Source organism: Anopheles moucheti, chromosome 3 (assembly GCF_943734755.1).
Source record: "Anopheles moucheti chromosome 3, idAnoMoucSN_F20_07, whole genome shotgun sequence".
NCBI lineage: Eukaryota > Metazoa > Arthropoda > Insecta > Diptera > Culicidae > Anopheles > Anopheles moucheti.
In genome coordinates, this window is record NC_069141.1 from 52789360 (window position 1) to 52858565 (window position 69206).

The 69206-nt window shown below is 41.5% G+C and overlaps 11 protein-coding genes across 12 annotated transcripts; 2 read left to right on the forward strand and 9 right to left on the reverse strand.

Moving 5' to 3' along the window:
- Positions 1 to 748: 748 nt before the first annotated feature.
- Positions 749 to 49292, forward strand: LOC128301076 (EGFR adapter protein-like). The gene is made up of 4 exons (XM_053037391.1): positions 749 to 854; positions 47987 to 48353; positions 48437 to 49042; positions 49119 to 49292. The coding sequence occupies exons 2-4, from the start codon at positions 48051 to 48053 to the stop codon at positions 49290 to 49292; spliced, it is 1083 nt and encodes a 360-aa protein (XP_052893351.1). The 5' UTR covers positions 749 to 854; positions 47987 to 48050.
- On the reverse strand, positions 6314 to 7281 carry LOC128301078 (uncharacterized). The gene is made up of 2 exons (XM_053037394.1): positions 6916 to 7281; positions 6314 to 6835 (listed from the first exon to the last, which is right to left on the reverse strand). Exons 1-2 carry the CDS (start codon positions 7279 to 7281, stop codon positions 6314 to 6316), a joined length of 888 nt encoding a protein of 295 aa, XP_052893354.1.
- On the reverse strand, positions 15179 to 16745 carry LOC128302824 (uncharacterized). The gene is made up of 2 exons (XM_053039672.1): positions 16629 to 16745; positions 15179 to 16567 (listed from the first exon to the last, which is right to left on the reverse strand). Exons 1-2 carry the CDS (start codon positions 16743 to 16745, stop codon positions 15179 to 15181), a joined length of 1506 nt encoding a protein of 501 aa, XP_052895632.1.
- LOC128302825 (uncharacterized) lies at positions 18711 to 20277 on the reverse strand. The gene is made up of 2 exons (XM_053039673.1): positions 20161 to 20277; positions 18711 to 20099 (listed from the first exon to the last, which is right to left on the reverse strand). The coding sequence occupies exons 1-2, from the start codon at positions 20275 to 20277 to the stop codon at positions 18711 to 18713; spliced, it is 1506 nt and encodes a 501-aa protein (XP_052895633.1).
- Positions 21811 to 23379, reverse strand: LOC128302826 (uncharacterized). Its single transcript, XM_053039674.1, has 2 exons — positions 23263 to 23379; positions 21811 to 23199 (listed from the first exon to the last, which is right to left on the reverse strand). Exons 1-2 carry the CDS (start codon positions 23377 to 23379, stop codon positions 21811 to 21813), a joined length of 1506 nt encoding a protein of 501 aa, XP_052895634.1.
- LOC128302827 (uncharacterized) lies at positions 31831 to 33677 on the reverse strand. The gene is made up of 2 exons (XM_053039675.1): positions 33354 to 33677; positions 31831 to 33267 (listed from the first exon to the last, which is right to left on the reverse strand). Exons 1-2 carry the CDS (start codon positions 33675 to 33677, stop codon positions 31831 to 31833), a joined length of 1761 nt encoding a protein of 586 aa, XP_052895635.1.
- Positions 49293 to 49391: 99 nt separating the features above from the next.
- On the reverse strand, positions 49392 to 53684 carry LOC128301077 (terpene synthase). Of its 2 annotated transcripts, none has more exons than XM_053037393.1 (5): positions 53234 to 53684; positions 52981 to 53135; positions 52186 to 52658; positions 51919 to 52046; positions 49392 to 51807 (listed from the first exon to the last, which is right to left on the reverse strand). In XM_053037393.1, exons 1-5 carry the CDS (start codon positions 53312 to 53314, stop codon positions 51703 to 51705), a joined length of 942 nt encoding a protein of 313 aa, XP_052893353.1. In that variant the 5' UTR covers positions 53315 to 53684; the 3' UTR covers positions 49392 to 51702. The 2 variants fall into 2 exon arrangements, with proteins under 2 accessions (XP_052893353.1, XP_052893352.1); XM_053037392.1 differs by having other exon boundaries at positions 52186 to 52694.
- A 381-nt stretch (positions 53685 to 54065) lies between these two features.
- On the forward strand, positions 54066 to 54826 carry LOC128303657 (signal recognition particle 19 kDa protein). The gene is made up of 2 exons (XM_053040695.1): positions 54066 to 54475; positions 54532 to 54826. Exons 1-2 carry the CDS (start codon positions 54191 to 54193, stop codon positions 54748 to 54750), a joined length of 504 nt encoding a protein of 167 aa, XP_052896655.1. The 5' UTR covers positions 54066 to 54190; the 3' UTR covers positions 54751 to 54826.
- A 117-nt stretch (positions 54827 to 54943) lies between these two features.
- LOC128302828 (uncharacterized) lies at positions 54944 to 55472 on the reverse strand. Its single transcript, XM_053039676.1, has 3 exons — positions 55307 to 55472; positions 55058 to 55246; positions 54944 to 55002 (listed from the first exon to the last, which is right to left on the reverse strand). Exons 1-3 carry the CDS (start codon positions 55470 to 55472, stop codon positions 54944 to 54946), a joined length of 414 nt encoding a protein of 137 aa, XP_052895636.1.
- Positions 55473 to 56110: 638 nt separating this feature from the next.
- Positions 56111 to 56845, reverse strand: LOC128302830 (uncharacterized). Its single transcript, XM_053039677.1, has 3 exons — positions 56767 to 56845; positions 56534 to 56698; positions 56111 to 56466 (listed from the first exon to the last, which is right to left on the reverse strand). The coding sequence occupies exons 1-3, from the start codon at positions 56843 to 56845 to the stop codon at positions 56111 to 56113; spliced, it is 600 nt and encodes a 199-aa protein (XP_052895637.1).
- A 10826-nt stretch (positions 56846 to 67671) lies between these two features.
- On the reverse strand, positions 67672 to 68189 carry LOC128302831 (uncharacterized). Its single transcript, XM_053039678.1, has 2 exons — positions 67961 to 68189; positions 67672 to 67892 (listed from the first exon to the last, which is right to left on the reverse strand). Exons 1-2 carry the CDS (start codon positions 68187 to 68189, stop codon positions 67672 to 67674), a joined length of 450 nt encoding a protein of 149 aa, XP_052895638.1.
- Between the last annotated feature and the right edge of the window lie 1017 nt (positions 68190 to 69206).

The window sequence follows — 69206 nt, forward strand, 5'->3', positions numbered from 1 at the left end:
GTCCTGCGGTCCTGCTGTTAATTAGTGGGTTATGCTTATCTGTCTCATCAAGTTGGTCATTTATTACAATTTTTGGTTTATTGAAACATTTAAAATTTTTACCTACTGTTAATTAGGTATATGTAAAGCGCTCCGGAGAAAAGCTTGTAACAACATTTTTAAATTAAAATTATTATTTTCGTTTGTTTTCTTTGTCTTGAGAATTCCCCAATACCCTGCTTGACCATTTTCAGTAAAAGGCCTATCCCAGCTGTATCAACCTTTATTTTCATTTGCAACAATCAGTGTATCACGATGATAGACCCCTTTCATCTACTTAAAGAAACATTTCTTACAAGTTATGCGACTCCTTGCTGTTCCATAAACTTTGTTTGCATTCCTGCAAAGCAGCTTCATCCAGGATACACACAGACAATCCCAACGTACGGTCTATGCAACCTCACGTGTGCCATAGCAGTGCCATTGCATCACAACATTGGTGGTTAAGTTTCAGGGCATCCAATGTGTACATTCTCTTTTCATCGGAAAGCATATATGTTGCCATTTTTTTTTCTGTACAGAATCAAACACGAGCGAATTGTTCGACTGTTCGTCAGCTACATCGCCATCGTGCGGTACGGTTTTAATTACCTCCCGTTTATTTTTTTTTCGGATGTAGTTTGCATTTTGCTTTGCTGCTGCTGCTAACCAAGCGCGTTTTCCTTTCATCTTTTGCAGCGGAGTGAGCCGAGTTGTGCCGAGTGCTGTACCGGCTGTGTGCCTGCCTGCCTGCTGATCACTTCCAAGCGGAGCGCTGTAATACGACCCCGTCCGTATGCGGCCAAGCCAGAAAGTCAGCGTAATGTTGTGTTAAGGTATGGCATGTATTCAACATTTCTTTGTAGTTTGCTTAGGGAACGGTATTTCCCCATGGCTGCGGGGCGCAAAAGGATTGTTTATGATGGCAAACATATGCCTATCAGGAAAAGCGGGCACCACAACCGAAGAACACATTCTTCGAGAGGGTTCTGTTGTTCCTATTTGCTCTGTGGAATTGTTGTACGTTAAGCTTGAATAATTCACATTAATCAGCGTATTGAAGTTTGCGCATGGTTTTAAACGACAGTGCAAACAAAAGACGGTACACATTATTAAAATATAATTTTTCAAAAGTCAAGACCGAAGCAAGAGTAATGATTAAATGATTACCATTTCACGCCACACTGTAAAATAATGGGACAAATCAGCCATGGCAAAGATCTCTCCTGGAAGAAAAATGAGAATCTATTAAACGGGAATGAGTGAACATTTTTCACTGCAACACCCTCGTAAGCTTGGGCTGGAGCTAAACAAAAAACAATAAAAACAGTCCTTTGATTCCCCTGAAGCGCGATGGCTTCTGTAGTGGCCGAAAAATGGGCTCCAAGTTGCAATGCACGACAGGATGGATGAGGAGAAAAAAAACGAACAAAAGGATTGCACCCGAAAGAAAGAGGCTCGGTTCGGTTCTGGTGTGGTCCCCATAGTTAACCAAAAAAAAACTCCTGGTCCTGGAGAAAAACTTTCACATTGATCCCAACCCTAGAATCATAACGGGATCGCTGGAAAAGGACACAACGAAAGCCAACCGAAACCGACCATCATAATTATCGTTTCTGGTGCAGAAGGATAATACAGTTAACCCCCTCCCTCGAGACGGCAATGTGCGGCACATCGCTCACTTTGAACGTACGCTACGCATACTTTAATCGTGCGGAGAATGTGGAGAGAAACTTTCCATAGCTCTCGATCATGTGTTGCGGAACCCCGCGAGCAAAAGATGGAGGAAAAATGCCAAAGAACATTTTTGCCGAAAAAAGAAAAAAAAAACAAAACATGTGACGCCCGCTGAAGGGAGACGAGCGGATCCCGTTGGAAAATGACAAACCTCCGCGACGCGGAACGCTGCACGGTACAAATGTGGGACAGTGCGAAATTAATGTATGTACATAAATAATCCACCGAGGATAAACATGGCGGGGGGAGGGGGGGGGGAGGCTGGGTGTGCAAAATGCAACATAAAAACCAACACTGCAATCAGTTACAAAATGGGAGTGAAATCAGGATGAGCCCGAGCCGATGCGCACAGTTTGCGCGATCGCGCGTTTGTTGTCGTTTTTGCTTCGGAGTGCACACACGCTTTTGATCATGCTGCAGCATAATAAACAAAACCAATAAAAAGAAACAAACATCCCCCGAGAACACCGAAAGAAGAATGGAAATGGGAAGGTCTCTCGAGAGCATCAGCATTTGACATACATCGGTGGGGTGCCTGCACTGAGTTTGCCCGTGATCTTGCACCCTTGGTACCGTTAACGAAGAAACAAAACGGAAAACGTGGATATTAAAGGGGGAGAAAAAAATCAGACCCCCAAATGGAAGAAACATTATGAATGAAAGCGGTTCAGAACGGCGGTGGCACGATGGATGCACTCGCTGCATGCAGAAGAAGCGCCTGATTGTTTACGGTGGAAGCAGTCGAAAAGAGGGAAAAAATTAAAACCCTGCATGCCCTTACAAGAGCGTAACCACGAGAAAACGGTGCACAACACGAAACGAAAAAGAAAGCCCGAAACATCCCGAAAACATATGTTTTAATGTTTCCCACTAAAAGGATGAAATGTTACAACCCATCGCCACAGCGGAAAGTACGTGCGGTGGTTTTGCCATGCAGCGTGGCCAAAAGCGGCAGCAAAAAATGGGCCGCTTGCTAAGATTAATTTGAAACGCATGCGAAAGTGAGCAAAGCTTTGCGAGTTGCCCGGTTGCATCCGCATCAAGGGATGGGGGTTTTTGTGTGTTGTTTGGATTTTGGTGTTATTACGCTGGGGACGTCTTCCACGGTCAGCGTGCGTTCTCCTTTTTTGGAGGTGGAGGGGCGAGCAGCGAATCAGCAGCATAACGGATGCAGCAACATGTAATTTGTTTTCCACAACGCTTTATGGCCCAAAATCTCCTCGCTGCAAGGCGGGTGACAAGGAATGTTGCTAATGCTGTTGCCATTCTTCCTGCCATTTTCTTCCCCAGGTGTGGTATGAATGCACTTTTTTGTTTTAGTTTTCACCCGAGACCCGTGTGTCGGTAATGTTCTGTCACGGTGTGTAGCGTCATTTGGCGACGGTAAGTTTAGACAGGTACGCTGCATAAGGGTTTGAAGGGTTGGGGGTCTGCGTTCGGAGCATGTTTCACCAGTGGTTGTGGATGGTTCCTAGGAAAGTGGTGCTAATGAAAGCAAAGTAAGTCCTTTGCATTTCGGTGCGCTCTTTCATCATCGTCCTTCGTCCTTGCAGTTGGTAGCAGTTAGAAAAAAGTTTGCCAGATGAACCATTTACCTGGTAGAAGAAAGCATCGAGCCAAAACGAGTCACACAACTAGAAATGTGTTTAGAATTATTTTTCATATGGTGGTTAAAAGTGAAAATTTATACTATAAATTGTTTGTAGAAATAAATAAACAAGAAAACTAAACAAATGTATTCAAATTAAATTTCAAACATTAAATTAAATTAAATCATATATAAAGTTCACAAGTCCAACGTTTTTCTCCCTGAATTTTAAGCTTTTCTTGTTACACAGTTTTTATTTAACGAGTGTTCATCAAAAGCTGAATTAGTTTTCACTTTTTTTAGAATTACCAATTCTTGACCAAAACAAATCATTGGTTTTAGAGCTTAAAAATAACTCGTGACAAATTCTTCGAAGTTATAAGGCTAGTGCTTCGTATTGAACCGGTATGAACATTCTGAATTGATCGTAAGAACTGATAGTATAATGAAGCCTAGTATGGATTAAAAGGTAAAAGATGTAGAATTCACTAGTCCACATTCTTGACCTGCTTTTGACCAAAACAGCAATATTGTCAAAAAATATTCAAACACCATGGAAATTTTACAACTTGTATCTGGTCTCATAATCTGACCGATATTCCTTTAGAGAATACTTCAACCAAATAAGTTCGGTTCAATATCGTCAGATCAGAAAAGTATCCTATTATTTGAATTATTTTTGATGAACAGCAACGGGGTTCCTTTCTTTCCGTAATGTACTGCCAACTCTTGGTCAGCTTCAGATAGTTCTTTATCAACCCTAGAGACTTTTTTATAAACCTAAGATATTAAAATCATCTCTCAGCAATTCATAATTGTCAGAATTATCAGATTTTATGAAATGTTTGTTAATTAAGAAAACTTCAACAATTTTTTTAAATTTTGTTTCTTGTGAAATTAATTGAAATTTCAGTTTAACAAAAATGTAAATTAATTTCAAATTATTAATAGAAATTATGAAACCACCTTTATTTCATTCCAATGTATGATAAATACACCTTTTACCAGATTAATTATAGCTCCCTCCCAAGCAACTTATCATTCCTTCATAAAACAAACCATCGCGATTCATTGCCGCGCTAGGTTAAAGGGCTAAACGCATCAGTCACAAATGAGCATACCGAAAAACGCGCATAATATTGGCACATTAGGCATGCAAGAATAACCGTGCCAAAGAAAATGTGGCAATGATTTATGCCCCGTAAATGATTGTCCCGTTGGAAATTTTCATTTGGCCGGCTATCGAGGCTGTGTATTCTTTCCACCGTACGGGCCGGGTGGCACAACCGAATCGAGTTATGCCAGGATGCTTGCGGCTTGCGCATTGGCGAAAAAAAAAAGAAACGGTTCAGAAATGATGCACGATGCATCACCATCGGACCGGTACCGGACTCATATGAAGATGATTAATTCACCTCAAACGGCGCAATCCTTGATATGCATGTAATCGACGTGAGATTGCATATCGTACGGAGCAACAAAGAAAAAGGGAATGTCTTGCAATGCTATGCAAGTATTACAAATTAGCGGGTAAACTGTGCGAACATCCAAACAATGCAGGGGAAGGTTGAAAGGTGTAGAATATTAATGAATCTGGGCAATCGGGCAATGGTGCTATAGTGCTGGTTGCTTTCGACCTGCACGGGTGGCGGCGGGGGCATCGATTCGAAATGCAATTGACACGCATTAATTTCTGTAATGCTGATAGATTGCATCGCTTCACTGCATCGGGACGTTGTTATCGGTGGATGATTAATGGTAATTAGCATGCATCGGTGTGTATGTTCCGTTTTTATGTGTGATAATCCTGTTCGTTTTAGCGCGATGATAAGATGGAGAAAGGTTTAGTGGAAATCAATAATCATTATGCGCAGTATGCTGGTAATTAGAAAGTAAGGTACATTTTGAGAGGATTGTTAACACAAGGACCGTACGTTTTGGACAACTAATTACAGGACAATTTCGGAAACTAATTAACTTATCTAGTAATAGCATGTTATTAATGAAGCTTACTACCTTTCATCGAAGAATGTCAGAAGTAGTTGATTGAGTTACAGTCATATTTGCAAATAATATAATAATTTTCACAGAATTCACGAAAAATTGCAATTATTATTCTTTTTTCCCAATGAAACATCACAGGTAACAGATAAAAACAAGTGATTTTTAGCTTAATCTTCCAATAAATGTTGATTAAATTTTTGTGTAGTTGTAGATATCGAAAGATAAAGAGGAGATGTTTCACGAAATTGTACTTTTATCAGCCCATATGTAGCACGACAATACGATGGAAATACTTAATTATGAAATATTTAATAAACTAGCGGAAAAAATTGTGAACCAAACTTTACCCCCAACAAAATTAAGAGTTGTGACACAAAAGACAAGGCAGAAAGTGTATTTCATTAAGATATTTGTAAATGTAAAAGTAGTTTTAAATTATCAATTTGAATGCATAATAGATGAGAATTGCTCATAGATCAAAGATCAAAGATCAAAGACAGACCATTATAAAATCTGCAAATGATTACTACTTAAAGAAAATATCGATCAGAATTATGAAAAGTTTATTGATGGCCTGATTGATCTGCATTGCTTTTTATTGACTTATGATACAGAATATTAAACTATGAAGCACCGATCGTTGCTATTGTTTTCTCTTTGTATGTTTCTGTAAAAAAAACAATAGTAAAAAAAGAACTAAAATAGCTTATTTTTCATTTACTCAACAATTGCACATGTTTAACATTTACAGCACTTCACAATAAGCCCAACGTAGGCATGCGAGCATTACGCATTTGCCGTTCACCTTAACCATTAATTCATCCATTGTACATGTCTTTCAACCATATCTAACAATCCAGCATAGCGTAACAAATTTCCATAGGTACGTGTAACGCTCTCCGCCAACAAGCGGCGTCATCTTCTACCTCCTCAAACACCACGCAAGGCTGCCTGCGGAGGATTGCTTTACTCCGGCAGCCGCCGACAGTGACGAAACTGTTGCTCGCAAGCTTTACTCTGCCGCTGGAATTCCTCCTCCGAGGGTAAATTGGCATGAATGCCCTTCAGGATCTCCTCACCGTTAGGAGCGAATGCGGACTGTTTCGACTGTTCGTTGGAGGGTGGCTGCTGGCCATCGCTCCGCACCAGTATTTGGTCGCGAACGACATTTTGCATCTTCCAGATAAAGGGTTTCACCTTACACATCAGCAACCGGATGCAGTCCGTGTCCTCGGGGGCATAGCGGTCGAGCTGGTCCATTTCGCGATCCAAACGCTCGGCCAGATCGGTGTTCTGCACCTGATCCAGCAGCACACGGAAGCGTTTCGAGGGATTGCGCAGCAACCATTCCAGTGGGGTAGTGCCCGGTTTTGAACTCTCGTTCGCTTGGGACGGTTGTGCTTCACCCGTCAGTGGTGGATCCGTTGGGAAGGTGGCTGATGGCGCGTTGAGGGCGGGTGACCGAAAGGCACCCAAATTTGTCCCTATCTGTACAGGACCGGGGGGGAAAGTAAGAGTTAATATTACATGTTTTTTCCCTCTTGAGTTAGTTTGGTCGAGGTTCTTACAATGTGCGCCAGGAACACGATACCGTTGACGAGCATTGCGCCCAGCTGGCTACCATCCAGTCCTAGCAGTTTCATCATCACGGTCATCATGGACGGTGCCTGAGTGAGCAGCCCGTCCGCGACACCGACGTTCTCGGTGGCTTGGGCTGGCCGCTGCGGTTCCTGGGAGCCGCGACGTGTCGCAAACCCCTTCGCCACTAGGTCGGCCACATCGGCAATCGTGTTGATGCCGAACAACTTGCCGGTCGTTTTCAACCCCTGCTGGATGTCACCCATCAGGTCGGCTGCAATCCGATCGGGCATGTCCAGCATGAGCAGGAATCCGACCAAACTAGCCAACAATGTACCCCACGCTTGGTATCTCATTACGCCGCAGAAATGCACAGAAAAAAACACACTCACACACCGATTCGCCCACACGTTGCAACTTCACGAAAGGAAGTAGTGTAGTTCGGGTTTTGGATAACACTTTTTTGCCTTGGATTTTTGACAGAAGGAATCACACTCCCTTGGCCACAGGATTACCGGGCAGCACTGGTCGATGTCTCGTGCACAACTGAAACCGAACACTCGAGACGCATTCATCTTTCCCCCCCTCCGGTTTTCCAAGGCACCCGGTTGGGCTCCGTTTCGTAACGGAAGACACCGGAAAACTGTCATCATGATCGTGTTCTGCCGGTGCGCCATTGTGCTGAAGTTGTGCGTTCGTGCGGGTGCTCATTGTTACTCCGGGGCCGGGCGTACTGCTCGAGCATATCGGATGACGATGGTTTGTGGTGCGGTGACTTGCGGACACCTAACCACTCCAAGCTGTGGTGGGCACTCGGGCACTTGGGAAGGAGTGCTGGCGGAGGGCAACAGTTTAGTGCTGCTGGATGCGTTGCTTAGCCATGCAGGAAGTCGTACCCCGCCGGGGGAAGTCATGCAGCCCAAGAGAAGACAGTTGAGTGATTTTGAGGGCAACAGCACAATGTGGCCATCCCTTTGCACTGTTTTCCTAATACTGCCTAATCTTTGCTATTTTAATTTTCGCTAAAATGTTTAGAGCCTGCGTTAGTAACGATTAGGCTGTTCCTTTCATGCGTTGTTACACCGAGTATGGTCCGATGTTCCTAAATCGGGTGGGATTTCTTACGCATGACTTCATTTCTCTTGTGCCAAAAACAGCCAGCAATGCGCTCCTAATACAATCGCTAGATCAATCTTCTATTTGCTCTCCATCATTAACGCTCACTGAGCTTAACTAATTTTAATTCCTAATCTCCCCACTGCCCTCGCACTACACACACTGGCACACAAAGCAGAAGCGTAATGAACATATCCCCGAAAGGGGCAGCATCATAATTTAAACGTTTTGAAGATGAAGCTGTTAATCCACAGACGTGGGGATGATGATGAGGCTTTACTAACATGTAATCCGGTGTAACGAACGCTAGCCAAAATCGTTTCATCTACAGCGTACAGGCAGAATGTGCTAAAGGTACATGGCATGGGATCAAATCGTACGGCTTTGGTTCTGTATCGAATCGGTCGGTGTGGGAACTGGGAAGGCTGGCTGGATGAAGAAGGTAACAGCTCATTACTGTTCGCCTTAACGAGTTTGAAATCTGGACCTATTATAGTTTTGGTTAGTTTATTAGACGCACTCAAAAAATTTCGATAAAATAACCTTATTTAGCTATAACATGATATGCCCATATCATTCTTCATGCCTAACGTTCTTATGCATCATGAAAAGATCAAACCAATAAAAATGACAATTTAATTAAACTTCGCCATTAACAAAAAAAAACACAAGCATCGTTTGATGTAAACGATTGCAAAACTGTCGAAAGATAAATGAAATTGTCCAATGGCCACCCATCGCGATCAGGTGCGATGCTGCCGGTCGGTAATTGGGCACCGGTCCTGTCCAATTAGGGGAGGGCTAGATTTAATTTAGCTTTAACATTTTCCCTCCGCATCGCGTGCTGTCGTCATGTTGCTTTTAATTACTTTCTCCCTGTCGGGTCTCCGTGTCTCCCGTCACTAAAAGCCAAAACCTCGAACAATCACACATCAACTTCACGATGGTATTATCGTTAATGAGGAACCACGCGGTAATGTACCGGCGGCGCTTTAACATAAGAAGTTCCGTCGCCCAGCTCGGTGGGTAATGTTATTTTTGCCCAGCGGCTTTAGGGTGGTGATGGGGCTGTTTTTTTGCCCCATGCACTGGACAATTGCAATAGTTGAACAAGTTTCTTGTCTGCAGCGAGGGAACCTTCTTAGCTCGATAGGTGCATTCATCCGTGCGGCTTTAGATTACCCACAGGAAAGGGGTGAACGACGATTGGAGAGGTTGGAGGTGTGAAAATCGTTTAAAACTGTTTAGAGAGAAAATTACTTTCACCATCCTTGTTTGGCGCCAGAGTTTTGTTCGGTGAGCATTTTCCAGGTTGGTTAGTTGGCTGGAAGCTTAAGAGCAGACTAACGGAGATTTGACATAACGTAAGAGGATGGATCCTATACTCAAATAGTAATAATAAGAGCGACTTTGAAGCAAACTCACAAGCAAAGTTGTTCCTAATAATTGCGCACCGTTTGAAACATCAATCGTTCCGCCCTGTAGAATAGTTTGCCAATATGCTTTAAAACGTGGTATTGCGTGATATTTGTAAAGTGATATACAGTGATGATCACTTGGATGACGAAAATTATTATTATTTTTAGGTTTTTGTTTAACTTATTTTGTATGACGATAGTTGAACGATTTCTACAAATGACAGGATTGTTGTTTAATTCATCAGTTTAATTTTTGTTGCGCCCTTGACCCTGTAATCCTGTCAATAGGGTTACCGGTTTGTTTTTGGTTTTGGTAATGGGTCAAATGACCTGTAAAAAAGTAATGACCTGTAAAAAAAGAACTTACTGGAACCGTTGCAGACATTTAGGCACAATTAGGTTGCAGACAATATTATGGGTAGGAGGGCGCTCAAAACGCTTGAAAGCATACTGGGTGAAATGTTGGGATAGAAAAGTCTAGTCCAGACATCTGATCGGTAGTCAAAGATGATCTCATGTCTCGGACTGATATACATGCGTTCTTTGCGCGCATAACGTACCTAACTAACCAATCAGTTTGTTCGTTTGTTTAATGTTTCCAAAGATGGTATTACGATTCCGTTTTGCTGTTGCTTTTGATAAAATGATGAATTCATGTTTAAATTAATTATTTTCCAACTAAGCAGTGATTCTTTTCCAAAAAATGCAAAATACCTTCACAAGCATTATTTGCTGCAACATATAAACTGTTTCACTTATATCGTATTGACTGGTACGATTGATTGCTATACCCATTTGGAATTGTATTACTTGGTCCGATGTTTGATGTGAGGGCTATCAAAATCTATGTTCTGTATAAAATTTAATTTAACCTAATCTGAATTATTCTACAACAATTTAAGTTGCTTAGTAAGTGTTGCGTCACAGGCTTTTTTCGAATCTTGAAATGAAAAGTTCTTTTTCGACACACGTTGTTTTAACACTTTATATTTTACGGAATTAAAAAAATTACATGTCTTTCACACTAATGAAAAAGAGGCCCGAATGAACGCTGACACGAGCTTTTATCCCTACGGTCGTCAACCCAGCCTCTCCGGTCATCGCTCCAACGTCGCTTCGGGCTCTTTCAGGATCTACGAGATGACGGCAGCGCCCTCTCTTGGCAAACACCGCAATGTTGATCGGTTTGTTTTAGTCATCTTGGTCGGACTGTTTACATTTGTTAACTGCAAGTATGCTAGAGATCAAATGTCGTAAGTAATTTACTTTCATAATACTTTATTTAAATGTTTTCCAATACAAACACTACTATTTGGAATGTGTTTCAGTTAGTTTACGAATGCTGAGTAATTCTACTAATAAAGTACCCCATTTTCTGTTCTCGACCTGATACTTCAATTGAAAAGGATACGGGGCAACTTTGACTCCCCGTCATCGGATGAAATCATTAACTCAACTTCCTACATCCGTTTTCAAGGTGTTCCCCATTCACTACACCATGACGGGGCCCCATTTTCCCTCACAGTTACTCACCGGTTGTTATCTTGAGTATTGTTTGTGCTAGTCAAATAGGATCATTATTCACGGTTGTGCGTCACTTCATCCCGGAGGCCGCAACGTACCCAATCTGCCAGTTTTGGGTCAGGGTTAATCGATGGAAAGAGATCCAGTCCTTAAAGTGGTAAAGTGGTACGGAAGGAGTTGGCCGAAGTTGGGCTAAGCAACGATTCTTAGAACATGTTTTTCGTTGTCTACCGTAAACAGATTGTGTTGAGTGCTGAATTGAGGACACTCGAGCTCAACGTTTTGGACACCTCTTTCTCTCTCTCTCTCTCTCTCTCTGTTGGTACTCGTGGTTCTGTTTACTAAATTGCACCGGCTGTCGACGACGGTTTTGTGAAAGATTCCGACGTTCCAGCTCTAAGAGCCACCGGACGAAGGGCTCGATGTCAAGAAGTGAGTAAGTCGTGAGTAAAATATGTCTCACATGTTATAGAACATGAACCGATAATTGGATTGTGGTATGCTTTGGGTGGGAAAACCCCGCTCTACCCTGTCTGAAGCGGGTGTCGTCGGACCTTTCGCGACCTCCGCAAGATTGTTGAACCGCTTGTTTCAAGCATACTGTCCGGTGCGATCGGATTAATTCCGAGTCCCGTTAGAACCGGAATCCTGTCACACGTTGACATGGTGCCGTTTTGCTTCGTTACAACACCACGCAGAAACATGGCAGATTGCACAATGGCAACCCCAAATGCTGGGTCTGTTCTAAAGGTAAGAAAGGTTTCATGGGTGAATGGGTTCGTCGGTTGCTAAACATTCCCCGTCGTCAGTAGCCGCACCGTCACACGAGCACACATTTCCGATTTACTCACACGGCCCCGAGGACAAAAGCCCCCAGCACCCAAACATCCCGTAAACGGAATCTCCAACGGACGTTTGCTAAGCGGGTGAAGTGTTTCGACAATGAGCTTCATTCACGACGCCGCACGTCCCCAAAAGCGACCCACCAGCGATCCTGCGAACATGCGAATAGCGGTCCTTATCGGTGGCGTGTGTATTGTGTGCGAAATAATTAATATCCCATCAGCGGTGGTGTGAAAGGAGAGAGAAAAAATGATGCTCGTTAAAAGTGAATTAATCTTCACCCGGACGAGTGAGTTTCGTCTTATTCCTTCTTGTCGACACCTTTTTTTCGGAAGGTTCCGCAAAACGGTGCCCAAAAAAGGTTGAAATTGTAACGCCAAGCATAAGGGTTAGGAGTCCTTGCGGAAGGCATTCTTTTTAACCGCGACTACCTCGCCGGAGAGGTGAACAAATCTAGCTCAACGTTCAAGGGTAGTTAATTGTAATGTTTCGAGTGCGTATCATCTCCATCAGCTACATTTATTCATGAACTTTCTGCTGACAGTGCCCGGTTCTGTGGTAACAGTATACGTTCAACAGTGGTTTGGTGTGATGATGAGTGCTTTGTTATTGCCTTTTGCTGTGGAATTATGCTTGACAATACAGCACGAAGCTGTCCTTTATTTTGCATAATATCGACATAAATCTTTACGCATGATATTCTATCATTTAAGCTTGTTTAATCGCAAAATTTTTTTCTCGTTAAGCAATATCTAATTAAACTAGCGATCGAAGATAACACAAGCAACTGCAATTTGCTTAAACAGAATGGTGAATGTGATCAGACCTGATGGTTTACATACTAAACAAAAACCGTTGCATGATTTTTTAGCACTTGTGCTGTTATACACAAAGTTAAACTACGATCGGCATATAAATATTACATAATTACATATTTTATGAATAAGTAGCTAAATATGAAGCAAATAAATTCGTATTCAATTCTGTTCCTTCTGCAAAACACAAGACTAAAAATCCTTCTGGAAAGAATCGTATGCTGAAAGGTTCAAATACGCCAAATGCTGCTTTGGTTTTTGTTTACAAGGTTTAAATTTTAATTTTTTGAAATTATTGTCATATAAACAAATCCATAGTGTCGATAAAAGTTAATTATTCTAATAATGTTTCGAATGACCTGTGATGAATAAAAAAGTTTGTTTTTGTTTTTTGTTGTTCGCGGTTCGGTACCAGTCTTCACATGATAGGACCAAGCCAAAATTCCATCCGGACCAAATCCCCAGCAAGGACTGACTATCCGGCTACGAGGTAAAGTAAATCGATAAGACCTCGCCGTTCTAACGAAAAAAAGTACAGGGAAGCTATTTATTTTACTCTTTTTAATCATTTTTTTTCGTAAAGCCTTAGACATTTTGAAATGCATGAGAAAGTTGTAAAAGCATGTTTGAGCAATTAGACATATCTTTCCTCTGTACTACCGACTATCGATAAACGTTTCATACCGTTGTGCGCCGAGCTTGGTTGCCACATGTGCTGATGATGGGGCTGCTGTTCTTCAAAACACTTTGACCCAGTTATCCAATTACCATGATCTAATAAAACGTCTAATAGTCTCAAAGACAATTTCTCGCTCCTCCATTCCTCTGTGCTGATGGCCTCACACTGTACCTACTGGATACACCGCTAACGATACCATCGTGACCATGCTGGCCAAAGATTGATGATAAAATTTCTTCCAAGGTACGACGTCGCTTTACCCATTGCGTCTGGGTTCGTTGGTGCAGGACAGTTTGCATAGGATGTACTTTCGTTTTCTCGCACGATGGAAAACTGCTGTTGCCGCTCGAGATCGCCGGAAACTTTTGCCCCCCCACTCACACCAACAACCATGAGTACAACTCTGTTCGCTTGCCGAAATGTGAGACAAATTGTGATTTATGATGTTTGATGTTTGCCACATAAGAAAGATGTCTCCCGTCAGTTGGCCCGCAGCTCGACCACCGTCACCGGGAAAAGCGAAATGTGTCGTCGTGCAGTGGAAAACTGCTGCACGAGCAAAATCGTTCGTCTGGTTCGTGCTTATCTCACCGAGAATCGTCCCAAGACATGGTACACCGACTGCGTGAGCGTGATTAATAACCACGTACGAGTGAAATCGTGTATTAATTTTCATTCCACTCGCCAAAGCGTCGTCATACCGGCACGTTCGTGGTCATTTTGCACTGTTAATCATCCACAAATTGTTGTGCACGAACTGCTGCATACGAAAAGGGGCAGGACAAAAGGGCTGGGGCCAGCGACAGTAGAAGGACATAAAGAAGTGGTCATTTACGAGGGTGCACCATTCGTCGCCTTGAAAATGGTTCCCTTTCTGCGCCAATTGATTGATTGATTGATGTAAACTGAACCGTGTACAACGTCGATCGTTGTACCACTTTGCGGTTGGTTTGATGTTATGGTCAAGCGTTTTTGGAAGAAGAACGCCCTATAAAAATGGCTGCAGCGAGTGGTGGAAAATTTATGAGCGAAACGAGGCACTAGAACAGAGAAAATAAAATATAATTTTTACACCGTCTGCAAAACCAATTCTGTTTGGGAGGAACACGCAGCAGACATAGTTCTGTTTCCATTCCTATTTTTTTTTTTCGATGAATTATGGCTCTCCTCGTTCAGTGCATTATGTTAGTCATTGGAGCTTAGTAGAAAAAGACATAAAACGAGAAGATATATTAATTATTTTTATTGCAGCTAATCACTGTATTGGGCTACAGCCAATATCAATGATAATTTAAAAAACGATTTACAACAATTGAGTATTTAGTATTAGACATAATATCCAAGCTTCAAGAGCATTCGAAACATATTCTCTTCTTGCTTAACAATTAATGATAAACAAGTCAACTCCCAGCAACGTCCTTATGCTTATCAGGTTATTAAAAGAGCAAACATCTTCATACAAATGTGATTTTACATTTAATTTTTCCGTGTGCTTTTTTAAAATGGTGAGATTTTTCCCACCATCACACCACATTAATCTCATTCGGACACTTCAAAATGTTAACAGTATGAAAGAACTCACCGCCAAAAGTGTACTACTGCAAATATATTAATGTTATAAAGCTAGGCTTACAGAAATTCCTGCTTTATTGCATCATACCACTTAGAAGCAATTTCATAGAGGCAGAGTGTCTTGTTTACATTTAAATCCATGTTGCACAGTCTCAGCTTATTCCTGCTGACTTATAAAAATGTAAATAAAACGTTTATAGTTTCGTACAAGAAAATGAAAAAAAATACCTCGCTCTGAAGACATTTAAACATTTTATGGTACGGAGAGGGAGCCTGAGACTCCAAATCACGTTTTTTTCTTGCTTAACAGTTCTCCAACGAAAAGAACGGTACTGATCAACAAACCACCACCAAGCAAGATCCACACACTCACCAGATCATCGAAAGAGAAGACCACTTCCGAAATAGTATTTCTCGACTCTGGTTCCACATTCAGTGCATCGATGTGACTTTTAAAATAGTAATTCCATAACCCTGTTTCATAAAACAATTCAATGTGATTTTTCATCACTCCAACGATTGGCGAGTTTTTAGCAAACTGTAGCCTATGCAGATATGGAACAATGCTTTCTTCGATGGCGAAAAACTCATGGTTATAACCGTGATTCACAGGCGATACTAACCATCGAGCCTCTCCGCAAGGCTCTAGCGAACAGTACAAGAAATGGTACTGTACACCACTTTCCGTAACTAACCGATCGAATTCAAAAGGATCAAGCATTTTGGGAATGAAATCATTCAGAGGAAACTGCGCAAGGTCTTCCTTATGTATCGCCATCAAATAATCTGACTGCATAAACTCGGCAATAGTCTTCGGTCGTTTAAAGAATTGTCCTAGAGACATGAGTCCAAGCATCCTGCTGGTGTACGTTCTGGAGAAGAAAAATGATAACCAAGACAGAACCAAAAGGACCATTCGGGCCAGAAATGCTTGGTTGTATTCGTTGCCGATGACTCCAAAGACCGTCTGCAGAATCGGATCGTACCGAAAAGTAGAGGGGAATAGTAGTCGCAAGATGCAGCAAACTACCAAAACTCCTCCCAGGAAAATCCAAGCACCGAATGAAAATGGTTTCAGCAGGTATGAAAAGAAAAACCAATTATATTTTGCTGGACAAAAAAGACACATCCCACCCATGTCACGGAAAGCTACCTCGTGCTGGAAATGTTCTCGCTGGAATACTATATCGTAATACACGTCAGCATCATAAGGTTGCGTAGTTTGTTGAAAGAAAGTGAACGTTAAATTTAATTTGTTTTTACCCAGATCCAAAAACAAAGTGTTTAAAATGCCGTGAAAGTCGTCCGCATCTTGCGAAATCATCACCAATGGAAAATCGGTTTGCTTAACACCGATCCGAATATGATAGCCGTACAGATCGATTAGTTTGTTCGGGAAGAGGCGATGCATGTTGTCGAGATCATTCAGCTGCACGAAGATCTGCTCCTTGGAGAAGCGGTTTTCGGTGTAGATGCTGATGTTATCCACTCGTTCAAGAGCACTCGATGGCGTTGGTATAATGGCGTAGTTTACTATACCTTGTTCATCGAAAAACTGTACTATCGTGGAACGATCTTCTAGGAAACACGATCGCGTCACGAGAACGATAAAGCGAGCTTCGATGAAGTGACAAGGGTTATCACTGAACTGTTTCTTGAACCGAAGAACTGGAAACTGGAATGTAAGACGATTTGTAATGTATATTGATTCCTAAGGGATGGTTATGAATGATCACCTGATCCCAGCCCGTGACATCCAGAAGCACTACGTTCGCGTACTTCGGTTTCTGTGCGCTGTGAATAGGTTTTTCTGTCGCAAACTTCACAGGATGTTGTGAAATCAGCAAAGACATCACGTTGGGATAACTCTCGCTTAATGTTGATCGATTTGTGCTAACGAAACAAACTTCTGCAGTAGCATTTGGCAGGAATCGGTGACGTTGTAGCTGTACGATTTTATCGATGGTTGGCGAGAGGTTGTAACGTGTAGATATTGGAACTAAGCTACAAATGACAAAGTCTGGAATACACATCCCGAACACGACAGCATAGAGTTGCTTGAACATCGTGAAAAAGGTGTAATGTGCTGGATTGAAATAAATCTACTGAGCTGAGCGGCACTTAGACCTTGTGTTTGGTAGAATGTAGATTGTATGTCATGATTTCGTTGAAAGCAACGTGTTAAATCAATGATGGTATGATAGATACCTTGAGCAATTTGTTTGGTATTATTCATGTAGTATCAAACCATCATCGCAAGCAATATCTAAAAGTTTCTATCAGATTGTAAAAGCTATACATCATGTGGCGTTTGTTACGTCTCGGCTTTTTAGGTATGCTCGAATGGTGACAAAACCAGCATAAATGTTATAATGCAACGCTGGGTTTGCTTTATAAGCCTTTTTTTATTTAGAAATGGAGAACTTTGTTTGATTTACGGTGGCGCCCTCCGTGAACAAAAATGGAAACTTTTGACAGCGTTTTGTAGACAATAGTAAACACTTCGCTTTGTGAAAATTTCACTCTATTTTGTTTTTCCTGCCTCAAATAGTGAAGTGATTGAATAGTACAAGGAGACACAGCACTATTCGTAAGGTGCAAACTAAGCGACGGAGTGCAACCGTGAACTGCGATTGAAAATCATTCGGAAAATCAAGGCTAACTCAAACATATTCGACTAGGACTTGTCCAAAAATCTTAACGCCGATCGCTCTACTGTTCGGCGAATCCGACTCCGAGAAGGTTTTATCGAAACAATCGAAACATGAAACAACAAACAATGGCCAGAAACCAAAAGCTCGAAAGCTGTACGATCAAGTGCTGACCAAACCGCAAGGTTGCATTTTGTTGGACGATGAAACCTACGTGAAAGCCGATTTTAAACAAATCCCGGGTGTTAAATTATATAAGGCTTATGCTCGTGGCAACGTCCCCAAGAGATTCAAATTTGTTTTTGCCGATAAATTTGCTAAAAAAATTATGATTTGGCAAGGAATCTGTTCATGTGGCAAGAAGACCAACGTGTTTGTGACAAATAAGAACATGAATTCGGATTTGTATAAGAATGAGTGTCTTAAGAAACGTATTTTGCCATTTACTAGGTCTCATCATAGGTCAGTAATGTTTTGGCCTGATCTAGCAAGCTGCCATTATAGCAAGGACGTGCTACAATGGTACAACGATAATGGTGTGAAATTTATACCAAAAACGCTGAATCCACCAAATCGCCCCCAATTCCGTCCAATGGAGCGATATTGAGCAATAATGAAACAAAAACTAAAGAAAAAGGGTGCATTAACTAAGGATATAATACAACTGAAGAATTGGTGGAATTTACTGGCCAGGACAGTCACTGAAGCAGCTGTGCGGCGGTTGATGGGCGGTATCAAAATTCTTCGCAAAAGCGAAATGCAATATTTTTCATTTTTTTAAAATATATTACATCAAAACCTATGATTCATTCATGCAAAGTTTTTCAATTGCATTAATGGTATAAAAGATACCCGCTGTGCAAAGTGTCCCATTTCTAAATGAACCAAGCCTTACTCTCTATTAGTTTTAAAACACATACAACCAGCTGATACTTGCAAAGGCACATAATGCTCCTTGAATTCCCTAAGCGAAAAGCTTGTTAGAAGACCACTGATAGTAAAGCAGGGGTGCTTTAAAATTTGACTCATATTAATATTATCGGATGTTTTAGTTTTGAACTAAATTAAGGGTCGAATTCTTTTCGCACTTTTGAAAGCCAGATATGAAATTGAAATATGCATTTGACGTGTAACAAATGCAATAAACAAAGTATAAAAACCTTTAACTCACATTCGTTTCTTGCTTATCAGTTCTCCAAGAAAAAGAACGGTACTGATCAACAAACCCCCACCAAGCAAGATCCACACACTCACCAGATCATCGAAAGAGAAGACCACTTCCGAAATAGTATTTCTCGATTCAGGTTCCATTTCCAGTATATCCGTATGCATTTTGTAAATGATGTTCCATAGTCCAGTTTCATAAAACAATCCAAGGTAGCGGGATATCACCGTGACGATAGGCGAATTTGTAGCAAACTGCAACGTACGTGGATATGGCACAATGCTTTCTTTGATGACGAAAAAATCGAGGCTGAATTTGTGAATATGCCGCACTGTCAGAAAATATGCCAGGCCGCAAGGCTCTAGGGAGCAGTACTGGAGGCGGTAATTCATGCCGATTTTCCCCCGTAACTGTTCAAATTCGTGCTGGTCGAGTATTTTTGAAATGAAATCATCCAGAGGGAAATGTGCACGTTCATCTTTTTGTATCGCCATCATATAATCGGACTGCATAAACTCGGCAATTGTCCTCGGTCGTTTAGAGAATTGTCCTAGAGACATCAGTGCCATGATCCGGCCTATGCAGGTTCTGGAGAAGAAAAATGATAACCAAGATAGACCAAACAACACCGCTCGGGCCGGAAATGCTTGGTTGTATTCGTTGCCGATGACTCCAAAGACCGCCTGCAGAATCGGATCGTACCGAAAAATGGAGGGGAATAGTAGTCGCAAGATGCAGCAAACTACCAAAACTCCTCCCAGGAAAATCCAAGCACCGAAGGAAAACGGCTTAAAGAGATGTAGCAAGAAATATTTGTCCTGACGCACTGGGCATAAAAGACACATCCCACCCATGTCACGGAAAGCTACCTCGTGCTGGAAATGATCTCGTTGAAAGGTAATGCTGTAGTAAGCGTCACCATCGTAAATTTTCGTATCTTGTGTAAAGAAAGTGAACGTTAAATTTAGAATATTGGTACCAATGTTTTTGAATATATAATTCAACGTGCCGAAGAAGTCATTCGTTTTTCTCCTTATCACCATGTACGGCAAATCGGTTTGCTTAACACCGATCCGAATATGATAGCCGTACAGATCGATTAGCTTGTTCGGGAACAGGCGATGCATGTTGTCGAGATCATTCAGTTGCACGAAGATCTGCTCCTTGGAGAAGCGGTTTTCGGTGTAGATACTGATGTTATCCACTCGTTCAAGAGCACTCGATGGCGTTGGTATAATGGCGTAGTTTACTATACCTTGGTCATCGAAAAACTGTACTATTGTAGAACGATCTTCTAGGAAACACGATCGCGTCACGAGAACGATAAAGCGAGCATCGATGAAGTGACAGGGGTTATCACGGAACTGTTTCTTGAACCGAAGAACTGGAAACTGGAATGTAAGACGATTTGTAATGTATATTGATTCCTAAGGGATGGTTATGAATGATCACCTGATCCCAGCCCGTGACATCCAGAAGCACTACGTTCGCGTACTTCGGTTTCTGTGCGCTGTGAATAGGTTTTTCTGTCGCAAACTTGACAGGATGTTGTGAAATCAGCAAAGACATCACGTTGGGATAACTCTCGCTTAATGTTGATCGATTTGTGGCAACGACACAAACTTCTGCAGTAGCATTTGGCAGGAATCGGTGACGTTGTAGCTGTACGATTTTATCGATGGTTGGCGAGAGGTTGTAACGTGTAGATATTGGAACTAAGCTACAAATGCCAAAGTTTAGAATACACATCCAGAACACGACTGCATAGAGTTGCTTGAACATCGTGAAAAAGGTGTAATGTGCTGGATTGAAATAAATCTACTGAGCTGAGCGGCACTTAGACTTTGTGTTTGGTAGAATGTAGATTGTATGTCATGATTTCGTTGAAAGCAACGTGTTAAATCAATGATGGTATGATAGATACCTTGAGCAATTTGTTTGGTATTATTCATGTAGTATCAAACCATCATCGCAAGCAATATCTAAAAGTTTCTATCAGATTGTAAAAGCTATACATCATGTGGCGTTTGTTACGTCTCGGCAACTTAGGTATGCTCGAATGGTGACATGGTTGACATAACCAGCACAAAGGTTATAAAGCAATGCTGGATCTGCTTCGTGCTCTCTGTTTGATTTTAAACACTTACAATCAGCTCCGCCAAAGGCGAATACTGCTCCTTGAGTTCCCTTACAAAAAGCATGTTTGGAACCCACTGATAGTAAAGCGGGGGTGAGACTGAGAAAATTTTTGGAAAGATTTAAACACTGGTAACGGAGGGAAAGTAAGAGGGTCGCCTCGAGGATGCGAGTTGCCTATCTTTCTTGGGTGATTTTATTGCATGATACAAAACCCTGTAAATATTATTTTCGTCGAGACTTTCCAGTACACGAGGTCCAGGGTGGCAATACTTTGGCTCGAAGGTCTTGCTGCTCTGGGTACCTGATGGCCGCTAATTCCACCCTATGGATGATCCTCTCGAACAAGCCACTGTAAGTAGATGTTGAGGACTATTCTAGCATCGCTTATGAGGATCACGACTCGTATAAATAGTAACTACTCAGAGACTGTCGCAAGTCAAGCATTTTATAGTTACATATCCATCCATTGGGGGTATTTTTTGGATTTACAATGTCTTACCATAATACTTTTAGTTAGGTAATAACGAGATGGACTCACTTCTTCTGGTCTTTGATTTTTGCTATCAGTACTTATGGTGTAAGATCAGGAAAGTTTATTTGAAAAAAATCCCAATTTAGACTAGACTTGTGCTTTATGATCGGTTATGCGTTCCTTGAGGTTAGTTAGGTGTACTTTTGGTTTTTATCTATTAGGACTTGATTTGAAGCAGGCTCCTTACGTTTTGGCACCATGTATCATGAAGCAAACGCAACACAATGATGTCATACTAGCATGATCTTAACTAACTACAAGTTGTTTCAAACAAATAGGTTGCGTTATGCTTTTAGATTCGACTCAAAGTACTATTATCGGATGTTTTAGTTTTAAACTAAATTAATGGTCAAATTCATTTTGGAAAGCCAGTCATGTAATTGAAATATGCACTGTACGTGTAGCAAACGCAATAAGCAAAGTCCTTTAACTCACATTCGTTTCTTGCTTAACAGTTCTCCAACGAAAAGAACGGTACTGATCAACAAACCCCCACCAAGCAAGATCCATACACTCATCAGATCATCGAAAGAGAAGACCACTTCCGAAATAGTATTCTTAGCTTCAGGTACCATTTCCATTATAGCCAATTGTCTTGTGTAAATGTAGTCCCAAAGTCCAGTTTCATAAAACAATCCAAGGTAGCGGTATATCGCTGGGACGATAGGCGAGTTTGTAGCAAACTGCAAAGTTCGTGGATATGGCACAATGCTTTCCTTTAAGACGAAAAAATCGATGTTGAACTGGTGAACCCACCGCACTGTTAGCCAATAAGCCAGGCCGCAAGGCTCTAGAGTGCAGTACTGGAGACGGTAATTTGCACCGTCTTGCCCCCGTAACTGTTCAAATTCATGCTGGTCGATCATTTTTGAAATGAAATAATCCAGATTGAATTGAGCACGTTGTTCTTTTTGTATCGCCATCATATAATCGGACTGCATAAACTCGGCAACTGTGTTCGGTCGTTTATAGGTTCGTCTTAGAGACATCAGTGCCATGACCCGGCCTACGTAGGTTCTGGAGAAGAAAAATGATAACCAAGACAGAACCAAAAGGACCATTCGGGCCAGAAAAGCTTGGTTGTATTCGTTGCCGATGACTCCAAAGACCGTCTGCAGAATCGGATCGTACCGAAAAATGGAGGGGAATAGTAGTCGCAAGATGCAGCAAACTACCAAAACTCCTCCCAGGAAAATCCAAGCACCAAATGAGAATGGTTTAAAGAGATGTAACAAGAAATATTTGTCCTGATGCACTGGACATAAAAGACACATACCATCCATGTCACGGAAAGCTACCTCGTGCTGGAAATGTTCTCTTCGAAAGGTAATGCTGTAGTAAGCGTCACCATCGTAAGGTTGCGTAGTTTGTTGAAAGAAAGTGAACGTTAAATTGAGAACTTTGATACCAATGTGTTTGAAGATATACTCCAACGTGCCGAGAAAGTCGTTCGAGTTTTTCCATATCACCATGTACGGCACATCATTTTGCTTAACACCGATCCGAATATGATAGCCGTACAGATCGATTAGTTTGTTCGGGAAGAGGCGATGCATGTTGTCGAGATCATTCAGCTGCACGAAGATCTGCTCCTTGGAGAAGCGGTTTTCAGTGTAGATGCTGATGTTATCCACTCGTTCAAGAGCACTCGATGGCGTTGGTATAATGGCGTAGTTTACTATACCTTGGTCATCGAAAAACTGTACTATTGTAGAACGATCTTCAAGGAAACACGATCGCGTCACGAGAACGATAAAGCGAGCATCGATGAAGTGACAGGGGTTATTACTGAACTGTTTCTTGAACAGAAGAACTGGAAACTGGAATGTAAGACGATTTGTAATTTATGTTCTGGTTGCTAAGGGATGGTTATGAATGATCACCTGATCCCAGCCCGTGACATCCAGAAGCACTACGTTCGCGTACTTCGGTTTCTGTGCGCTGTGAATAGGTTTTTCTGTCGCAAACTTTACAGGATGTTGTGAAATCAGCAAAGACATCACGTTGGGATAACTCTCGCTTAATGTTGATCGATTTGTGGCAACGACACAAACTTCTGCAGTAGCATTTGGCAGGAATCGGTGACGTTGTAGCTGTACGATTTTATCGATGGTTGGCGAGAGGTTGTAACGTGTAGATATTGGAGCTAAGCTACAAATGCCAAAGTCTAGAATACACAACCAGAACACGACAGCATACAGTTGCTTGAACATCGTGAAAAAGGTGTAATGTGCTGGATTGAATTAAATCTACTGAGCACAGCGGCACTTAGACCTTGTGTTTGGAGAATCGTTACATAGTGTACGATTTAGATGTTTAAAAATTAATGCCATGATTTCGTTGAAAGCAAGGTATTAAATTCAAGATGGAGTGTAAGTCGTATTACGATGATATTTATTAATCAAATATAAATCGTATGTTCTACATGAGTTGAGTAAATTTTGTTTATTTTGTATTTGTAGACATAAATGTCTTGCAATCACGAAACATATCTAGCGTTTTCTTATTCGAGAATGAAAAGCTCATCAGGCCGAATAAAGTGTAATTTTTGAGTAACTTTCGTATGTTTAAGATGTTTAGATGAATGGGTGTGTGCATAAAAGGAAGAATGAAACAGTATGATGCGTGTAAGTTGTGGGTGCGATAAAGCAAGGTCGTCCGCTACTGAACCGCCAATGCATCCTATCAGAATATAACCGAAAAAGCAAACATGGAAGCAGGAAGACGACACCAGGTCAAGGTCTATTGGACGACAGAATGTTACAGCAATACGGCCAAGTACATCCGGGATATGGTGCCTTTTCACTCATTGGAGAAGGAAGTGTCTTCAAACCAATGTCAAATGTACCGTAGAATGCTGTCAGTTCGCTCTTCTTGATTATCAAAAATATATGGCTTGTGACATATTTTGTTCGGTGTCCATGAATAATTCAATAACCAGCAACGGCTTATCAATAAGATTAATCCAGAATAATCAAAAATATCTTGAAACATTGAAAAAAAAAAGAAATCAGCATGCTTCTAGTAAAAATCGTTATATTAAAAGAATAAGAATCATTAAATCAGGATCTTTTCTTACTCAAAAGTTCTACAATAAACAGAACGGAACTGATCAACAAACCGACTCCAAGCAAGATCCACAAAATCATCAGATCGTTGAAAGAGAATACAACTCCGTGTAGCACATTTTTCGGTTCTGGTTTCGCACCTAGAAATTGCATGTGTTTCTTGAAATAGTAATCCCATAGTCCAGTTTCATAAAGCAATCCGAGGTAGCGGGATATCACTGTGACGACAGACGAATTTGTAGCAAACTGCAATCTGTTTGGATAAGGAACTACACGTTCTTCGATGCTGAAAAAATCGTGGTACAGACCTCTGAATGCAACAGATGTTAATAATAAAGCTTCTCCACAATGTTGCAGAGAGCAGTAGTTGGAGTGGTAGTTCACACCAATTTCACCCCGTAATCGTTCAAATTCCGCTTGATCAAGCATTTTGGGAATGAAATCATCCAAAGCGAACTTCAAAAGGTGTTCTTTGTGTATCACCATCATATAATCTGACTGCATAAACTCGGCAATTGTCCTCGGTCGTTTAGAGAATTGTCCTAGAGACATGAGTCCAAGCATCCTGCTGGTGTACGTTCTGGCGAAGAAGAATGCTAACCAAGATAGACCAAACAACACCGCTCGGGCCGGAAATGCTTGGTTATATTCGTTGCCGATGACTCCAAAGACCGCCTGCAGAATCGGATCGTACCGAAAAATGGAGGGGAATAGTAGTCGCAAGATGCAGCAAACTACCAAAACTCCTCCCAGGAAAATCCAAGCACCGAATGAGAAAGGTTTTAGGAAATGTGGCACGAAAAATTTACTATGTCTCACTGGACACGATAAACACAACCCGCCCATGTCACGGAAAGCTACCTCGTGCTGGAAATGTTCTCGCTGAAAGATAATATTGTAGTACACGTCAGCATTGTAATGTTCTGTGGTTTGATAAATAAAAGAGAATGTGAAATTCAAACTGGTAATACCAAAATCCCGAAACATAATCCATAAAATTCCAGTGAACACAATAGGGTTTTTCCATACCACCATGTATGGAAAATCATCATCTTTAACCCCTACGCGAATATGATGACCGTATAAATTGATAAGTTTGTTCGGGAAGAGGCGATGCATGTTGTTGAGATCATCCAGCTGCACGAAGATCTGCTCCTTGGAGAAGCGATTTTCGGTGTAGATGCTGATGTTATCCACTCGTTCAAGAGCACTCGATGGCGTTGGTATAATGGCGTAGTTTACTATACCTTGGTCATCGAAAAACTGTACTATTGTCGAACGATCTTCTAGGAAACACGATCGCGTCACGAGAACGATAAAGCGAGCTTCGATGAAGTGACAGGGGTTATCACTGAACTGTTTCTTGAACCAAAGAACTGGAAACTGAAACACAAGACGCTTTGTAATGTATGTTCTGGTTGCTAAGGGATGGTTATGAATGATCACCTGATCCCAGCCCGTGACATCCAGAAGCACTACATTCGCGTACTTCGGTTTCTGTGCGCTGTGAATAGGTTTTTCTGTCGCATACTTCACAGGATGTTGCGAAATCAGCAAAGACATCACGTTGGGATGACTCTCGCCTAATGTTGATCGATTTGTAGTAACGACGCAAACTTCTGCAGTAGCATTTGGCAGGAATCGGTGACGTTGTAGCTGTACGATTTTATCGATGGTTGGCGAAAGGTTGTAACGTGTAGATATTGGAGCTAAGCTGCAAACGGCAAAGTCTGGTCTGCAAAACCAATGTATGACAAACAATATTTTTGTAAGCAACGTTGCCATATTTTAGCGCATCGATGTTTTCCGATGGTAGACTAGTACTGAAATGTAAAAATGAATTTGTCGTTTTGTTGTCTTTTCTTTTGATGAGGTGAAAATAATTTCTGTACGATTTAAATATTAATATTGTCTAGTGAGGAAAGCATAAAGTATTTGATTTTTTTATGAAATTAAAGTTTAAGCGATAAGCGTTTAGAGTTGTATTTATTATGGATGTATACATAAGTCACGAGAAAGGCGGTTCCAGAGATTGAACTTGATAGTACTGAGCTTTTTTAACAACAACAACAACAACAGTGCATGAAAGTTCGTAAGATATATAATATTTGGCACCACATAACAGTTATGTTGAGAAGTTATATGCTTTACAGCTCAAATTCTTCTTCGGGGTTGTTACATCAGAAATGGTGTCGTTGGTATGCCCATTATTAGCATATTTATTTTTTAAGAAACATATTTAAAAGAAGTGAAAATACGGCATTGCCGTCATAATATAAATTAAATAAATTTTTGAAAGAAGTGTTAAATAAGTAAAAAAGAACAGTTTATTACAGCAATTTAAGCATAACATTAGAAGAAAACTTGTTTTTTTTAATATAAGGAACATTAACTTTATGGAGTGTATGGTGGCAATGTGTTTATAAACGTCAAGAAAACTACATATGATATGATTTAGTTCATTTCAATTTCTATTGGAAATATACTTCACAAAAAAATGAAACCATGCTGATCAACCATCCTGCTACTAACAAGAACCACACGCTCATCAGATCTTCAAAGTGGAACACAATTTCCGAAATAGCGTTCTCCGTTTCGTGTGGTTTTTTAATCATTCTGTCGTGCCTGTTCATCGTGTACCTCCATAAGCCTCTCTCGTTGTATAGTCCAAAATAGTGCTTCATCGTACCGAAGAGTGGTGAGTTCTTGGCAAACTGTAGCATGTGTAGTGCTGGTACGATCTTTTCTTTTAACATAAATACCGGATGAGACTGAGTTTGTGACAACACAGAAGAGAGCACCTTAGCATCACCACACGCTTGCACTGAGCAGTAGTGATGATAAATTTGCAGACCATACTTTGTTTTCACTAGTTCCCACTCTTCTGCATCAAGCAGCTTGGATCTGAGTTCAGCATCAAGATGTTTAGATTGGTCCACTGTAAGTACGAAAAACTTGTAGTCAGACCGCTTGAACTCGGCAATCGTTTGTGGTTGCTGGTGGAATTTTCCTAGGGACATTAACGAAATGATCCTGCTGTTGTACGCTCTAGCGAAGAAGAATGACAGCAGCAACAGAGAGATAGCAACGGATCTGGTCGTGAAAGTGTGACTGTTCCTGATACTGCTTCCTCCAAAGAACGTCTGTAGAATAAGATCGTGTCGAAAAACGGTAGGAAAAAGATATTGCAAGAAACTAAAAGATGCAAAAACTACACCCAGAAAAATCCATACCCCTAGTGAGAATGGTTTTAGCAGATGTGGTAGGAAATATCTGTTAGTTTTCGCTGGACATACCAAACACATACCACCCATTTCTCGGAACGCAAACACGTGCTGGAAATGGTCACGCTCTGAAGAATGGTCGAAGTACATGTCTGCATTGTACTGGTCAGTTGTTTGTTGAAAAAATGTGTAATTTAAGTTCAGCCTAATTCGGCCTACATCCCTGAAGAATATTTTCACAGTACCAAGGATAACGTTGTCACCTTCATCTTCACCAACTTCATTTTTGTCTCTGTCATACATAACTATGTATGGAAATTCGGTGCGAAGAACCCCTACACGGTTGGGATACCCGTACAGGTTGATAAGTTTGTTGGGGAACAGGCGATCCATGTTGTCGAGATCATTCAGCTGCACGAAGATCTGCTCCTTGGAGAAGCGGTTTTCGGTGTAGATGTTGAAGTTATCCACTCGTTCAAGAGCACTCGATGGCGTTGGTATAAGGGCGTAGTTTACTATACCTTGGTCATCGAAAAACTGTACTATTGTAGAACGATCTTCAAGGAAACATGATCGCGTCACGAGAACGATAAAGCGAGCATCGATGAAGTGACAGGGGTTATCACTGAACTGTTTCTTGAACAGAAGAACTGGAAACTGGAATACAAGACGATTTGTAATTTATGTTCTGGTTGCTAAGGGATGGTTATGAATGATCACCTGATCCCAGCCCGTGACATCCAGAAGCACTACGTTCGCGTACTTCGGTTTCTGTGCGCTGTGAATAGGTTTTTCTGTCGCATACTTCACAGGATGCTGTGAAATCAGCAAAGACATCACGTTGGGATGACTCTCGCTTAATGTTGATCGATTTGTGGCAACGACACAAACTTCTGCAGTAGCATTTGGCAGGAATCGGTGACGTTGTAGCTGTACGATTTTATCGATGGTTGGCGAAAGGTTACATTTATGTAACACTGGAGTAAGCTCTTTAGGTGTAAAGTTAAGCAAATATAATGCATGAAACAAAGTGACGCTAAACATTTTGTTTCACCGTAAAAAAAGCTAAACTATTCCGTTTTCACCAGTTTTTTGTGTCCGTTGAATAAGTTGAACTGAATAGCAAACAATCTTCCATGTTTATGTTATACAACCGTTGTTGATAGTTCAAGTTTTCAGTGACATGAAAAATGTGCATATTTGAAATACATTTCTAGCATAACACTTTCATCGAATTACTTCATGCATGATAAATTAGGGGGTTGTCATATATTGATATGTTTATCATTAGTTAATTTTCTTCTTGAAAAACTATGCTGATAGTGATGATTACGGTGGTTTGATTGAGGTGATTTAATTTTTATTTTTCATACAAATAAATTTAATGAAATTGAAGTTGAAATCAAGAACACGAGTTTAACAAATGTTTTCAGAGCTGAACTCTTAATGCTAATTAACTTTAGCGCTTGTTTATATAAATTTAGTTTTGCTTACTCGGAACCATACTAATTCTCCGAAAAATACAGTCAAACTGATTAACCAACCGGCCACCACTAAGATCCAAACGCAGAGCAGATCTTCGTAGTAAAATATCACTTCCGAAAATGTTTCCTTCATCTGCGCCAGTACTGCCAGAATGTTATTATGTCGATCTTTCTGTCGTGCCCACAGTCCAGTCTCGCAGTACATACCAAAATAGCGCCTCATCGTTCCGACGATGGGGGAATTCGTAGCAAACTGCATCCGTTGCGTAGCTTCTACGGCCTTTTCGCGTAGCACGTACATCGGAAAGGATTCACCCTGAAACTCCGATAATGCAATCAACCAGGCATCACCACAGGGCAAAATTATGCAGTAGTAACGATGTATTCGTACTCCAAACTTTCGATTGGCTTGATTGGTTTCCCGCGGACTAAGCACCTTTGATCTAAGATCTCCCATCAATGCGCTATGCTGTTTCGGCATCACGATGCGGTAATCCGACTTGCGAAACTCGGCCATCGTTTCCGGCCTTTCGTAGAACTTGGACAACGACATCAGTGAAATGATCTTCGAGTTGTATGCCTCCGAAAGGAAGAACAGCAGCATTGCAAGCGTAAGAAGAGCGATTCGGAATGTAAACGTTTGCTTATACTCGATGCCTACTCCTCCAAAGAACGTGACCAGAATAAGATCATAGCGGAAAACGTCAGGGTAGAGGCGACGAACAATTACACAGGTTATGAAAATTCCACCCAGCACGATCCAAATAGCAAATGAGAAAGGCTTGAGCAAATGTGAGAGAAAATCCCTTCCCGTATTTACTGGACAGAGCATACACGCTCCTCCCATTTCAGGCAAATCGATCTCGTGTTGGAAATGATATCGAAAACTCGCCATATTAAAATTGGCCTCATGATCTTCCTCAATGGATAGCTGGTGAATGAACGTGTACGACATGTTGAGTACCTTCCGGCCAACGTCGTAGAAGAAATGGCTAATTAAGCCACCAACATAACCATCCGTAGATATTACGATGTACGGAAAATCAGGAATTACTCCAATATGGATATGATACCGATGAAGGTTGGTGAGTTTGTTCGGGAACAGGCGATCCATGTTGTCGAGATCATTCATCTGCACGAAGATCTGCTCCTTGGAGAAGCGGTTTTCGGTATAGATGCTGAAGTTATCCACTCGTTCAAGAGCACTCGATGGCGTTGGTATAATGGCGTAGTTTACTATACCTTGGTCATCGAAAAACTGTACTATTGTAGAACGATCTTCAAGGAAACATGATCGCGTCACGAGAACGATAAAGCGAGCATCGATGAAGTGACAGGGGTTATCACGGAACTGTTTCTTGAATCGAAGAACTGGAAACTGGAATAGAAAGAGCTTCTGTTATATTCCGAAAAGATGAAGTTTTTCGTATGTTTGATCACCTTATTCCACCCTGTAGCATCCAGCAGAACTGTATTAGCAAATCTCTTGTGCACCGTATTCTCCACCTGACTTTCCATTACAAACATGGTAGGATGCTGAGATATCAGCAAAGACATCACGTTGGGATGACTGGTACTCAGTGTTGAGGCGTTTGTGGCAACGATACACATTTCAGCATTGGCATTTGGCAAATATCGATGGAGCTGAATGTGCACGAGCTTAGCAATAACTGGTGAAAGGTTACATCCATTCGAAATGACGCTTTTTATTTCTGTGTAAAATGTTATAAAACACAACCAATGTAATACAAATAATGGCGACTTTCCAATCATAGTGGTTGCCAATTTTAAGCTCTCGAAACAGATGCAACCAAAACCGTATTGAATCAAAGCGGAACTTTTCAGTTTATAAAATTGAAGATTCATTCGTGTCGGCATGAATTATTTTGATGTTTAATAATACTAACACGTCGAGATAGAATCGATTTGATGAACAACAAAATTATGCAATAATAGTTTCTATAAGTCATCATCATCCAGATCCTGATTAGACTGATGACATAGACATCATTGGTTTACGGCTCGCATACGTAGTTTAGTAGTAGTAGTAGAAGTAGTAGTAGCAGCCGTAGTATTAGTAGTAGTAGTACTAGTAGTAGTAGTAGTTAAGCTCATTTTTGAAGTCGTCTAAAAGCTTGGTTCAAAAATCAGCACCGAAAACAACATTTATGCCTGAGAAACTACCTGTCGCGACGAATGAAGCTGAGACTATAAAGAACTTATATAGTTCGAGTACTCACATACGCCTCTGAGACATGGATTCTGTCTGAATATGACGATGCCAGGTTAGCCACGATCGAGAGGAAGATGCTCCGAAAGAATTTTTGGCCCCGTATTTATGGAAAGACAATGGAGGAGCCGCTTCAATGAAGAGCACTATGAGCTGTACGGCGAACTCACTGTCGTACTGCCACTGCCAAACTCACCCAGCCCGGTAGGCTGGTACCGTCATGCGAATGACACCGGACGACCGAGCCTGTAAAGTCCTTTTAGGTCGTCCATGTACAGAAATAATGATATAGCAAAATCCTTTTCAAACGATAAACTGAATTAATAAATTCAATCTTTATTGATTATTTTTTCCATTTATGGAGATCAATGCTTAAAGCAACAAAGCCAGCTTAAAATTTAATAGCACCGTTAAGCAATCAGGGTAATCTGCATTTTTAACATTTTTAGCGTGGATTAAACCAAGCCATAACTATGCGATATTTTCGTGCTGCATGGAGAAACCTCTTAGTACGTCTCAATTTTCGTTGCCTAAGCGTGTCTGTGACGATTTCGCCCACAAAACACACGGTGCTGATCAACCATCCAACAAAGATCAGTATCCACACGCAGAATAAATCATTGAAAAAGAAAATGACCTCCTGAAATGGGGTTTCCTCTATGCTTTTATACAGCAGCGCCTTTGACTGCGTCAGCATGTACGTCCACAAACCGCTATCATTGAACCAACCGAAGATCTTTTCAAACAGATCGAAAAACGGCGAGTGCTGGGCGAGCTGAATGAGGCTTTTGTCTATTAACAGTGGTTCTTCGACGATGTACAGCGTATTTAAGAGATTATTCATCTTCTGCGATACGGCTATCCACGCATTTCCCACGTGCATCGTTGAGCAGTAATGTTCATGCACTCGAAACCCATACCGCCGTCGCTCGCGCAACGTCGCTCGGTACGACAAGAAGTTGTCCGATATAGGACCGAAAAAGTCAGTGCCAGCACGGCTCGACAGGATTCGAAAGTCCGAATTGTGTAGCTCCTCGATCGTTTGCGGCTGTTCGTAAAATTTTGCCAACGACATTAGCGATATGATTTTGGTATTGTACGCTTCCGACAGGAAGAATACCAGCACCGCGAGTGTGAGCGTGATAATACGGAACGCAAAGGGTTGCTGATACTCGATGCCACCACCACCGAAAAAGGTGAGCGCGATCAAATCGTATCGGTACAGGTCCGGAAACAGGATCTGTACGACACGGCAGAAAGTGAACAGGCCGACGAGAATGAGCCAAATCCCAATCGAAAACGGTTTCAGCAGATGGCGCAGGAAATCGCGCACCGACCGGACTGGACACACGATGTGGATACTCGTCTCTTCCCGGAAGTAGAACGTATGTTGAAAGCTTAATCGTTCATCGTCAATGTTGAAATGTCCGTCCATTGAGGAACGTAGTTTTTCGTTCTCCGTGAAGGAACTCGTACCATTACACCGTTGTCGGATTATTATCTTCACTAAATTCGGCACCAAACCGTAGACAAAGCCCTCTCCGTCGAACACCATGTAGGGATAGGCGGTGATGCCGTGCATCTTGAACTTGTAGCCGTTAATGTTGCGTAGCTTGTCGGGGAAAAACTGTTGCACCGGGCGATCGTCCGTACGAAAGTAGTACTCCTGTTCGGTGAACTGATGCTTAGTGTACACCGTCATTGAGCCCGATGCATTAGTCACCGGTACGAGTATATAGTTCAGGATCGAGAACTTTGTCATAAACGCTACCGCCGTTTCCTTTCGCTGAAAGCTGGTCCCACCCATCAGGATGACAAATTTGGCCGATTTCCTGTAGCAGGGATGTTGGCTAAGCCTCTTCTGTATAAACCGAAAAGGAAACTGTTCGTAGGGAAAACGATCCCCAAGTGTATTATTATTTTTTTCTTTTAAACTCCGTGCAATAAACACACTACACACACACACACCTCGTAATGGTAGCCTGTTACATCCAGCAGCACCAAAGTAGCCAGGTTCGCGGACTTAACGAAAACGTAATTGTGCTGGTTTAAAAATATCGTTGGATACTTTGACAGCAAGCTTGGAATTAGGTGAGGAGCAACGGTTGGAAGCGAAGAGTTGCTGGTGGTAAATAGGCAAACGTTTGTACCAAACGTATTGCTTGTGTTATCGAACGTAGCTATTGCATCCACCATTTCTACCAGTGTGGATTGCGAGCGGCCGAGGCAAGCGTGCAGCAGGAAAATGTTTTTGAAAACTGCGACAAGCGTTTGTTGGCTGATGGGTTTCATGTTGCGACTAGATAGAAAACTGTCCAAGCGTAACGCCTCATATTGGAAGAGAAATCATTTTTAACCAATTTTTTCATCGGAGAATTAACAGACTGTTGATTATTTTATAATGCTTTTAGGAAATGAAAGGCAATGTTCTCACTTACTGGCAGTGATGTATCGCGGAAGCTCAGATTAAAATTGGACGTTGAATTACATTTCACTGATTAAATGGGGTTCAAGCTCAATGCATTACTGTGTTCTGGAAGGTTGTACACTGGAAAAAGTGTTTACTTTTTGGATAATTCTTTCACTTCATAGGAGCTTCCGAATCGCAATATGATCATACGTTTCGTTAGTTTTCTGTTAGCATTACTGGAATCTTTCCAATGCGCTACGGTTTTGGACATTGTTTCCAATATTGCTGACCTCGAGCATACTAATCGACCTGACGGTTTGGAGGTTTGTTTCGTGCAGCTCCGGAAATATCGAAGTCGAACCCACTTGGACGATTTGATCCGTCAGATGGTGCAGCGTTTAGCATCGAACTATCCCATCACATTAGCCCACCAGGAACGGACCGTGCTCATGTACGCGCAAAAGGAAGCATCACTAGTGCTGATGGATGCCAGTGGATACGGGGAGAAGGTATACAATTCTAATGCCACCCAGCTCTGTTCCTACAGTTCCAAACTTCTTGCAGTTCCCAGCCGCACTCGGTTTCCATCGTTTGGAGACACACGAGTGTTATGTAAAATCGGCAAAATTCATCGTAATTGTAGACATCGGCTGCAACCGCACCGAACTCGCCAGTTTCTTCTTCAAACTCGGAGTGCTTAACTACGTAGCGCTACCGATGGAACACTCGGGACCCACCGGGGAACTGAAAGTGGACAAGCTGTACACTGAAAATCCATTCACCAAGCAATGGCACCTGTTCGATGTACACGATCACAACTCCTCAAACCCCGGACGATACTATCCGCACAAGCTGGCAAACCTTCGCGGCTACGAGTTTCTCGCCTTTGGATTGTACGAATTTCCGTACATCATTGAGCTCACGGGCAACCGCACCGCGGGACTGCTGATGGAGTACCTAAACAATCTGATCGTGCGCAAACTCAACGGCACTGTGCGCATGGTGAGAAGCTTACGGACCCCTCTCGGCGATCGCTCCGAGTTCGATATGACCTTTGCCTACACTGACTTTAGACCGCACTACATGCACGACATATCGTTCAAGGAACGGGGCGGCTACTGCCTACTATGTCTCTTCCACACGGAGCGCGATTTTCTGCGCCACTTGCTGAAACCCTTCTCGTTCGGTATTTGGTTGGTGCTGGGAGTGGTGATCGTTGTCTGCCGTCTGCTGGGACGGATTTTCCCTCACCTGTTCCAGCGCAACCTACTGGAACAGATCTTCTTCACCGCCAGTACACCCCACCAGCAACCTTTCCCATCCCGTGTGGTATCATTTTCGGTGGCCGTTCTGATATTTTTTCTCTCCGAGGCATACAACGCCAAGATCGTCTCGCTGATGTCCATTTCGAAGTACTTCGACCGGCCGGAAACAGTGAGCGAGCTGATCGAGTCAGATTTTAAAGTTGCCATTCCTGGTGTGCGAGCTTCACTGATTGCTGAAGCCCTGCCCGGTAAGCTGATCAACGACAGACAAGCTGACGCAATCTACCGTGAACGGGGCGAACTAATGTTCAACGAGTACTGCACGGCGACATACTGCTATGTGGCTTACCTGCGCGTAGTGATTGGAAAGAGTCAACACGGATACCAGCAGTACGTTCTACGGGGTATGGCGATGGAGAAGCTATTGACACTACAGTTATCAACGCACTCACCCTTCTATGAAACTTTTGACGAGTTCTATGAGCGTTACTTCCAAAGCGGCATCTGGCTGCATCGGCTAGACTTCATGAACCGTAAGCTCGTCCGGGAAATGGAACCGATGGGGAATCTTATTGGGGAGGTGGTTTTCCATTTCGACGATCTTGTGTGCGTTTGGGTGCTGATCGTCATGGGATGGATGGTGGGTGCGGTGGGGTTTCTGGGTGAATTGTTATGGGTACGTCTGCAGCACAAGTTGGGGAAAATTTGGAAAACTTTTAAAACAGTCGTACGTTTCAAAAAATAAGTTCGCAAAAATTCGTAATAAGGCATTCTCATATTTTGCTTTTTTTAAGTATAGAACATTTAGTTTATAGTAACTTTATTTGATTTATTTCTACCACAAGTATTCTTTGTCCATGCCTCGAAACATCTAGGATTCTTGAATTCTTGATATTCGATGAATTAGATTGAACGCGAAGATTTCCGTATATTATCAACTTATTTTTGATCAGTGGAACATTTAAATATTACGAATAAAATATCCGCTAATTGTTCTGAGATGACTAATTAGATATTCTGAAACATGTAAAACGCAAGTCTTCAAGGTTTATGTCTTCATTTTTTTAAATAAACTCCAGACAGTAGGAAAATGTTAAATGCCTCCCACATTACAACCCAAAGGTATTATTGTAAGATGTTTGTCTAGCTATCAACGCTTCAGGTTAGGTGAAAAACTGTATATAGAATAACCAATGTACTGACCCGTCAGAACACATTCTGACAACTGCACTAACTGGCTTTAACGCGTCAGATGGTAGTTATATTTTTGCTTCATACCATTCTTCTTACCTTCGAGCCACAAGCCGCCGTGCCATTGGCCGGAGTGTTGAGCCTTTAAAGCGCTTTACTCGACGCTTGCCGCTTGCATGGAGCATTGCAAAACACCTTATATGAGCATTAGTCTCGCCTTAAGATACTCGTGGCCATTGGAAGGCTAATCTATGTATACGCCGTCAACCCATCCTATATGGATTGCTGCAACGCCAACGCAACGCTCGAATGCACCCTTAGGCGTTCGAGCATTTCACGAAGGACGAACATATCGATTAATGTCCGTTGGTGGCATTTATTTCGTTTGTATTCAATATGTTCAATATACCGAAATTAATCTCATTTGTACCAATACACTAGTTGGACAGAAAACGTGACTGATATTCGAAAGTAAAATGAAGTTCCTTGCTTTCTGCGATAAAGTGGATCTAATCGTGGAAAAAACAACCGGAACTAGTCACACCGGAAGCAATTCAGTTCCGAACCATTCGAACGATATCTGGAATATCCGTTGAGGATCGTTTTGTTTTAAGTTTCACAATCTCAACACAATGGCTATATCGGTTTTCTCATGAAAAACTCCTTTTTTTTTGTCAACTTTTTATTTTGCCTGTCAAAACCTGCCCTGAACAGATTCAATGAACTACAGCAGCAGTTGAATGAAAACAGAATTTCACCAGCGTGGTAGACGGTGTGATAACGAACAGTTTCTTGATACTGAAAAACAAAAACTAAACCCGGGAAGTCAATTGCGAGACTCGGTTTTTGAAGGTAGTTTGATTTTCATCCCGATACTGTTTGGTTGGGGTGGCAATTTTGTACTTTTTGTGAATGGAGTTGTTTTCCACAATGGCGACAGAGTGGGGTATTCAATATGAACCGCACGTCGGGACGGCTGGTGCTGCAACACTTGCATTCAACAATTTCTCATAAATGGTGCATACTTCAGGCACAGTGGTCGTGTTTGGGCATCTGTTTCCATTTCGATTGGTGTTTTGGGTTGTTTTTTTTTATCCCTGTTTTGTTTCTTTGTGCCGAGCCCCGACTACCAAAGGCCATGTTATTGTTTTGCTCGCTTGATGTTGGCGGTGGAGCCCACCGGGCGAACGTAAAGTACTCACAAGCCACCCTGGACCACAAATGCTGGGTGAGGGTTAGCACTCCCGGAACGTGTGGCAATAGTTTTGTAGCTCTCGATTTTTCGTATTTCGATTTGAAACCAAGGCAGACGGGAGCTGCCGGCACAGCACCGACAGCATCAGCACCGGCAGTAGCAAACATTAGAAACGCACCCGTTGAGTGATTTGGGCATCGTCATTCACGGTTTTGCCCGACAGGTCATTTATTGCACTTGTACTAAAATGCTCAACCTCCAACACTCCGGTCGGGTTGGGAAAACGATTTCGTGTGGCTGTGCGATTCGGTCCGGTGTTGAGTTGTGGCGTGGAATGTGTAAAATTAAACTGTCAGCACAAGTGCAGCAATTCGGAATGAAATGGTGATTGGTTTTTTGCTGCGCTGAGAAGAGATGCAGTTGCACATTGAAAGATTTTTAAATTAAATTTTTCTTGACGGCAAACTGTTTCGGGTAAAATATTAATATTATGCGCCATATAAGGCACAAGAGAGTGCATTTGGAGAAGCTTAGGTATAACTAAACTGTGCCAGTAATAAGTATTTATATTAATACTTAAGTATTAATACTTAAGTATAAGCATTATAATGCCAGTTATAAGTATTTATATTAAACACTCAAGAGTGAATATGTATAAAACGCTTTTAATTTAACAAATTATATTTTTAAAAGTGTACAAACATTAACAAATGAAAAAAACGTAAAAAATTTACATTTATAATTACAATTAACAAGACAACATAGCAAAACAGATAAAACGTTATTGCTTTGGGTGTTTTAAACGTGCTACACGACTTTTAATTTTCTCTCTCGGAATGCGATGCAAGCCAACTGAAGTTGGAAACAATAGTTCATAACTTCACCGTGTCAGGCAAACGGTTTAATGAGTTTCACTCCCAAAACCGTGTAAAACCGTTCGGGAAGTCGCAAACAAACTATAAAACGAATTAAAACAGCAAACTTCACCCCGTTACGGTCTCGACACACGCGCCGACTTCACCGGAACTTCACGCCAATAAGATGGTCCGGAATCTAAACAATGGTAATACGCTACTGCCTTTCTTTTGTCTGGTTCTTGTCGGAGGGTGGCCATAAAAAAGGCATGGAAATGGCCATACCATGTGCCACTCTCACACCTAATCTGGGTATCGTGCGTTTTTCATTAGATACGCATGCCGGGGGTTGGGTATTGTCGGGCCGCTTCTGGGGACGATCTAACCCGCCCGAACGGTACCAGATCGATGGCCAAAGGGCATTGAATTCTAAACACGAACAAAGCAGCACCCGCCACCCAAAAAACCAACCGGCCAAGCGGATGGTAATGAACTGTTCCCTGGAGAAGGGACTGCGTACGGGACTCGCCAGAACATAACTCATCGGCCGTTGGTAATACGGTCGGTCGGATACGGTCGGGGGTACGGGCGTTATGCTAACAGATTGATCCCATAGAAGGCCACCGGAGTTGCTGGCGGTGGTATACTGCACGGCTTAACCCGGCGTGAGGAAGGATCAATAAAATACCGAAATATACTGCCGAACGATTTTGGAAAACTGCTGACTAGCAGGGCAAGTGACTAGCGCAAGTGCGAGAGCAGAAAGGAAATACAATGCGGGCAATATACACGCACGTACGACCCGGAATCGAGGAAACCGTCTGTTTGGGTACGTGTTTATTTGGATATAAATCATTGCCGTGGTCTTGGATCGTGGACGGAGCACCGAGAGCGGGAACGGAACGGGAAGGACAGTAACTCCTTTTAATTCCGATACGTGTGCTACAGGTATCGCTGGCGGTTTTGTATGCACACATCAGCTGGTGTGATACGGCTTGAGCTTAGTGCGTCTTTTGGTGGGTACTCGATACATATTCATTGGTGCTCTGGTTCAATCGAAATGGTTCAATGAAGAGGTGAAGAACAGTTGCAGGAAATCCGGGTAACTTTAAATCGCATCTCTTGTGCTGTGTACTGGATAATTAAAATAGCTGAGCTGTATGCCATATGCTTTAATCGTTTGAAAAAAGTATACCGAAATTGAGCAATGATATAACATAACATCCATGGTAACAGAATCAGTCTCGCCAAACGTCAGGATGATGTTAACGAACACGTGAGGAAATTACATCCATTGCTTTAAACACCTTCAGAATGGTTTCGATTAATAGAGGTATTTTTCTAACTTCTGCTACGGAAACATTTTACCTGACACTAGTAACTCCATAAACTCTTCAGTATGCTTCTCTATTAGAAGTTCTTTGAAGTCCAATCCTCAACTATCAGATTATTCACTCACTATCGTTGATCATTGAGCAATTGAAGGATCGGTTTTTTTTTTATTCTCGTGTCCGAGAGAGAGATCCTTACACATGACTAATTCTTGATCCTCTGCTCTTAACTAAAAAAATTGCTTCTTTTAGACTAATGTTTGCTACTCGAGCGAGCTCAAGTCGACTGCCCGAGAGTGATCCGTTTACATTTTTTTTCTTTAACGCTAGCAGCGTGGACGCTTCACAATAATTTCATTCATTTGATAATTTTTTGAACTTATTATGTTTCGGCAAAGCTTCTTCTATGTTTCGAATTCGGTTGTAGGAAAATATAATGTCTCTTTATGCCTTGGAATTAAATTTGGGTTCTTAATACAATATTTATATATATATATTTTAATTTTGTTAGAACGGCCTGGCCGTATCGACTTATTTTACCACGTAGCCGGATAGTCAGTCCTTGCTACGAGGGATTGGTCCGGATGGAATTTGGTCCGGTCGTGTAACCGGTTCCGCTATCATCATGCCACCGGGCCGCTTCTTAATAGAATATTATCTAGACAGATAAATTAAAATCCTTTCAGCTAAAAACGATCTCATACACTAAAGTTTATTTGGAGCTATATTGCTTTGCTTTATCTGATGTAACTAATAATACATTCTTTTCCCGAGTTACAAGAATATTGCGTGCCAGAGAATTTCGCGTAACTTCGAACTCGAATTAATATTTTGTATTTATGGAACGATTTCTTCTTTATACATAACGAAGTACATTATTACAGGGTATCCCGCAGTTCTTTGACCGTTTCCCATCAATTTTTGAATCCGTCCCGAGATGTTTTGACTGCGTCTCATATATTTTTGAATTCGTTTCGTGGTTTTTTGACGGTTTCCCATATATTTTTGAATTCGTTTCGAGGTTTTTTTATTGGGGCAGTCCGGTGATGTATAGGTATCGGCGCCGGTCTTCACACGACAGAACCGGTCCAAAATCCCATCCTGATCAATTTTCTGTACACTGGACGGACTATCCGGCTACGGATAAATAGAGACAAAAAAGCCAGAAATGATAGGCCTAGGCTTCTTGAGGTTGTTGTGCCGATACACAAGAAAGCGAGATGTTGAAGGTGAATCAAGCATTGGTGATGAGCTTGACGTTAAAATCTCTGCGGATTGTTAGCACGCTAACCAAGCAGCTCATCCGCTGCGGTCGATTTTCTCTAAACATTTTTCACCTCAAAGATGAAATACGGAGCCCAACGGTTTTTCATAAATGCATTTGAACCTGTGACCTTCTCTCCCTTATCTGTGGTTCAATACAATTCCAGGATACTGTGGTTAAGCGAAAGACAATTTATTTAAAGTAGCATTCAATACTATTTGGGAAACCGTAAAAAAAAACTCGGAGCGAATTCAAAAATATCTGGGAAACCGTCAAAAAACCTCGAGACTAATTCAAAAATATGTGGGCCGCAGTCAAAAAATTGTGGGACGCATTCAAAAATTGTGGGACGCATTCAAAAATTGATGGGACGCAGCCAAAAAATCTCAGGACGGATTCAAAAATACCTAGGATGCAATCAAAACTGACAAAAAATTGTGGGATACCCTGTTTTTGATAGTATCACGTTTGTTTCCATAATTACAGTAAAACTATATTAAAATTTATGATTATAACATTGAAATATAGCTTATGTTTGGTAAATTTTGAGGTTTGTTAAATAAAAAAATCTTAATTCCACATACAAAATGGCACGAACTGTCAAAATTTTGAATTTATGTGTATCTCAAAGTCGCGTAACTCGGGAAATGATTGTATATTAAGCACCTTTTCAATCAAATGTGAAACACAACAGTGTTCAAAAATGCCTCGTGTCCTAATCGATCTATGGGCAGGAAGTATCTATCCATCGGCGATTGGTAGGAGGTGAGAAAACAAACAAACGGAATGACCCACAGCAAACGATGGTGAATCCCGCTGAACAAACAGGCCGAACGTGCCTGTTGTCCAGATTCCATCACGTGTTGCGCTCTACGAAACTTCCCAAAGTATCATCCCACCAACGAAGGGGCGCCGTTCGACAGAGGCAAGACAGAGAGGGAACACGCATGGTTTTGTTCATCTGGTAAATGATTTCAAACCACGCACGCACGCACGCAGTCTTATGCGATCCCACACGATTGTCAGGTGCACCACATATCAGCAGTCGGGGTCGAGCGGTAGCCGATCGACCAGGAGGAAAGGAGGAAACGGAACGGGCACGCATAAAAATATTTGAATTGAATCAATAATGGGTAACTGGATGGATATTCGGGCAGATGCGGAATGTGTTTCGGTGAATTGGTTTTTCCAACCGATTGACCCACCAACACACACGCCCCACACCACACGTGCCGCTGCTCTTAACCACCGTGTGATGAGGTAAAACATGAGTTATGCGCTCGAGCTGAGGGTGATGTTTTCATTGATGTGATCAAGTATAGGGCACGGATTGCAAAAGGCAGAAATTGGAAAAGATATATTTGAAACAAACCAGCGGCCGGAAATGAAACACAAACGCTGGTTGAAACATTGGAACCAGCCTATCGGCAGATAAATCACGTACCAGGATTGCAATCAATTTCGCTGAGCACGCGGCCATAGCTTAACCGGTTGCGTCGATGTTTACTTTTACGAATGGGTTCGTGGAGCTCGTTGGATCGCATCGGGTTGTGTAGTAATATTTGTACGGTTTATTCGAATATTCCTGCCGAGGGAGTGTGTGAGTACGCGTCAAAACAGGGGGAAATGTAAAAATGGTTTGCCCTTGGCTCATCTGTTGAGATGGCAAAAAAACATTTGATGAAAAGCTCAGCGAATATATTGCAAACAGTTTCAGAAATATCACGTTCGATGGTATGCATTTGTTTTATAATCAATTCTCGGTGATATACTATCGACATTAATGACAGGAATGTAAATGCACTCAATTAGTACGTAATATAGTAATGAACCCTGTCAAAAAGAAGGTTAAACAATCTGCTTCATAGAATGGAGATAAATTTGGGCTTTTCTTGCCAAGAGTTCAATTTCATCAGTGAAGAATTTATAGCTTGTAAAAAAGAAGTGAATAACTCATCCGAACCAATCCTCCGTAGCAAGGACTGACTATCCGGCTACGTGGTAAAATAAATATAGTAAGCCATAAATGGCAGACATGACCTAGTAAGTCGATACGCCAAGAAAGGAGAGAGAGAGAAAGAGAGAGATAATTAAACCACAATAGTAGCATAACACTGTATTACCTTTCACTGAGTATAATTAAATTGTATTAAAGTTTATGAAAAGCATTAAAAAATGGATAGATTTGAAATGATAATGAACAAAAAAATGTCAAAAATAAGTAATATTAAACGCTTGAATCACATATCAATAAGCTTTCAGGAAAAGCTTACTTATTCGCCTACTTTGTCAGAATTATCTTAGAAAAATGATAACAGCTCGTGGAATTGACTCCCAAATAACGTATTGAGAATTAATTGAATTTGATTCTCTTTGATTAAGGTTTGCCTTAAAAAATGTTTTTCATCGCTTCGAAGTGCCATTATGGAATTGATGGTCTTGGAAAATATAAAATAATTATATCATTACATATAAATATAATTAACTATTTTAACGATAAAAATTATCTTAACTTTAAGAGAGAATGCAGGGAACAATTTGGCTTCGATCTTCATCGTTAGATTCTGCTGCACTGATGTTGGATAGAAACGAATTCCCTTCTTGCTTGAATTGCCTCCTAAAACTTCTTGGCGCTGGGGTAACGCTTACATTTTGAACAATATCCTCAAAATAAATTACTTTACTGTTGTCTTTATAACCATCGCAAATTCAGTCATAAAGTTGTAAACTTTTAGTTGTGATAGTTATAAAGCTCGGAACGGTACTGAGTTCTCCTGTAGGTGGCAAGGAACTCTTTTGAATAATCTCTTATATTTAGCCTTTATTAATGCATACGCTATTCAAAGTCCTATTATTTATATTACATAAATTTGTTACACTAAACTTAATAATGTTACGCTAATCATACACTTTAAAACTCAAGAATGAAAAGTGTCCTATAGTTGATATTATTTAGATTTCCATTGCCATTCACAGTTGTTACGAACATTTGTTTAACAACGGAAACTAAAGCTCCGATGGTTATTCAATGTGAATTGGTTCAGCTGTCTTTGCTCTATTGAAGTTTGAAAACATGACAAAGGAAATGTGATTATGGTAACGATTTTCGTATCCCGTCGAGGAATGGTTTAATTAAATATTCAGCTTCCACTCCATAATCGACACGAATTAAATCATTTTCTCTCCGTACCGATAGCGTTGCCCGGCGAGCAGCAATTACATTTTAAATTTGAAAAATATCGTTTTTAATTCCATCAACCGTACGTCGTTACCTTCGACGATGGCGCAATGGCATGTATCCTTTCTCAGACTCTGCACAGACTCGTTCAAAACAAGCAAACAGAACGGAATGCATTTATTATGCAAAATTATTCAACCCCTAGTGTTTGCATCCGGTGCGGATGAGTTCGAATGTTGCATTGTCACGCTAAAGCGTCAGCTGGAACAGGAACGGGAGCTAGGATCCGAAAAGCAAAGTGAAAAAAAGCACACACAGCCACTCAAAGAATGTCTGCATGTTACATCTATTACATGATTCCGATTCGGTGTTGCGAAAATATGGCCAGTAGGTCAGAGGGAAACAAATGCTCGAACAAATGCTGATCCAGCAATGTCGACCAATCCCGCTCCAAGCATCCTCGATGGTGGAGCTTTTCCACCCACCATGACACAAACACAATGGAGTCGCCCGAGTTGTTGGAGCACTTTGTCGGACGGTGAGTCGTTTAGCTTGTTCCGAAGCGCAAGGTAAAAACAGGACGTGTCAAATATGTTCCAACGGACACCGGAAGGTACGCGAGGATACGATGTTTTCTTGCACCGGTAGGAACACTGTTCCCAGGGAGCATTCTTCTCGTTTGGGCCTTTCTTTTCGCACGGGAAACAAGCGTCCCCAGTGGTTGAACGTGTGTACTGCAGAAGCATCTTGTGGGCATTGAACATTTCACGAGCGTCTGTCGTCAGGGATGGTTGACAAAGCGTTGCCAAGGCAACCGGAGTGTCGGTACCGGTTGGGAGGAAATTTATGATCAAATTAATTTGATATCTCTAAAGAGTCTTCCGTATCTTACCACCGGAGTACGCTGCTATCGGAAGGAAGCTCTGGTAGTTGGGCTCTTTAGGTATTACCAATTGAATCATCGGTGCATCAGAACATTCCAACTTTTGCAGCAAGTGCAATTTTGTTGCTGCTACTACTGACGGTTAAAGGGATACCGAAAACAACCGGTACAAAAGGAAAACGCTCCGGGGAGAATTCTCAGCTTACCGGGTTTACCGACGCTTGGGAAGGTAACTATTACAGCGGGGTTAGAGCAACGGGGAAACAGAACACGGAGGAAAGTGTACATCCACTCCAAAACTAAAGAAACTTTAAATTAGTTTCCATCCAAACCCAATGGGGTCATCCTCCATTCCCAGCACCCAACTCTGCTCGTGGGTGAAGTAGGTGAAGATTCAGAAGTTTTTGTTGGACTTTTTCCTCCTGTTGGTCTTGGCTGGAATCTAGATGCAACCCATAAACCCATCCACTTTACGGCATCCTTCAGCAAAGGCAAATGAATAAAAGCGCCCGAAAAGTGGTTGGACCAACAAGTTTAGCTAATACCGCAATTAGCTACATGATTCAATTTGTCCCGGTGCTCGATTTATTTTACATTCCCTCCATTGTGCAGCTTTCGGATGTCACCCGGTGGCCGCTACTCGGTGCGTTGTATTTTTTTTCCCCGTCACCATCAATTAGTTAAATAATCAGCGAATTAAAATTAAAACTCCACCATCTCCACCGGATCGGGTGGAGCTTTTCGGCGCTAAAGTCGTTGCAATGTTTACACTGCTCGGACCGAAATGCATTCTTTAACGAGCGAGATACGAGCTTGCAAGGATAACAATCCGCGGCTTGTGGTGTGAGAATTTTGCACCCCATTGTTTCATTTTAATTAATGACACCATCGTGTCCAATGGTTTGCACATAAAAGGAGAGCTTCCCAACGTTAGGCGATGTGCGGCGGTGGCATCTTCTGCATATCAAGGACTTCGTGCGCCTTCGTGCGGCGATTCACCGCTTCGCTGCACTTTTGCCTGCGCTGGGGTCCGAGCCGGGAAAACACTCTCGCTAAGTAATGAATTCTGCACCAGATATTCGCAAAACGGGAAGCGAATAAATTAATACCATTAACGCCCCGGGACGCACGTTGAAGGGCCGTGCACTTTGGGGAATTCTGACACGTTCGTCCTGGACCAGGACTTTCGTCTTCGTTTGATATCGCTGATTTTGGGAAACGAACGAAGATACGAAAAAAAGGCAACTAAAAGGATGGCCTTTATCGTACCGTGGGCGCCTTACAATGCTTGAAATCAATTGGAGTTTGCTATGTAGCGTGGCGAATAACTGATTGGCATTTGATTGGCAATAGCGCTTCCAGCGAAATACGATCATTTCGGTGCCTCTTGGATGTCTGAACAACGTCTAAAACCGTACGCCAAATGCAGAATTTGTAGTACGAAGCAAGTGCAATCGAAATTCAATTTAATAAATTACATGACAAAATTTACATGGTGTCGTTGACTTTGCGTTAGGTGAAGCTATAATAATTGCTTCAAACTCAGTGATGTTATATTCGTTTAAAGCCTAAAAAGTTTGAAATATAATTGAATCAATGTTAAACACTTAGAAATTTCACCATTTCACCATTTCTCCATACAAAACCCCGACGTGTAAATCATCGCAAGCATTTTCTTCTGCCAGCGGAGCATTAATCCAATTAACGTGAGTGCCCTTCAAGAGCTGACGCAGCACAGATATGGTCGTTTGAAGTCATTTATATTAGCCCACAGCTAAGTGATCCAGTCAGCGCCTAATGAACTGGCTTGCTACTCGTGCATTGGGTTAGTTCCTGAAGGATCCATTTCCAACCTGCTATTCCATTTCACTGTGACGTACTAATGGGAACGGGGTGGCTAATTCTCCCTCACCACAATCCGGTGCACGAAGAAAACTCACTTTTCTTCCGCCTGTCACTAACTAAATGGCACAATCGCTAATCGGGCACGAAGGTACGTAAGAGTACGCACAGGAAAACCATATCCATCCGTTCGCTGCCAATCTCAACCCAGTGTGGCCAATTCGATTGTGTGTGTTTTGTTTCACTGAGAGCACAGTGTCAAGAGTCATTGGCTACGTTTTTTTTCCAGTTTCCGTTGATAATTATGATTGATGAATCGAACTACCGGCAAGCCTGTCTCGAGACGGGGCAAAGTAGTTCCTTCCTTACCGGTTACCGGTTTTTGCGAAAAAGCAGGCATTACCCACTTGGGGGTGGCTCTAGACTTGGGGGGGTCTTTAGCGAGGAGGGTTCAGCAAATGACCAGCAGTGACATGCGGATCGTGCCGGTAGTAGCCAATCGTGCTAAATGAACCAATTGTAACAATGAGCCGTGGCTGCAAGGTGGCCTGATCAGTGGATTTTGGTTTTTGAGAAACATGGTGCTCTCTTTACGGAGTTTGTAATATAGAATATAATATAAAAATAATACACTTTTCGATAAACATTGACAATATGTTGAGGAAAATGGGAATATTTTTTGTTTGATTTTATTTCTCTAGAAATAATAGACGCTTTACGAGCTTCGAACGTTTTTAGAACGTGAGGCATGTTACACTTGCATGTATTTCGTTAAAAATTAGGTGGTGATCTTGCATTCCCACAGTGCCGAACAAAAAAACTCTTTTGTCCAGAAAGCTGATAATTAAGTTGTCTCAATATTCGGCTTCGACCACATTTGCCACGTGGGCTGGTTGAAACACGTGGTGCTCATCTTCACGGAGGTGTTGTTCCGCTACCGGTTTAATTTCCTTCTTTATTCAGACAAAAGATTCTAGACGTACTTTATACCTCTCTGTCTTGATCACTACGCCTTGATCGTCTTGTGGTTACGACCCTACGTCATTGTACCGTAATAACCCATGTATTCCTGGTCACGGCACCACTTATTTTAGCATTAACATTCAATTTTAGAGCATTTCATGATGCTCATTATGCCACAACGAAGATGATATTGATTGGTATTTTCCTTTCTCATTTTGCCCACAGTTTGTACCATCCCATCAATCGATAGCATGCTGCAGGTGATGTGATGTGAGTGCGAACCCACAATATGAACTGTACCGCCATCAATAGTAACCAGATCGAAACAACACCAAACAATCTACCCCGGTTGATGGGGGGCATGGGAACGGCGACACCATTATCGACCAGCAGCACTCCCACCTCCCGCACGGCCAAGGCCACCATCTGCAGCGGAACGGGAGGGACGGGCGGTAGCGTGGGGACGACCGTGTTCTTCCACCGTACCACCAACAATCTGCTGGATGTGCCGCGTACGACCAACAGCTCCGAGGAGGAAAACTCACCGACGGAATTGAATACCTGCCGCAAACTAACCGAAAAGCCACCTCTGGTAAGGCAGGATTGGAATTGGTCAATTCCATTAGCGTATGGTTGTAGAAAGATCTTAAGGAACCCTCTTGTTTGTAATTGTAGGTAAAACGACTTACGATGGGTATTCTACGGACGGCTGAAGATAGCAGACCGCTCGTCCACAGTTCATCGTCTCCATCGAGCTCGTCCAGCTCGTCTCAGACCATCTCGGATGGGTACGTGAACGAAGGTATATGTGCGGATACGGCCGAAACGACCCTCTCGACGACTGTGTTTACCAGCAAGCTGTCCGGATCGAGCGCCACCTCCACGGCAGTAACAACGATGATCGCTGGAAGTAGCACCATTCGAAGTCCACTGTCATCCGGACCATCTCTAGCTGCTGGCTCGAGCGTTCTGCTCGATGCCGGAGGTCCTCGGTACAATCATACGGCAACAACCCTGCTCTACCCACCGGCTGTCCCGCTACGGAACGACAGTCTCAGCCTGAAGGAACAGCACGAACTGAAAGGAGCGCCCTGGTTCCAGGCGGGCATACCACGCGAAATTTCGCTCGAAGTCCTGTCGCGCCAAACGCCGGGTGCCTTCCTTGTGCGCCAAAGCACCACCAAACCGGGATGCTTTGCGCTGTCGCTACGTGTACCGCCACCGGCACCGAAGGTGGCACACTATCTAATTCTAAGGACGATACGGGGGTACAAAATAAAGGTGCGTCTAGGTCTAATCTGACCGTTCCCGGGTGGTTTGGCTCATTTAACGCGGTCGTTTGTTCTTCTCGTTGCAGGGTTTTACGAAAGAGTTTACCTCCCTAAGGGCACTGATAACGCATCATTCGGTGATGCCAGAGCTGCTGCCCGTTCCGCTCGCACTACCAAGACCACCGCAGATCGTCCACCGGCAGGAAGATCCGGAAACATACGGTTCGCTGAACGACTTCCAGAACATGATTACCGAGTGATAGAGATCGGGGAGATGTTTCTTTCTGCCCGCTTGTACGGTTCTACTTGCATTAACTCACACCACACCGAGGGAATGAAGCGATATGTTTTTTTGGATTTATTCGTTTCGTTCTACATCAACGCTCTATCAGCCACGAAAAGAAACATTCAAACATTTCTGGCTATCTTTTTTGGAGATTGTTTTTGTTTCTAGTTTCTGAGCATGCTTTGAACGCACTACACCCGATCCGGAACTAGTAGTGAGTAAGTTACGGCAGTAAATTGTCTGATTTAGCTAGAATTTTAATATTTTCTTGCACTATTCTCCCTCAAAACGAATAAAAAAAGCGAATCATTTTCTGGAACTTTCGAAACTTTATAGAATAGGATAGGAATTCTGTCAATTGTGAATTTGAAACTAATTGGAGACCGTGTGTGAATCGGTTTAAACCATACAAAATTAAACCCTAGTCAAAAGCAGCTCGAAGAACACGATTGAACGCTTCCGGACAGGTTGAAAGTGATAGTAACGCGAATGGCGTAAAATGCAGCTAGAGTAAAGGTGGTGTAAAATGAAGCACTAACATTAAGGGACAAGCAGTTTACGCTAATACATCGAGACAAGGTTGATGCGGAATTCTCCCGCAATTGTAGACAAATATTACCGACATAATGAAGGAAAAACAGTTAAGCGTTACAGCAATATAACATAATAACAAGTTTGATAGTGAAGTAAGAAGTGAAAAAGACGACACAGAGGAAAAGATTGAATATGTGAATTAAAATACCAAAAAAGGCTTAACTGCGTACCAGTTATGGGAGAATGAGTGCATTATTTAAATATGTATTTTTAATTGTACGATGGTAGAGATTAATGAGATATGCTCGTAGCACGGGATTGGAAAACGACCGCCCTCGTTATTAAGCTTTGGGCTTCTGGGCATGGCATGGCAGAGGCAAAGGTATAGCAAAGATTTTATAATGTTTAAATTTCTTCTTTCACACAAAACGCACGCACATACGGGCGTACTTATTGTCAATCACCTTCGTTGTTACGGACACGCATGCGACTAGCATCGCTCATAGGATCATAGTTTGAGCTGTAGGTTTTTTTTAAAAGCCAAGCATGTGTAGGGGATTTTTTCTTCCTTCTAGCCAATGGAAGGTACTAGAGAAGGAAAGATTCCACTATTCTGCCGCGTAATGCTTTTTTTGTGTGATTTTTTGTTCGTTTTGTTTTCATCTTTTACCGCGTGAGCTTCTAAAAAACATAATTCTATTCAATTGTATACGAAGAATAACGTTTCTTCCGGAAGACTTTACTGTTTGCACACACCGGTGCAGATATTTAGGATGACTTGTTTTAAATTTACGAACGTTTGCAAACAGCTGCTATTAAATGCCTCAAACTAAGGGAGTGCAATCCATTTAGCGCTTTTTTGTTAACCTAATCTTCGTTTGTTGTTCAGTTGACAGCAATGTTTCGTTCAATTAAATACATTTCGTTGGAACACACGTAGCTAGCATCATTGAGCGTAATAGCGTAACAGCTGAACGATTTGCAGGTAGCAGGTAATCACACAGAAGCTTTACTAAATTCTTGCTATAGAAGCCTTCTATTCTTCGTATATCCTCTCTGGCCCTTCTACAGTTGTGCAAAAACACACACACACACACCCACAAACGAAATCTTTGTATGGATCTTAAATAAAACAAAAACCAGCCATAATCAAAATAAACTAATAGTATAAACCATGTGCTGACCGTGCCGTCACCGATCGTCTGTTTATGGTACACAGGTGCCCCTTTACAGTCTTTGCAGCGATAGCTGATTGGAACGCTACGGAACGAAATAAACTTATATGTACAGCACGTCTAGAAAGAAACATGGATCATTGCATTGCGAGGAAAGAAACATTGATTGGCAATACATTTCCTAACGAGTGAAAGCAACAGTATTCATTCGATATCAAACTATGGTTCGATTTAGAGCAAGATCTTCCTAAAGCTAAAGGCATGGCTCGCACTATACTATAGAGTGAAGGTTCTTGAATTAAGAAAGAGCTGCACCAACATACAGAAAAAACATGCGCAATGTACTCTTAGAACCTACAATATGCTACAATAACCAAACTGCAGCCAAGTGCTTATAGTAGTGTTGCAGTGACACAGCACACCATTAGTTGCACCAAATTTGCACGATAAGCAAACGTGTTGACGAATAATCACCAAATGGAAATAAAAATAATAACCTGAATTCCTAATTATTGTCGCTCACACTCAAATCCTCAACCCGTAAGCGTAGTGTACGCTAATATCGAATCTGGCTCTGTTTTCATTTGCTTAAGTCGAATATGTTTATCCCTTTCCACGAGAGCAACGCATACCAGTGATACGAAAATCTGGGAAAACTGTTCGACCGCTGCACGCTTACGATTGTTTCGTTTCATCGTCCCCTATGTCGGCGAGTTGTTTCCAACTAAGCAAATCGTTTAATAGTGCCTCCATAATTGGATTTGGTCCAAGACTTTTCACCTGCAAATCGATAATCAAACATTAGCGATACGGGTTGTTATTTTTGTTGTTGTTGCTCTGGTTCTTTAAACTGTGCCACGACACATATTGCATTCCGCATTTCTCCCTTACCTCTTTGCGAGCCTCTTTGTCGAGTGCGTCAAGTACGTCACGAGTATACTGAAAACTGCCCAACTTTTCCAGCAACGAAATGCAATACCTCTTGACCTCTACATCGCGCGTTCGTTGGCGTAAAATATCTGTATGCAACGGAGGGAAAGGGGACGGAATAAATTATTCGTTTCAGGTAATGAACAGCCACGAACACCAGCACCATATCGGTAGAGGGTTTATTTGGCAGAGTACCAAACTTTTCCACCACCGACATTTAATACTCACGTAAAACTTGCTTATCGTACTTTTGCGTCTGTACCGCGTGAATGATCGGGAAGCTAAATTTTCCCTCCGTTAAATCCTCACAGTAGCTTTTGTTTTCTGAGTACTCCTTCATGCTAAGGTTGCAATAGTCGTCCCGTATTTGGAAGTACAGGCCCAGTATTGCCGTAAGTTTGTTGAAATCTGTTCGATTGTCACTGAACAGCTGCATCAGCCGGATTGCAAGCATGAACAGTCCGCCCGTCTTACGAATCGTCATCTGCTTGTATTCGGACTCGGTGGGACAGGCGAAATTGTCGCGCCAGTAGATTTCCATACCCTGGCCCCGGTGCAGCTCCAGCAACTGCTCCGTGTAGACGAGGGTCGCGTCCGGATGACCGAGCTGCTGCACCTTTTCCAGGGCCAAAAATAGGACATAATTGGCCGCATTAATGGTGCTCGCTACGCCGTAGATTTTGTGCGCCACCGGGATACCTCTGCGGAGGATAGAATTGTCTTCGATATCGTCGATGCTGGAAATAGAACATCGAGAAAACATCGAACGGGGGACACCAGTTGGGATTGGGTGGGGAGTGGATTAGACGGGATGGAAAGATACAAGACACAGTATATTAGTATGATTGTGAAGCTTAACTGTGAAGCATGCGGTGCGGTAGGATGCCATTTGCTTCAACATAAACAAACAACATGCTGACAGTGCTGGTCCTCATCAACCGCACTTTAGTGGCGTAAACAATTCTCCCCGCGGCACGAACAAGCAGCGTACGGATATGAGTCAGCATGACGAACGGTACTTACAGCAGACTAGAATTGTGCAGCATTTGGACTATCTCACTTATCGCGGCCAGTTTGTCGTTGGGAATGGATAGCCAATGGTTTATCGCTAGCGCTAGTTTCGAGCGAACCTGCTTGCCAGGAATTTGCTGGATGTATGAGAACGGTTGCAGCAATGTCTGATGATAAACACAGAAAACAAAGAACACATTAGCCGTTTTGTTCTTACGGGAAAGGGGCATTCTTAGCCAGAAGCCAATTCGAAAGCCACATTCACCTCATCCTGTTCTTTTTGAGATGATTTATCACGACACTTGTCCAGAATTTCGTTGAATTCATTCATATTGAACGACGACATTGTTGATCTCAAGGATACCACACACAACACGGGTCTGTAATTGCACGCGTGTAAACGCTTTTTTTACGATCGACCTCCACACGCCAAGGTGTTGCTTCCGATACTAGGTGCTGTGCCAGTTTAAAATCACGCTACTAGAGTTTCTCCGATCGATAACTGCTGCACACTCGCGCACTCCGTTCGCATACCGAGCGAATCCTTCCCTGCGGTCTGCAGTAGTCCGCAGTGGAGATAATTTAGTTTTTTTTCTTCCGATCGGGTCGATAATTTTTCTTCTCAAACTTGATGGCTGACTGTGCTGCAATCCAGATTGTCAAATACTAATTCCACTTACTCATAAACATACTTTGTAGTAATTGATGTAGTTTGATACGCTCTACTTTGTTAGTTTAACAGGCATTTTCATAAAGTTTTGATAATACTTGTACAAAACACCTGAACAAATGTTTGTTTTGATTAACAGCCATATTGATTTGACAGTAGTACTGTCACTTGTGTATCTATATCATCTAGCTCAAGACTCGAATAGATTGTTTCAAATATTTAATTTTTAATTTATGGTGAATTGATGTTTAAAACTAAACTGTTAAATCGACATCATTAATATTTCGTCTATTAATCACCGCAATGTAATTGCCGAAGCGATTGCACTGTCGATTTTTAAAAACTCGCTTTCAAATAGCCCTTTCTGAAGGGAGGTTTGTTGTCATTGAGCATGCCTTCAGTAACGTGCGCTGAAATAATTGCCGACGACGTGTCAGGGGAAGTGTTTTCGAATGTTGTTTTTCTTGAACGTAAACGTGAGAACGATCGTATTCGCGCCAGGTCTTCCGAAATATTTCCCTAATAGTTCCGTTTAAACTAAGCAATACCGTAATGGCTGCGATGCACGCTCATCCCGGACATCCTGGAGGTTCGCGGATGGCTGGCCCACCGCCCCTAGCACCGTGGTCTCCCGACAAGAAGCACAGCGACCGCGAGCGATGGGTTTGCATCTATCCTGCGTACATCAATCGTAAGAAAACAAGACAGGAAGGTCGCCGAATCCCAAAACAGTGCTGCGTGGATGATCCATCACCGCAGGAAATACGAGATGTACTACAGGCATTGAACATGAACGTGCTGGTGGAGTTGAAACAGTATCCGCGAGAGCGTAGCAGGGTATGTCCGGATAGACAAATAAAGGGACTGTTAAAAAAAGTATGCCTTTCTTCCAGGAACTGCAATGCCGAGGCCGAATTCGTGTACAGCTTCGTAGCGACGATGGCACACCATTAAACTCGGAATATGCCTCAAGGGACAGTTTACTGATGCATCTAGGTAAGACTATACCGATGTTGAAAAGTAGACAGTCGAAAGCACCCGAACAATCGCAGGCCGCTGCATCCTCCAGTGCTGGACATTCGCAAAAGAAGGGCAAAGGAAAACGTCGATAAACAATACAGGCAAGTGAGGTAGATGAGCTAGCGCAAAATAAATTGCGCTGAATGTGTAATGGCAGGGCAATAAATGAAAAAAACTCGTCAGCTTGAATTGTGATCGCATGTATTTTATAATACTACGAAAGTGAAAGAGAAAATTAATTTTATTCCATTGAGATCTTTTTTTTAAATGCCCGGTCTGAGCGGTCTAAACCTCCTCCGCATCGGTGGTGGAGATGCCATAACAAAATTCTTTACTTGGTACGCCTATAAAGAAGCATTAAGATTCATTAGAACCATTCAAAGCGAAAGTTGCGCTCACAATCGTAACGTACCCTTGGAAGTGGACCACAATCTTTCGTAAAGTTTCTCCGTCTGCCCAAACAGGGCCGTCGTCTTCTGGCAGGTGCAACGAAGCCCGGTTGAGCGACCAATTCATCTTCCTCATTATTCGTTGATGTTGCATCCGCAGCTTCATCGTCACGCTTTACTCTTGTTTCCTCGGATTGACCTACCGCAAACGGAAAGTCATGATAGAACGGAGAGTGTATTAAATTTCAAAATTAATCACCTTTTTCGAAGTAGTCCAAAGGTAGACATTGCGGATTGTAATCATCCTCTGCATTAGTGGCAGCATCTGTGTCGTCCGTTGCACTTTTGGTCGGTAGTCCACATCCGACATTGAGCCAAAGCACCGTCACAAGCGAAAAGGTAAGTAATACGCGATTGAAACCCATCTCGTTTCTATGCACCCCGTAGGTTAAGCAACAACGAGCTAGAACTTGTATCATCAGGCTCATTTTATACCCGTTAATACGTGTAATCTAAAACGTGCTTCCGATTAGCCGTCTGTTTATCAATCTGTTGGGTACCGTTTGGGTTGCACTTCTTCCGGTATGTTGTTAGAATGTTATCTGGACTTAATAGGACGTGTCTTTGAGAAAGTTTTAGCCAGGTCGACCTATTTTTAATTAGATTCGAATAAATGAATTCCTCTATATTGTTAAGTTACTGCAGAAGAATACCCACAGCACATCATTTGTTCTTTGTGGACAGGTGCATACCGCTTCGGGTGAGATAACTAGCTTTTACAACTATTAAAAATAATGTTCAGCAAAGTTTATTAATTGTTGTGTTACATAAAGCATTCCGAAGATAAAACACAAGAACACGAAGAGTTAGTGGACTTTCTTTTGTATTTGTGTGCCAGTAACTGCAGACTTTTATTTCTTAATTATAAAAATTAATCATAACACTAGGGAGCCATAACATGCTTAAAGTTTAAAGTCCACATTATAGGACTTCAGCAGCATTTTATCGTATAATATTATACATTTTCATGAGTGCTTCCTTAACACATCCCTAATCAACTGTTTTATGTTCTACTCGTATGAGAAGGATCCACAATTTCATGCTTTTCCATGGGATTCTTGCTGGTTGGCCGTGTCACAGACACGACACTTTCACTCGTGCCTTTTACCGTCATCGTGCTGGTGAACTGCGCCGGATCTTCAGTCTTCAGTTTGGTGTCTTCGACACGTTTAGAGGCAAAGTTGGAGAACAAGATCTTATGAAATCCAACTCTTCCAGGGGTGTCTTTCTCTATCGGCTGTTGTGCTCGCCGTCCGAACCGTGCCCGGGTGGTTCGTTTCTGTGGCATCTGGATGAAGAGGTCGTACACCAGTCCGAGCTGTTCACTGTTGGCCTTAATCAGATCGATACATTTGGCGTCTAAACAGAAAGACAAGAGACAACATTTTAAAACCATACGGTCGGGAACGGATGACGGATTGCTTACGTTCAGTCGGATCCTGACTACATTCACAGATACACTCTTCACCACAGTAGAACCCATTGCACGTTGGACAGAAGCTGCACAGATCTCGGCAAGACCGCTGTTGATCGAGGAAGTGTGCACTGCTGTCGTTGAAATCGGGCGCATAAATGGATGCCGATGTGACCACTGCAAAGTACAGAAGATCATGTTAAATGGTTTCTCATTTCACGAAACTTTCACGATGGTTCACTTACCGTCCACATGTACCGACCCTAAGAGTAGTACAGCCGTTCCGACTAGTGCGAGAAACAAACGCTGTCGCTGTTGGTGCATTGTGATCGTTCGTTGGTTGTGGAGTAAATGATCAACCGGCACAATTTCCTCACGTTCGGCGTGCCGTTTTTCCGCGGAACTTATCACCGTTGCCGCTTGGAATGTTTAGACTTGCAAACCGAGGGTACTTACTGGGTAGAAGGTTTATACTTTTTGTTTTGACCAACTCAAACTTTTCCACCAAGTGCGACCTATTAAAAATATGCACAGCTGAATAGAGTCAAGGTTGCAAAAGAGAACAACACACTATCAGCTGCAACCATTCTCGCTTGGCTGTTGTAAAAACGTTCTTACCTGGTGGTAACATTCCGAAGCTGACTAGATGTGGACCCGGCAGGGCTTTCTAAAAGACAAACGCTTTCTTTGTACCGGTGTTTTATATTAACATGTGGTAACGTCGAACGTGGGGTGGTTTGAATACAGCGATAAATTTTGGACTAAAGGGTGAATGCCGTTGTGAAATTGGTTCCCCCTCCTCGTATTTGGTTCTACGACGCCATATCTGTGCGTGTGTAGAGCGCCGAAGAAAACATCGTCCGGTGTCATTATAATAACGTGACCAGCCCACCGGTGCAAGGTGAGTCTATTCAGGCTGCACGATTGTCAGTTCCTACTCGTATAGCTTGATATTATGGCGGCGTTTTCATTGTCCTTCCATGCAATCGCGTATGCTACTATGATTGTCTTAGCTGTTACGTATTAGGAAGCTTTTATTTGTTATAATTCTAATAAGTTATCTTAAGCATAACTTATGATTAGTTATTAAATTAAACGGAAGGTACCACAAGCTCTATTGTCAGAAAATTAACAAGTTGATCTTTCTTTTTCAAATTTTCTTGCCATAAAGTTGACGCTTGACACCACTGATCCACCTGCTTACAGTATTTTTCTGTACTTAAACTCATTGCCATTTATGATTGCCATGTATTTTTCACATAACCCAACTATATCCCAACCATAACATCAAGAAATAGTGATGGAAATTAGATCAGGCCATAAGAAGAAACAGACGCATCTGTAGACAGTCCTTAAGGTAGATCTCACCGATTACAGTCTGTACAGGACAAGTTATTACAATATGTATGCATTGCAATCAGATATTAGTTAGAAAAATTTGAACGAAAATTTGAATAAATGAAAAGAATAATAATAATAGATAAAACAATACGGTCGTTCTTGAAGAAATAAAAAAAAAATAGATATACGGCCTGGCCGTTCTACCGATAATAAAAAAGGAGAATAATAATAAATCAAAGAATACAAAAAAGAATATTCAACAAAGTAGAAATTAAACACGATAATGAGTTAAATCAATTTAGCTTTTTGAGGAAGTACATCACGGACAAACTGAAAGTCATAAATCTTGTATGACTGGATCTCAGCAGATCGTGAAGCCTGTAGTATGCACGATTCCCTGAACAATGCGTCTTCGGATTTCACTAATGATGTCGTTGCCTTAAGCAACGACCGTCCCAAGATAGCAGAACTTCCACTTCGAAGTTGTCGCCATCGACTGATACGCTGCCTCCCAATTGGGTCCTATCACGGACTGAACCTCCACCAGGCAGGTATTTCGTCTTCGTCATATTAATTCTTAATCCAATTCTTGCTGCTTCGCGTTTGAGTTTGGTGTACGCCTCGCACACCTTCCCTATCTCTTGTCAATGATGTCAATGCCATCCGCGAAGCCAATAAATTTGAGAGATCTGTAGAATACCGTGCCACGGATGTCATTGTCTAAGCTCGCGCTTCGTATGACACCTTCCAAGGCGAGATTGAAGAGTATGTAGACTCTACTAATATTTAAAGAATTTTTGCTTATTACTGACCATAAGGTAAATGAATTTTATTGAAATGTATCAAAAACACACTGACTGTGAAAAAAGTGAAATAAAAATGCGTGTAGATAGATACATTCCTTATAATAAGTTAAGTTAACATTTTGGTTCAATTCATTTACGGAGCAGCAGCTTTGTTTGCGAGACGATTGCGCTCTCGTTGCACCTTGTTACGTTTTTTCGCGATCATCAATGCAAGCTTATCCCTCAACAATGCCCTGTTTTCCGCCGGGTTGAGGAAAATGCCCACTCGTTCCATGTGTTTCATGCCGGGTTTTCTGGAGCGGTATCGATTGGTTGGTTTTGTGGCCGGTATCCGTTCGACGCTATGATTGAAAACGAGCTTATCGCCATCGGGATCATTCACCACTACGCTGTACTTAAGCTCTGGAAGAAGAATACACAGTTGAATGAAGAAAAAAGCCCACGTTTGAAGCGGATACTCACTATTCCTATCACAGCTGATCACGTGTGGTTTGATGTTGCAATTTTGATGCGCATCGTCTTCAACAGCTTGCGCACTGCAGATGATCAGTGCTGGAAGCAAAAAAAGGGGAGCAAAATATGAATCTGACGCATTCTTAGTAACGCTGCTGAGCGGGCCAATTTTCACCTACCGATGGAGAAAGCCAACAGGCACTTTCTCCCAAGATGCGAACACATCGTTCCTTGTTGTTGTGAAAGCCGCTGACTTGGTGGTATCACTTTGCTGACTGTTTCCGTTCCGCCTCCGGTAGTGAAATGGAGTCGGTTTCGCTGAGAGAGGCACATTTACTCGGTGCGCCAGCGCTAGTTAGCTAGGCTTTAAAGAAAGTGCGAACCGCCCCGTGAAGGTTGTTTGGCTGACCTTTAGAAACGGTAGCCGTACCGTCCTCTCGGGCCCGTTCAGAACCGGCAAACTTTGTCATGTTTACCAGCAGGACACAAACGCAACATCCTACTACGCGTTGTTGTTTGAGAAAACAACATGCCTCTAGCGTTTTTCGCGATTGTTTTGGTGCAAACCCATACCCATTTGGACGGCAGGTGTAGGTATAGCGTAAATAAAATTAAATGAAACGGAAATTTAATGTTTGTTTCGGTGGTTAGTTTATGTTTAGCTTTTCTAGCATGGGGCAAGGACCGGAGGAACAAAACACGCCTTTTCTGTTAACGTGTCTCTAAAAATGAATAATGAAAATTCAAATTTATTCTTTTACTTTACAGATATATTGGTTTTACCATATTGTCTGATGATTTTCCAAATAAATAGAACACATTCAATATATTCGACATTTCGTTTATCTTAGACGTAATTTAAATGTATGATACTTTATATGCCAAATTGAAATAAAAATAACTGTTTGTTTCCAATTTTAGTATATTCTATTAAAATCTATAATACGGCGAAGGCCGTAATAATGGAAATATAAATAAATAAATCTATTAAAATCCCTATGCTATATTAAATATATTGAGCTATGAAATCTATACTACTAGATCTTGATTCATTTTGGATTCAACAGAAAATTAGGAATAGGAAATAGGAATATTTGATATTTTTCATGAATTCATTGAATAATTGATATTTGATGTCCATATCCGAAATAACAAATCTGAAACACTTTTACACAAAGCTGGTGTACCACAAGATAACATATTATCACCACTGCTATTCAACATTAACATATTAGATTTACCAACTATGAATACTTGTGAATCTCTTCTTTACTAGTTATACCAGTAAACGAAAACTTCCCCAATGTTGTTTAAAAATAAATAACACAACATTCCAATAATGCGAATATTAAAACATTCCATGGAAAAATCGTGCAAAATACTGAGGAATCACTATGGATCAGCGCATTACATTTAAATCACATTTAGAAAATTTGGCTAGACACTCTCTAGTCAATATATCACTTTAAGAAAATCAATATTAAATCGTCAATATAAATTTCATCTTATATAAAGCATGCTTCAGATCTACATTCATGTACGTTGTTCTTGTATGGCAGAGTTACGCCAAAACTAACTTAAAGAAGTTACATATTTCCCAACACAATTTACTGATTGTGCGATTTTTGGAAATTTAACAGCAGAGTTAATTTATAGCAAAAAAACAATTAAAAGGTAAAATCTTGTTCAAAAATATCTTCCTTGGTTATGTGAAACATTTGTTTCTATGTGATAAATTAAATGCAAAGAAGAATATCGACCTTGTGACTTTAAAGTATGAACAAAATTGCACCAGGATTTCCGAATGTATAGTACCAGGAGAGCATCCACGGAAGATGTAGCACCTAGTACAGCAATTTTCCCCCAAAAACCACCGAAAAACTGCTTCGAAAAGTACCAGTTTCCGAATGTATAGTACCCGGAGAGCATCTACGGAAGAGGTAGCACCTAGTACAGGAGTTTTGCTCGAAAACCACAAAAAAACTGCTTCAAAAACTACCAGCTTTCGAATGTTTAGTACCAGGAGAGCATACCACGGAAGAGGAAGCACCTAGTACAGGAGTTTTGCTCGAAAACCGCCTAAAGGTATGCAATGTTTATACACTAACTTTCCATACAAACCAGCTGTTTTCAGATTTCCGATACCAGGAGAGCATGTTTTTCAAGAGGTAACACCTGGTACCAGCTGAATACCAGGATGTTGCACGACACATGTTGCACAACACATGTTGCGCAACATTTGTTGCACAACATCTGGCATGCAACATATGTTGCGCGACATATGTTGCGCAACATCTTGCGTGCAACATCTTTCATGCAACAACTTGGGATTGCATACCTTACGGCGCATTGCAAGTTGGTTGCAAAGTTAGTGTATAAACATTGCATACCTTACGGCGCAGTACCAGGAGCTACCTCTTCCGTGGATGCTCTCCTGGTACTATACATTCGGAATCTGGTAGTTTTCGAATAAATTTTTCTCCACCAACGGGAAAGTTAGTGTTTAAACATTGCATACCTTTCGGCGGTTTTCGAGCAAAATTGCTGTACAAGGTGCTACCTCTTCCGTGGATCGGCTTTCCTGGTATCGGCAATCTGAAAACAACTGGTTTGTTTGGAATTTCGTACCAGCCGACGGAAAGTTTGAGCGAGATTTTTACTGCTTGTCTGCCTTGTGCCTAGTGATGGGTCAAGTCGCACTTTTCACTGTGCGGTGTGTGGTACCACGCACAATTCGTTGTGTTGTGCTATTGTGGTACCACAGTAAAATGTCACATCACTTGCATGCAACACACTCTCCGTATGTGGCATACAATTTTTGTGGTGCCACAATGTCACAAAGCGCACAGTTTTTGTGGTACCACAATTTTAGTGTTGCGCACAATTTTTGTGGTACCACACATGTATTGTGCTGCGCACAGTTTTTGTGGTACCACAATTTTTGTGTATCGCACAATTTTTGTGTATCGCACAATTTTTGTGTATCGCACAATTTTTGTGTATCGCACAATTTTTGTGGTACCACACAGTTATTGTGCTGCGCACAATATTTGTGGTACCATAATTTTTGTGGTACTACACAGTTATTGTGCTTATTTAATATTATCTACGTTAATTCTTTTACATGTTGTGTTCAGCAGATTAAATGAGGTGCTTTTATTAATTTGCTTTTATAAAACAAAAATGCAGTAGCGAAACCATGGATTTTTTTAAAATAATATCATACCGTTTTGCACATGTTTGCTTTCGTTCAATTTGTACGTTTGGATTGTAACCTTGTGCCCTAAAACCTAAATAAATCTAAAAGTAATATTAATACAACTTCGTTTTGTTTAAGCAGAAATACAGTAGGTTATAACTAGTTGGGTTTCTTTTTAATAGGCAGTTCAACAGTTGCGTTGAATGCCAAAAAACGTGGTGTATTTGACTTAAGTTAGAAAGCATGGAGTGTTACTAAAGAATTAAAAAGTATGGTATATGATTAATTCTATGATGCAACCAAAAACTGTTTTAATAAATATAGTTCTGTTTTATTATTTTTCTTCTTATATCTTGTCTTTTCAAAAACCCAATTATTTAGTTCGCTCTCACTACCTAAAACATATTAGTATCCCAACCAATAAGGTCTGACTTAATTCACTCTTCGAATTCTAAATATTATTATTCAATTGTATTGAATTTATTGAATTATTCAATCTACATTATCAAGAAAGAAAAGATAAACCATATAAACGCCTTTACTCCTATTGGCTTGTGAGAAATCATATCACAATCGAAAGTGATATGAACATTATTGCAAAAGTACTTGAAAAGTATTGAAAGTAGGAGTTTTTTTATTCAGTTTCAGACTAATGTAACTATTTCAGTATTACGCATTTTTTGCAACGTGCTTTAACTCTATCTCCAAGAAGCGAACAGTTTTAAATTTGACTGTAAATGGATAAGACGATAGTTAACATAATGCTTAATCACTCATTTTGCAATAATCAGATATGCAGTCAAGGTTTTGTTTTGTACATATAAAAAATTGTGTGAAGAGGGTGGCCCGGAGGTTGATGGTAGCTGCACCGATCTTCACACGAACGGACCGGACCAAATTCCCATCCATGCCATTTAAGATAGCAAAAAAATTAAAAGCTTTCTTTTGAAAAAAACAGACATAAATTAAAAAAAACAGACATAAATAGTAGCGTCAACTGTTCTGTCACAACTTCAAACTGGGAAAGCATTCTTCTTCGATAGGCCTGAAGCCCCAAGGTCTTCCTCGATGAGGCTGAGAGAGCAGGATGATGAGACTGCGAGAGCCGTATGCGAGGCTCAGAGAGCCGACGTGGTGAGGCTGCGAGAGCCGACTTGAACTATCCTTAGTCCTTGCGAGTTTGCTAATGACTAACTGAAAAACGCGAAGGATCCCTTTTTATACCCTGTTTTTCTGGTGCGAGCAGATCACTCGCGGGCAGTATCTTACGCTCTGGTAACAAAGATGTTGCGCTTGCTACCGTAAGCCGTGCGCTAGGCGGAATTCTAAGAATTTTTGGTTTCTGATACAACAAGTACTTAATGTCTAACCATCGCTAATACAGCAACACCATGGGTGGTGTCTATCCATAGTGTTTGAATAAACCAGTTAGTCAACAGCAAGATTTAGGAGTTTATCCTTTGACAACCTAGCTGTCAGCTCTATTGCGAGTCCTGGTAACGGGTAGCGGACAATAGATACCTGGCAGTGCTCTCCGGTTTGTTAAAGATCAAGTCTGTTGTTTTTGGCCCCTATGAGAATTCATTTCTCAAAATTTCAGTTCAATCAGTGCAGGGCGCAATCCTTCACAGTATTCACACATTTTAAATTGTGCATTCAGTCGCCATTAAAAGATCGCAGTAAGTATTTCAGACCTAGATAGTTTTATTGTATTCGTCAAACTTACATCTTTATTGTATTTATATTTTATTAGGAAGATGTCTACAGAGCGCAAAAACAGTGATGTTTGGGGATATTTTGTGCAACAAAGTTCTGAAACTTCATACAAATGCCGAATATGCCAAAGAATTTTGTCAGTAAAGCAGAAATCAACATATAGCTTAAAACGACATCTCGAAACGAAACACCCGACGTGGGCATCGCCTTCATCAACTGATTCATCGCCTAAGACTAACGATAAGAACGTAAGTGAGGATACAGGAGAGCATAGCAAAAGTTCTGTGACACGGAAAGTTGTACAAGGAACGCTAGCAGGTTTTGTAAACGTGCACAAACCGCTAAAAACAATCGCAAAAGCAAACATTGACAAAAAACTGCTCAAAGTATTTTGCAACCATGCATTGCCATTTCAGCTGGTTGAGGCCCCTGACTTCCAAGATTTTGTCAAAACATTATGTCCTAATTACAACCTGCCAGCACGTAAAACGTTAAGTAATGCTATGCTTGACGCAAGCTTTCAGGATTTATTAGAGGAAGTGAAAACCAACCTTGTTTCTGTGAAGGCGGTTGCTTTGACATCAGATGGTTGGACGGATATAAACAACGTGAGTTTCTTGGCCGCTACTGTTCATTACGTCCATGAAGAAAGTGGACAACTCAAATCTCATCTGTTGGAATGTGGGAAATTTATAGAACGACACACCTCTCAAAACATTGCAGATTGGCTAATAACTGTCCAGGAAGCATTCAACTTAGCAAGCAAAGTAGTGTGTATAGTAACGGATAATGCTTCTAATATGAAGAACGCAGTTGCTTCATTGGGTATTGAACATATGCCGTGTTTTGCTCACTCGTTGAATCTTGCCGTTAAAGATTCTATTAAGGAATCAATATCTCAAACGGTGGATAGAGTTAAACAAATCGTTTTGTTTTACAAAAGAAGCTCGGCTGCTACTTTGAAACTATGCGAGCTACAACGAAACCTGAACTACAAAGAACTTAAACTTATTTTGGATGTTCCTACCAGATGGAATTCAACATTTTTTATGTTGGAAAGGTTTCATGCAAACAAGGAACCAATTATTTCTTCTCTTGCCTTGTTGAGAGCTTCTAACACAATAGAAGACAACGATTGGCAAATAATGAAAGAAGCAGTAAATATACTAAGAGTATTCGACACTATTACTCAAGAAATTTCAGCTGAAAAAAATATTACCTTCTCAAAAATGAGTGTAATTATACGGGTACTATCTACTAAACTAGAAAGCTACGACCTTGTGAATTATACCAAAGAGATAAAAACAATGATAAAAAGTTTGTTAGAAAACATAAGAAAAAGATATATGTACTTAAGCAAAGATGTTGTAGCATATGCGTCCATTTTAGATCCAAGATTTAAGAAAAAAGGATTTGCAAACGACTGCGATTTTAACAAGAAATGTGCTAGTTTAATATTGCTCATGGATAAGTTAACAGATGAAACTGAAGATCATGTTGAAAATACGCAAAATAATGAATCGGTTAGGGAAGAGATCAAAACTTTGGATTCCAATAATTTTTGGGATGAATTTGATGTAGGTTCAACCCCTCAAGTGGTGCTTCATGCGCGTTCGTCCAGCAAAAAAGAGTTGGACAACTATTTAGCGGAACCTCTTATACATCGGAAGGACGACCCACTCGAATGGTGGAACTTAGAAAAGTACAAATATCCCAGACTGTATCAATTAATGTTACGCACCCTCTGTATACCAGCATCTTCGGTACCTTGCGAGCGTGTTTTTTCAAAAGCTGGAGATGTGGAAACAAGCAAGAGAAACCGACTAACAGCTAGCAAAATGAGCAAAATTTTGTTTATTAAACATAATCAGCAGTGAATTATGAATTATCAATGAATTATCCAACGGAATTATTTAGTTTAGTAAGATTTGTAAAACTAAAAATGAACAAAGTTCAAATACATTATATTATGAAGCAACAGCTTTATTAGGTAAATAAAACTGAACTCTTTAGAAAAAATCAATTATATCGGAATGAGTGATAAAAAGACTAAACCCTTTTACGCTTTACACAACTTTACATATACTTAAAGGATAAATAAAATTAGCGATATCGGTAACGATTTATCTAAATAACCATGAATTTCTATGTCTTAACAATTATTTTATTTGCTATCATTTTCCGAAGGATATTTTTCCGGAAAATCCGAGAAAGATATTTTTGTGATAAAAGTGGTTTTAAACTGATTATTCAATTAACATTATTACACAGCTGTACAATTGGCCCGAAACAACGCGCAGCACACGAAATCTGTGCGCAGCACAATAACTGTGTGGTACCGTTGAAATTGTGCGGAACACTAAAATTGTGGTACCACAAAAACTGTGCGCAGCACAATAACTGTGTGGTACCACAAAAATTGTGCGATACACAAAAATTGTGCGATACACAAAAATTGTGGTACCACAAAAACTGTGCGCAGCACAATACATGTGTGGTACCACAAAAATTGTGCGCAACACTAAAATTGTGGTACCACAAAAACTGTGCGCTTTGTGACATTGTGGCACCACAAAAATTGTATGCCACACACGGAGAGCGTGTTGCATGCAAGCCATGTGACATTTTACTGTGGTACCACAATTATATTTTGTGTGTAGTGTGCTCGCACACTTTACTGTGCTGTGTGTGCGTGGTACCACAGTGTCACACGACCCATCACTACTTGTGCCTCGTGAACATATTTCTAAACTAAAATTAATTCCAACTAACGCAACAAATTTCTAAACGTATACTTAAAACCACATAAAAAAGCGAAAAATAAGTTGGCTGGCTCTGTAGGTTACGTCAAGAAACTTATTGGTCAGAATTAATAATGAATCGATGATCTTAAGCAGAAGTGAAATGAAGCTTAAGATAGGTTGATAAAAAGTGTGTCGAGGATTTAAAACACGTAGTACACGTAACAATGGATCGTTACGGAGCTACCGGGGAATTTGTGAATCTGAAACCTGATGCGCGATCACTGTAGCTGCTCAACACTATTTCTTGTTAGAACCGTAGATTTGAGCTTATGGGTTCATTTACTGTATTTTTAACCTGAGATCTAAACTAATTTCGACACAGAGTGTTCGGTATTGTTAACTTTCCTTATTTTAATATATTTTCTTACTTATTGTTCAATGTGTATCAATTATTCGATTCTTGCTGCAAATGGCGGATCAAGCCTCTTCGAGCACTTAAGTAGAATAGCCGTTGAGCCGCCCTTATGGTTTGACAGTTATGGCAGAATCTTTAGTTATTATTGGTTCTCGAGGTTCTCATACAGCTCGAGGCCACTCGCAGCCGCTTAGTCTAGTTGCGTAGTGGCTGATCCTCCCCTGATTGCAGCTCAGTATTTTTTTCAACTTGATCTACTTTAATCGTAAGAGCATGTGCTTTATGTTTTGCAAATCAATTTTCAATGTTTGATATTTATTTATTTAACAGTAAAACGGTTAAGCTTATATTAAGGAAATCTCCTGCATATTCAATGCAGTGTCGGTGTAAGCCTATGCAGCTTCGGTTGTTGTGCGCTGTAAAAAAATGATTGATTTAGAAATGAACGTAATAGGGAAACATTTGTATACTTTAAATTAGGAATTAATTCTTACCCATTTTTTACGAGCATTTCTATTGTTTCGCCGAGCTTGAAAACGCTCCTTCCGTTGTGCTATGCGAGTCAATCGGTCTGTGTTTCGTTTAGTACGCTGCATGGCAAAAACGCTGGGAGTGGCGTCGGCATCCATCACCTGCAGATCGTACTCGATGCCCAAAATGTTGTTTGTTTCACGCACGAACTGGAAGCATCGTGTTTCTGTGGAAGAAACCCCAATAGATAATTAAAACTTGAGATGGAATTTTCCAGAGACTCCCAATACTCACTTTCTGTCGGATTCTGACAGTAGCAAAGGCACAAGTTCTCCTCCGGGACGAAGTTGGCTGTGCAGTTACAATTATTGCAGTACGATTTGCACGACCAATCCTTGATGCCCGTTTCCAGTTCGCCTTCCAGTGTGAGTTCGTAAGCGCTGATTGCCGTTGGAAGCACCAGAGCAAAGAGCCCCAGCTGCAACAAAAGCAGGAGCAGTGATGTTACCACTCGTTGACCCATGGTTTTGAAGGTTCTGAAGGATCTGTGGCCTGGAAGTTCTGCCAGTGTTTGATGAACTACGAGTTCTCCGTTAATATCGTGCCGGTGAATCGTTTATATCGTGCTGGTAGGGCGCCATGTGGCGCTTGTTCTTGGTTTTGGATGTATATGCTGACGTTACAAGCAAAAGGAAAGCTACCGAGGTGGGTTTAGTGTCAGCAAAGTAGACAAATAAACAACTTGGCGCTCGCGTTACGTTTATTGAGGTGTTTTGTGAAAGTGAGAACTCCCTGGGAAAAGTGCGCCATTTGTACCATCCCGGAAACCAGCGGTCAAGGTCTCCGGCCGGGTAAAGTTCCAATAAAGGCACCGTAGATCGTGAGAAAGATCTACATTCCCAGTCGGTCTGCTTTTATCAGCACAAGTCACGTTCTACATTGGCGGCCATGGCATCAAATCGATACTCCTGTAAGATTGTTGGTGACGTGTGGACCTTCGGTTGGGCAACCATTCTGCTGTACTGTTTCACCTTCCTGATCTTGGGTGAATTCGTAGAAGCTCGATCAATTGGTGATGTGGATCGATCTATGCTTCATCGATCACTAGACGGTCTTCACCTTCATGGCAATCAATTCATCCGCGGTGTACCGTGTGAAACTGCCTGTGAACACTGTGGCTGTAAAGGAATCTATCTTGGGGAGAAGTGCATTTGTTCCTGTACAGCCGACGACAAGGAAAGTGAGTACCAACGAACTCATAAAAACGAAGATAAGCAAGAATCATTCCAGTAAATTTGCATGTGACATTTTCTAGCGACGAACTGTTTGTCAGCCATTCGGAAAAATGAGCTGAGAGCTGGCATTGACAACGATATTCTGATCCTGACTCGGACGGGCGGTAGATTCGCGCGGGATATCCGGCAAGTAGCATCCCTGAGGGCGCGAATGGGTCGAGGCGCTTCTGCTGCATGGAACACGAAGCGCAATGCTGTTCAAATGCCGACCGAAAATAGTGGGAAAATGAGTACAAATAAACAGT

Bases quoted from the DNA above. Each gene is read 5' to 3' on its own strand.
- LOC128301077 (XM_053037392.1), bottom strand. From the start codon at position 53,314: ATGTCGTCGTTCAATATGAATGAATTCAACGAAATTCTGGACAAGTGT. The intron at 53,136-53,233 runs GTGAATGTGGCT...GTTTATCATCAG, and splicing joins CTCAAAAAGAACAGGATGAG to ACATTGCTGCAACCGTTCTC. The intron at 52,695-52,980 runs GTAAGTACCGTT...TTCTATTTCCAG, and splicing joins CTGCACAATTCTAGTCTGCT to CATCGACGATATCGAAGACA.
- LOC128302827 (XM_053039675.1), bottom strand. From the start codon at position 33,677: ATGAAACCCATCAGCCAACAAACGCTTGTCGCAGTTTTCAAAAACATT. The intron at 33,268-33,353 runs GTGTGTGTGTGT...CCCTACGAACAG, and splicing joins TAACAGGCTACCATTACGAG to TTTCCTTTTCGGTTTATACA.
- LOC128302824 (XM_053039672.1), bottom strand. From the start codon at position 16,745: ATGTCTTTGCTGATTTCACAACATCCTGTGAAGTTTGCGACAGAAAAA. The intron at 16,568-16,628 runs GTGATCATTCAT...CTTACATTCCAG, and splicing joins ATGTCACGGGCTGGGATCAG to TTTCCAGTTCTTCGGTTCAA.
- LOC128302830 (XM_053039677.1), bottom strand. From the start codon at position 56,845: ATGCACCAACAGCGACAGCGTTTGTTTCTCGCACTAGTCGGAACGGCT. The intron at 56,699-56,766 runs GTAAGTGAACCA...TGTACTTTGCAG, and splicing joins AGGGTCGGTACATGTGGACG to TGGTCACATCGGCATCCATT. The intron at 56,467-56,533 runs GTAAGCAATCCG...CTTTCTGTTTAG, and splicing joins TAGTCAGGATCCGACTGAAC to ACGCCAAATGTATCGATCTG.
- LOC128302831 (XM_053039678.1), bottom strand. From the start codon at position 68,189: ATGGGTCAACGAGTGGTAACATCACTGCTCCTGCTTTTGTTGCAGCTG. The intron at 67,893-67,960 runs GTGAGTATTGGG...TTTCTTCCACAG, and splicing joins CTGTCAGAATCCGACAGAAA to AAACACGATGCTTCCAGTTC.
- LOC128303657 (XM_053040695.1), top strand. From the start codon at position 54,191: ATGGCTGCGATGCACGCTCATCCCGGACATCCTGGAGGTTCGCGGATG. The intron at 54,476-54,531 runs GTATGTCCGGAT...CCTTTCTTCCAG, and splicing joins ATCCGCGAGAGCGTAGCAGG to GAACTGCAATGCCGAGGCCG.
- LOC128302828 (XM_053039676.1), bottom strand. From the start codon at position 55,472: ATGGGTTTCAATCGCGTATTACTTACCTTTTCGCTTGTGACGGTGCTT. The intron at 55,247-55,306 runs GTGATTAATTTT...CGTTTGCGGTAG, and splicing joins TTTGGACTACTTCGAAAAAG to GTCAATCCGAGGAAACAAGA. The intron at 55,003-55,057 runs GTGAGCGCAACT...GCTTCTTTATAG, and splicing joins TCCAAGGGTACGTTACGATT to GCGTACCAAGTAAAGAATTT.
- LOC128301078 (XM_053037394.1), bottom strand. From the start codon at position 7,281: ATGAGATACCAAGCGTGGGGTACATTGTTGGCTAGTTTGGTCGGATTC. The intron at 6,836-6,915 runs GTAAGAACCTCG...GGTCCTGTACAG, and splicing joins TCGTGTTCCTGGCGCACATT to ATAGGGACAAATTTGGGTGC.
- LOC128302826 (XM_053039674.1), bottom strand. From the start codon at position 23,379: ATGTCTTTGCTGATTTCACAACATCCTGTAAAGTTTGCGACAGAAAAA. The intron at 23,200-23,262 runs GTGATCATTCAT...CTTACATTCCAG, and splicing joins ATGTCACGGGCTGGGATCAG to TTTCCAGTTCTTCTGTTCAA.
- LOC128302825 (XM_053039673.1), bottom strand. From the start codon at position 20,277: ATGTCTTTGCTGATTTCACAACATCCTGTCAAGTTTGCGACAGAAAAA. The intron at 20,100-20,160 runs GTGATCATTCAT...CTTACATTCCAG, and splicing joins ATGTCACGGGCTGGGATCAG to TTTCCAGTTCTTCGGTTCAA.
- LOC128301076 (XM_053037391.1), top strand. From the start codon at position 48,051: ATGAACTGTACCGCCATCAATAGTAACCAGATCGAAACAACACCAAAC. The intron at 48,354-48,436 runs GTAAGGCAGGAT...TTGTAATTGTAG, and splicing joins TAACCGAAAAGCCACCTCTG to GTAAAACGACTTACGATGGG. The intron at 49,043-49,118 runs GTGCGTCTAGGT...TTCTCGTTGCAG, and splicing joins TACGGGGGTACAAAATAAAG to GGTTTTACGAAAGAGTTTAC.